Here is a 72089-nt window from a genome sequence, read left to right as displayed (position 1 = left end):
CTAATTCACATGCTGATAATTAGGGATTTTACATTTGTTCTGTGAAGCAAATGAATAATGTAATCAAAATGGAAGGAAGCAGAATGTTTCATTTAATTACGGAAACCTGTTGTTTCTGAACATTTTTAACCACATACATTTGCGTACAATTCATGTGTTGATTACAAATGATGGATTTTTTCACGAAAGCAAGACACGTTAAGATCTTACTCTGTAACACTTGACCTTCATAAACTCATATTTCTTGTCAAAGTTGGCCATAAATAAGGTATACCACTAACTGAGACAGATTCTTTTCTTCACTTAGTCCAAATTAGAGTTCTCTGTGTGACCAGTCCTAAATTGACCTGCTTTCCTTTAGTAGATTTTTACAATTCATACTTTGCCATTTTCCAGAAGTTAGTGGATCCAATTAAGGTGTACTCTTTTATGGTTAAATGATTTTTATAATAATTATAATTTGATAAAGATTGAAAGGGTGTTCAAGATGTAATTTTCCTTCCTTTATTATTCTGCCAACTATTCCTTTCTATAATCCTCAAGACTATTCCCACATCTCTAATTCCATATGTCCAGAGCCTCATAAGGGCCCCATATGATACTCTACATACTTTTTAAAAAATTGTCTTTGTTCTCAGCCTCACGGGAGGAGACGAATTGCTAGAAAAGTTTTGCAAGTGTTAGCACCAAGATCCTGATGTCAGGCCTCTCATTAGACAAAAAGTTTTAAACTTGGCCCTAAATGACTAATGTGTTGAATGATAATCTTGATGTCCTATAGGAAGAATGGTTTCAGATCACCTCTAGAGTGTGTTTTATTCAAACCATCTCATAAAATATTTAAAAATATCCAAGATAATCATTAGATAAGGCAATCATCCAAGACAACTTGTGGGTACTGTTAAAGGATTTTTTTAAAAAAAAAGATAAAGTCACGGTGCTCATGTAGATAGCAAATAAGCATGTGTTGAAGATTGTATTTAATTAGTCATTAATGAAGAAGTTGATAAGAGGTTACAATCAGCTTAAAGAAGACTCCAAAGACAATATGTAGGTCAAGAGTATTGAAATGAATGTGCAAATGGAGGAAAAGTTAGCTGCTTTCATAGTGAGGGACAGGAATCAACTGAGTCCCTACTGTGCTGAATTTATTTGCATGCCTAAAACAAGAACTATTATTCATTGCTATCAATTATCTATAATTTACAGAATTGTAAAATAACTCAAAGGCGATAAAAGGCCCAGTGCTTTCATAAAATCAGAACTGGATAACCCAGAAAGAAATGTTCTAAACAAAGCAGAGATTTCCACTGAAGCACAAATTTTTCCCTACAGTGTAAATGGTACATATGCTTTCCACTGTCTGTCATTCCTATACTCATTCAACCCCAAATGTATATGGAAACATTCCTATATGCCAGACAGAGTGCTAATCTCTGCGGACCCAGAGGTGAATTATACATAGTCCTTGTCCTCAAATACCTTCAAATATCACAGGGAGAGACATATGTGTAAACAATTGAGGGCAAAAAAGTGCCACAGGGGTTATAATAAAGGTTTATACAGAACACTATGGGGACAGAAATAATGAGTAAACTTCAGTAAGTGCCTGGAATTGTTCTAAGTGCTTTTACATTAGTGTTTCCTTTCAAGCCTCATAGTGTCATGTGATAGATACAATTACTATCCCCATTTTACGGATGAAGAAACTGAGGCACAGAGGAATAAAAGACATGTATCCAAAATGTGACAGATCACAAGTGGTAGAATCAGAATATAGACCTAAGCAGGGTTCCAGAGCCCATACTCCAATCTCTATTCTACACAATCCACAAAGATCAGAGCACTTAATTCTACCTTGGGTAAGGGATACAGGTAGAACACTGGAGAGACAGCTGGGCTGAATTTTGAAAGATGACTGGGGTGCATCTATAGATTATAGACAGGTTCTTTCCAGAAAGAAAGAGAGCCACATGAACCAACATACCGATATATGTATTGCTAGGAAGAGATCAGATCATGGAGAGCCTCTTAGGCCAAACTAAACCTGTTTAACTTTATCTATGGTGAATGGAGGACTGACAAAGAGTTTAAAGCTGGGGAAAGTCATGATCCGTTATGCCTTTTAGAAAGAACTGTGCTCTTTATTCTTTTGATGGCAATATGGAAAATGGATTCGAGACTGGGATAATCATTAAGAAACTATGGGAATAGAGCAAACAAAAGATGATAAAGACCTAAACTAAGGCAGTAATACTGGAGAAGTAAAGGAGGAATACATACACATACACACACACACACACACACACACAATGTAAAGGAAATAGAGTTGATATAACTTAGATATAGGGCTATTAGAGGCCAATGATTTTAAGGTAACTTATAACAAAGTTTCTATTTTAAGTTACTGGGGAGATGTTAAATCATCCATTGAGGTAGAAGGAAGGTAAGAAAAGACAGATTTGGAGGAAAGATGAACTTAGTTATGAATAGTTTGAAGTCGAGGTTAAAAACATCCAGAAGAAAGTTGTATACCAAGGACTAGAGCTCAGGGGAAAAGTCTAAGCAGTGATAGAGATTCATGAATCTCTCATCATAAGGAGGTAGGTGAAACCATGAGAGGGAATTAAATGACCCCAGGTAGGCAGAAAAGTCAAAAGAGAAGATAAGAATGTTGGGACACTCTAACATTAAAAGCATGGACTAAGAAGGAGGACCCCATGAAGGGACTAGTAATGAGGAGAAGTAGGGGATTCAAGAGTGAGACAGCTGCAAATCCTAGAGAAAGGAATGGTTTCAAAGATGATAAAATGCTACTTATAAGACAAGTCCTGCTGAGGCCTGGGTCATCAGTTTCCTTGCCGGAGAGGTTTCAGTAGTGAAAAGTGTGGTTGGAAAAGTTACTTGAAAGGTGTGTAGGAATACCTGGTTAAAGGTAGCAGATTGAAAATATTCATGTACTCTTGTTCTTTTTTGAATCCACCAAGATAGGAGTAAAGAGCTTTTGAAATCCATTAACCTGTGAAGACAAAGCCAACAAGCAAGGCGGCAACAAAAAAAGTTTGGAATCTGGAAAACTGACAGATAAGTGGTAGATGATTTCATGACATCAAGAAAGCAGAATCCTAAATCAACAGTGAGGAAAGTTAAGAAGCCAACCAATTCGTACCACAAATCCCTTATCCAAATATTCTGGAAGTAGTGGCACCAGATTGCGATGCTGCTGGAAGTCTGAATGAAAGTGGGGTTAAAAAGAGAAGAATCATTTGAGAATTTGTACAGAACAGACTCCAAGATGGCAGCCCTCTCTGGCAGGTAGACTTCACCTCTTATGGAAGACTAGACATTAAGAGTCTGCAGAGAGCGAAAAAGTTCTTGCACTAGAAGACACCAAGTCATTGAAGTGTGCCGTATTGAATTCCGGGACAGTGGAGGTTGCAATTTAAAGGACACTTTAATGCCAAATATTGAAATCTTCAGCCCTCCTCCCTAACTCTGCCCCCATAAAACTGGCAGCTGGAATTATACCTTCCAGGCAGGAGACTAAAAGAGTCTTCTCCACAGACTCTAACCAGCATAAGGGAAAAGACCTAAAATACTGACATCAGGGGTTCTCTGAGGAAACAGCCAACTTCTCCTCCACCATCAAGCTCACAGTCCACAATGCAGAATGCACACTACCCCGTCAGAAATTTCCATCAGCTTTTTACTTCTTCAACCTTAAACATGAACATACAGTCAAGGATCCCCAAACAACTAAAGAAAACCTCTAGGGCTTCCCTGGTGGCTCAGTGGTTGAGAATCCGCCTGCCGATGCAGGGGATACGGGTTCGTGCCCCGGTCCGGGAGGATCCCGCATGCCGCAGAGCGGCTGGGCCCGTGAGCCATGGCCGCTGGGCCTGCGCGTCCGGAGCCTGTGCTCCACAAAGGGAGAGGCCACAACAGTGAGAGGCCCGCGTACCGCAAAAAAACAAAAAACAAACAAACAAAAAAATAACCTCTAAAACGAAAGACGGAAAACAAAACAAGCAGCAAATAATCACCTGTGCAGGGAGGTGAAAACCTCAAAACACTGATATTTATATAGTCAGAGAAATAAGACGTGTTACCCTTGAAACATGAACAGAATGCTATTGATAAGGGAACAATCAAAGAATAAGAAAGAACGCTTGGAAAAATAAAAATATGTTTGCAGAAATGAAAAACTAAAAAGGGGGTTAGAAGATAGTGAGGAAATCTAAAAAGTAGAGCAAAATATAACAAGAAAATAGAGAAAATAAATTGGAAAATCAACCAAAGAAGTCCAACATTCAAATAGCAGAAGTTTCAGAAAGAATGATTAGAGAAAATGGAGGAAAGGAAATCATAAAGTAACAAATTCAAGAAAACTTCCTACACTGAAAGCATCCACAGAGCGCTCCCCCAAAATACAACAGATAAAACATCCATATCAAGGCACAACCTGAGAAATTTCAGGACACTATGCACAAATAGGTGGTCCTAAAAAGTAACCGTGGAGAAAAAATAAAATGAAAATATAGGCAGGGAAGGTGAAGATGGCAGAGTTGGAGGACACTGAGCTCATCTCTCCCTGCGAACACATCAAAAATATGACCACATGTGGAGCAACTCTCCTGAAAACAACCTGGAGACTGGCAGAAAGACTTCTACAACCAAGGCTATAAGGAAAGATCCACACAGAGTCTGGTGGGAAGCATGGAGAAGCAATCTGGTCAGGACCCACACTCCTAACAGGGGACAAAGAAAAAGAAAGAAATATAGTGGTTCAGGTATCCTCCCTGGGGAGTGAGGAGTTCAAACCACATATTAGGCACCCCAGCCCTGGAGTCAAGCACTTGAGAAATGAGTCCCCTTAGCTGGTTTGAAAATCAGTGGTCTGTAAGAAGCTGAGACTGCTCTCGAAGAGCACGTGCGCACACTCACTTGCTGCCAGCCACAGTGCAGAGGCAGCAGATCGAAAACTGTCTGTGGCTCTGGCCCACTAGCCAGGACCAAACCAGAGCACACCTCACCCCACACCAGGTGCCTGCTCCAGCCCCTCTTGCTCTGGTGCTGCTCTCCACTAGGGCAGGTGCTGTTGCCAAGGAGAATGCACACGCTCGGAGCGAATGCAGTCAGCTCAGACCTAAGCCTGCCTCTGACAAGGGCAGAGGCAGCCTTTGCCAGCTCACATGACTCTGTCCACGTTTAGGAGGAGCAAAACTAGATCCAGGTCAGAGACTGACATTGCCAGCAGGAGCGAGTCATCAACACCTCCAGCCCTGACTCAGGCTCTAACCAAGGTGCGCACAATGGGGAAAAAGTGAAACCAGCACAGAAGTGCAGCCCCAGGCCCTCAGGCCACTGACACTACCCCACCCAAGTCAGAGACTGAAATCACACACACACACACACACCACCCAAATCCCTCAGGGCTTCTGCTCCAACCCCTTGGACTCCGACCCCACTCCCAATAGTGCAGTGAATGTCACTGAGCATAGGAGAAGCCTCAGCTCACACCTGGCTCTGGCTCCAGTCCCTCCATTTTCAGCCTTACTCCCACCAAGGTGTTGGCTGCCAGCACATCCCTGAGGAAGATGTGACATTTCTCACTTCAGATCCATATCTCCAACCAAAGCCAGTGGGCACACACAGACTACATAGGGATGCTCCCACACAAGGACACACCTTCAAACTGGGATAGGTAACATTGAGACAGAGAAAGTTAAACAAGATGAGAAGCATAGAGACAGAGAAAGTTAAACAAAATGAGAAGATAGAGGATTATGCTTCAAGTGAAAGAACCAGGAAAAAAAAAAAAACTGGAAAAAAGCCCTAATGAAAGAAATAAATAATTTACCAGATAAAGAGTTCAAAGCAATAGTAATAAGAATGCTAACTGAACTTGGAGAAGAAAAGATGAACACAGTGAGAACTCTAACACAGATCCAGAAAATATAAAAAAGAACCAGTCAGAGCTGAACTGAAATGAAAAATATACTATAAGGAATTAACAGTAGACTGAGTGATACAGAAGAATACATAAGTGATCTGGAAGATAAAATAATGGAAATCACCCAATCAGAACAGCAAAAAGAAAAACAAATTTTAAAACATGAGGATAATTTAAGGGACCTCTGCAACAACATCAAGTTTACTAACATTCACATTATAGGTGTCCCAGAAGAAGAAGAAGAGAGAGAAAAGAGTAGAAAATGTATTTGATGAAACCATGGTAGAAAACTTCCCAAAGCTGAAGAAGGAAACAGATTTCCAGGTACAGGAAGCACAGAGGGTCTCAAACAAGATGAACCCAAAGAGACCCACACCAAAACATATCATAATTAAAAAGCAAAAGTTAAAGAGAGAATTTTAAAGGCAGCAAGAGGAAGACAAAAAGTTACATACAAGAGAACCCCTATAAGGCTCTAAGCTGATTTTTTCTGCAGAAACTCTGCAGGCCAGAAGGGAGTGCCACAATATATTTAATGTGCTGAAAGTGAAAAACCTACTACATAGGATACTCTACCCAGCAAGGTTATCATTCAGAATTGAAGGAGGGATAAAGAGCTACTCAGACAAGCAAAAACTAAAAGAGTTCACTGATTCTAAACTGACCTTACATGAAGTGTCTAAGGGTCCTCTTTAAGTAAAAAAAAAAAGGCTGCAACAAGAAATAAGAACTTTTAGGAAGAGGAAAAATCCCCCTGGTAAAGGCAAATATATGGTAAAGGCTATGGATCAACCACTTAAATAAGCTAGTATTAAGTTTAAAAGACAAAAATCGTAATATCAACTATAACTACAAAAACAGTTAAGGGATAGACATGAAGATGTAAGATATAACATTAAAGATACACACAGACTAAAGGTAAGAGGATGGAAAAAGGTATTCCATGCAAATGGAAATGAAAACAAAGCTGGGGTAGCAATATTCATATCAAAGTAGACTTTAAAACAGTCTATAACAATAGACAAAGAAGGGTATTATATAATGATAACGGCATCAATACAAGAAGAGGATATTACATTCCTAACATATATGCACCTAATATAGGAGCACTTAAATATATAAAGCAAATATTAATAGACATAAAAGGAGAAATTAACAAAAATAAAACAGTAGTAGGGGATTTTTAAATCCCACTTACATCAATGGACAGATCATCCAGACAGAAAATCAATTAAAAAAAAAACAGTGGTGTTAAATGACATATTAGACCTGTTTGACTTAATAGATATCTACAGGACATTCCATCCAAAATTCTCCCCATCCCACCCTTCCAGGCTGTCACAAAGCACCGAGCTAATATCCCTGTGCCTTGCGGCTGCTTCCCCCCAGCTATCTACCTTACTACGTTTGTTAGTGTGTATATGTCCATGACTCATATTCTTTTTAAGTGAACATGGAATGTTCTCCAGGATAGATCACATTCTAGCCCACACAGTAAGTCTCAACAAATTTGAGAGGATCAAGCATTTTTTCCAACCACAAAACTATGAAACTAGAATTCAATTACAGGAAGAAAAATGGAAAAAACACAAAAACGTGGAGAATAAACTAAATGCTACTAAAAAAACCAATGGATCAATGAATAAATCAAAAAGAAAGACTGTAAATAACTTGAAACAAATGAAAATAAAAACACAACTTTCCAAAATCTATGGGACATAGCAAAAACATCTCTAAGAGGGGAGTTTAGAGCAATACAGGCCTAATTCAAGAAACAAGAAAAATATCAAATAAACAACCTAACCTACTATGTAAAGGAATTAGAAAAAGAAGAACAAAGCCCGAAGTCAGCAGAAGGAAGGAAATAATAAAGATCAGAGTGGAAATAAATAAAATAGAGGCCAAAAAAGCAAACAAACAATAGACAAGATCAGTGAAACTAAGACCTGGTTTTTTGAAGGGGTAAACAAAATTGATAAACCTTTGGCCCAAATAAACAAAACAAGAAATGAAAGAGGAGAAATTACAACTGATATCACAGAGATACAAAAAATCATAAAAGAATACTAAGCCAATAAAGTTGGACAACCTAGAAGAAATGGATAGATTCCTAGAAACATACAATACTCCAAAACTAAATCAGGAAGAAATACATAATCTGAACAGACTGATCTCTAGCATTGAAATTGAATCAGTAATCAAAAAAACTCCCAACAAACAAAAGTCCTGGACCAGACATCTTCACAGGGAAATTCTACCGAACATATAAAGAAGAGCTAACACCTATCCTTCTCAAACTATTACAAAAACTGAAGAGAAGGGAACACTCTCACATTCATTCTATGAAGCCACCATTACCCTAATACCAAAACCAAAGAAACTACAAAAAAAAAGAAAATTACAGGCCAATATCGCTGATGAATATAGATGCAAAAATCCTCAACAAAATATTAGCAAACCAAATTCAGCAATATAGAAAAAGGATCACACACCATGGTCAAGTGGGATTTAGTCCAGGGATGCAAGGACGGTTCAATATTAGCAAATCAATCAATGTGATACATCACATTAACAAAACAAAGGATAAAAATTACATGATAACCTCAACAGATGCAGAAAAAGTATTTGACAAAATCCAACATTTATTCATGCTACAAACTCTCATCAAAGTTGATGGAGAGGGAACATATCTCAACATAATAAAGGCAATTTATGACAAACCCACAGCTACCATCATACTCAGAGGTGAAAAGCTAAAAGCTTTTCCTCTAAAATCAAAGAATAAGACAAGGATGCCCACTCTTGCCACTTCTATTTACCATAGTATTGGAAGTTCTAGTCACAGCAACCAGACAAGAAAAAGAAATGAAAGGCATCCAAATTGGAAGAGAAGAGGTAAAACTGTCACTATATACAGATGACATGATACTATATATAGGAAACCCTAGAATCTCCACACAAAAACTATTAGAACTGATAAATAAACTCCATAAAATTATTGGATACCAGACTAACATAAAGAAATCTGTTGCTTTTCTACACAATTATAATAAACTATTAGAAAGAGAAAGCAAGAAAACAATCTCATTTAAAATCACATCAAAAATAATAAAACACCTAGGAATAAACTTAATCAAAGAGATGACAGACCTATACTTTGAAAACTATAAGACATTGATGAAGGAAACTGAAGATGATACAAAGAAATGGAAAGATATCCTGTGTTCTTGGACCAGAAGAATTAATGTTGTTAAAAAGTCCATGCTATCCAAAACAATCTACAGACTTAATGCAATTCCTATCAAAATACCCATGACCTTTTTCACAGAACTAGAACAAATAATCCTAAAATTTATATGGAACCACAAAAGACTTCGAATTGCCAAAGCAATCTTGAGAAAAAAAAAAAAAACTGGAGTATCACACTCCCTGACTTCAGACAATATGACAAAGCTACAGTATTCGAAACAGTATGCAACTGGCACAAAATATACACTTGGATCAATGGAATAGAATAGAGCGCCCAGAAATAAACCCATGCACTTGCAGTCAATTATGACAAAGGAGGTAAAAATACACAATGGGGAAAAAAGTCTCTTTAATAAGTGGTGCTGGGAAAACCGGACAGCTACATGTACAAGAAGGAAATTAGAACATTTTCTCACACCATATATAAAAATAAACTCAAAATGGATTAAAGAACTACATGTAAGGCAGTGCATTCTTTGACGTAAGACTTAGCAATATTTTTTTGGATCTCTCTCCTAAGGCAAAGAAAACAAAAATGAAGAATAAACAAATGGGACCTAATTAAACTTAAAACCTTTGGAAACCATTGATAAAACAAAAAGACAACCTACTGAATGGGAGAAAATATTTGCAAATGATATGACTGACAAGGGGTTAATATCCAAAATATATAAACAGCTCATATGACTCAATATCCAAAACACAAACAACCCAATTTAAAAATGAGCAAAAGACCTGAATAGGCATTTTTCCAAAGAAGACATACAGATAGCTAACATACACATGAAAAGATGCACAACTTTGCTAGTCATCAGGGAAATGGAAACCAAAACCACAGTGAGATATCACCTCCCACCTGTCAGAATGGCTATTGTCCAAAAGACCACAAATAACAAGTGGTGGCAAGAAGGTGGGGAAAAGGGAACCCTAGTACCCTTGATGGGAATGTAAATTGGTGTAGCTCCTGTTGCACTCCAAAAACTAGAAAATAGAACCATGATCCAGCAATTCCACTCCTTAGTATATCTGAAGAAAACAAAAACACTAATTTGAAAAGATATATGCACCCCAATGTTCATAGCAGCATTATTTGCAACATCCAAGATATGGTAGCAAACTAAGTGTCCATCAACAGATGAACAGATAAAGAAGATGTGAGATATACATACATACATATATATATATATATATATATATATAATACATATGTATATAAAATGTATATAATGAAATATTACTCAGCCATAAAAAAGAACAAAATTTTGCCACTTACAACAACATGGATGGACCTGGAGGGTATTATGCTTAGTAAAATAACAGACAGAGAAAGACAAATACTATATGTTTTCATTTATATGTAGAATCTAAAAATAAAACAAACAAATGAATATAACAAAACAGAAACAGACTCACAGATATAGAGACAAACTAGTGGACCAGTGGGGAGAGGGAAGTGGAGAGGGGCAATATAGGGTTAGGGGATTAAGAGGTACAAACTACTATATATAAAATAAATAAGATACAGGATATAATGTACAGCACAGGGAGTATAGCCAATATTTTATAATAACTTTAAATGGAGTATAATCTATAAAAATATTGAAACGCTGTGCTGCATACCTGAAACTAATATTGTAAATCAACTATTCTTTAGTAAAACTAAATAAATAAGCAAAATTAAGTCACATACAAGAGATCAGGAATTAGAATGGCTTTGGATTTCTTAGCAACACAGGAACAATGGCAGAATGTTTTCAAAATTCTGATGGAAAGTGATTTCTGGCTCTCAATTCTACATGGAAACACACTACTAATTAAGTGTGATAAGACTACACACATTTTTAGACATGCAGGGAACCAAAATATTTACACACTTCCCCTATGTACCCTTTCTGCAGAAGTTATCGCGAATACCCTACCAAAATGAGGGTATGGAAATAGGGAATCCACCTCAAGGGTGAGGCAGAGGAAATCCTGAGTGATGAAGGAAGATTACAAAAGAACAGGCATTGGTAACAACCAGCCCAAACTGAAGCAGATCAGAAGGTCCAGCAAAGAAGTCTGCAAAAGGTGAAATTGATAGAATCCCTGGTGTGTTTGAACATGAGAGCAAATTTAGACAATTGAGGGATTGAATCAGTTCATAGAAAAACTAAGCAAATGAAGGAAAGAAGAATTGTTAACTCTAGGAAATACAAAGAGGTGTGCAGGAAAGGAAACATAATCATGTGATTCACCTATGAATGACATTTTAAAGTCATAGTCACGTGACAACAAAATTAGTATTTAACTATATAGGAAAGGGAGCTCTGGGAAAAGTATGTGTGAAGGATGGTGTTAGCAATAGAAGAATCCTCATCTTTCATAAAATAGAAGTGGTCGATATTGCCTACAATGGAAAAATCAAGGAGTAGTATGTTACATAGAGATATAAAGAGTAAAACATAAAGGAAATAAAAGTGTATTGCCTATGGGCTGCCAGAGAGGCAAAGCTAGGGGTTTTGTTACAAGTTTTGGAAAACTATCTGACCTCTTAAGCTGAAATTTTAATCAAATTTTACATTTTGGTAAAAATGTAAACTAAATTTTTAAACAAGTGAATGGGAGTTGAGGATGTTGAGATAAGCACACATGAGTTTTGGATGAATTTGGTGGGGGAGAAAAGGTAAGAGATAGGTAGGTAGGTAGGTAAAGAAAGACACGAGAAGCTTTTTAAAAATATGAGATGCTTGAGCATTATATGAGTTGCAATGTCAGAGTCAGAACATCTAAAAAAGTTACAAATACAGATGACAGAGGAAACTGCAGGACCAGGGTCCTCCGCTTGATGGGGGTGGGGAGAACTGACTTAGAATGCACAACTTTGCAAAGAAGAGGAGAAACCTCTTCGGAAATTTGAGGTGGGGGGAAGTGTATGTGATTACAGACAGAAATGAAGTGATCTTGGCAGGGAGGAGCAATAAAAACACAACGTTCTAATGCCAAATTCTCAAAACTCAATGAACTATGGAATTTGAATCTTCACTAGACATTTGAGATACTCTTCCTCCTTTCCAAAATCAGTCTCCACTATTTTTGTTTTTATGTTGTTAAGTCAATGCACTCAGTGATCCCTGGCCTTTTCAGGCCACTTCTGCAACAGTAAATGTGGGCTTGTGTTCATGTACACACACACACACACACACACACTTTTTGTGTGTGTGGCCTCGCCCGTTGCGAAGCACACAGGCTCCGGACGCGCAGGCTCAGCGGCCATGGCTCACGGGCCCAGCCGCTCCGCGGCATGTGGGATCTTCCCGGACCGGGGCACGAACCCGTGTCCCCTACATGGGCAGGCGGACTCTCAACCACTGCGCCACCAGGGAAGCCCAACACACACACACCTCTTTTACTTACTGATAGGCACCTGCTTCCTGAGAAACTATGCTGATAGCATAGCAAAGAAGGCTTTCGTATTTTCTTATAATTAAAAGAAATCTTTTCCTTTTTGCATCTCTCAAAGAGACAGGCAGCAGCAGTATCTTGTGGTGGCTACCAGCTTAACTCTACACTTAACGTAGGGACGGCAGTTCAACAACAGGTTCACCAAATTACATTTTCTATGCACTTCTAGAGCCACGTAAATCTGTCATGCCACCAACAGTTGTCCTGTAAGATCACATCTTCCAAATGATAAATCATAGCCCTGGAGCAATATGTAATCAATTACCTCCATCCTCTTAGACGGTGTTAAAGTTTCATTTCAGTTTTCCCATATTAATGCACTTTGTCAAATGTCATTCCTAGTTGCATTTCAAATACAAATGACTATCATTAATAGAGAATTTACAGTGTGTCAGACACTGTCTATGTTTGGTATATTCGTGTCAGCATTTTACATTTCACTAACTTCTTTTATTCTCCTAACAGCCACCCTAGAGCAGAAGTATGATACATATTAGCCTCACTTTAAGGAATTAGAAGTGACTGAGCTATGATTCCAACCCAGGCGTGTCACCCTCCAGAGTCCTAGAATAGCAAGTGCTACTGCCTTTCTCGCTCCCAAGGTGTAAGGGCAAAAGAATGAGGGCTTAACCCTAAACAACGGTCCGTGGAAAAGACCACTTCTCCTTTTTGCTCCACAGCACATTTGATGCAAGTCTCTAATAGAGCTGACATCCACTGCAAAGCTTATATAACGCCCCCTCCTCTTACAAACATTCTTCCTGAATTCTTTAGAGTTTGGGGATGACTACGTATGTGTGTGTACATGTGCTTATATGCCAGAGCTCTATGTTACTTTATCAAATTTAGCAATAACACGAGTTATACATGATTATCCATGTTTTATGGAAAAAATTGGGATTCAGATTGGCTAAGTGACATGCCCTGCTTTAAACAGCTCAGAACTGACTAAGAGTTTGGGAGAAAGTGCAGCAATAAAACCAGCTCTGAATACTATAGCTGGGAATATAACAGTGTGTAGAGCTGAATTCCCCTTATCTGTTGCTGTTATGTATGTGGCCCAAAGGTGATAGGTAAATATTTCTCATTAATTTTTTAAAGACACTCGATGGCTTCAATTTAGGAAATTATATTTGCATACTATTATATGGAGACACACAAAGTGCATCCTAATTCCCACATAATTTAAATGCAAGAGTTGATAGGTTAAACTCAGCTCATTGTTTTTTATGATAAAGGAACAGAACAAGGATGCTCATTGTGCATAAATATAAGATCATACAACAATTACTCCTTCATAAGTCTCACATTGTACAACACAAGGTTCAACAATCCCAAGTGGATACTGCAAACAGATATGCCTGGTCCTTCTACAAGACAAAGGCATTTCCCTGAACAACTTCATTTCTTTCCTGCTAAAGCAGTAGTGCTAATCATGAGTTTCTCTGTCTTGCAGTATTCGAAGGACAACCTTTTCTCCCAAAGAACCAGGAGACAACACTCTGCTTTCTATGGAAAATTTGCCTCACAAAATTATCCTGACCTTGAGATTTTTTGAAATAGAATCAATATGTAAACTGTCCTTGGGACCTCCTTTTCCAAAAAAAAAGTTTTGTGAGAAATTTCCACTACCTGAACTGTTTAATCATGGTTTTTACTTTCCTCACATCTTATTCTTTGTCTGTTGAAAGAGCCCCTGTTTGTTTATTTCAGTTGGAGCAGACAGAGGACTGGCATAGTACAGAGCAAATTTAATAAGTCACCCTCTCAGGAGTTAGAAAAGGATAATTCAATTCTTTTAAAAATCATATAAAATTGTATTTTCCTTCTAAGGTTATCTTGCTGTATACTCCAAACCCAGATACACTAAGGACATCAAAAAATAGAGTATGTTTGTACATGCTATGCACACCATCTTCAGAAAGCTCTGCCTACTTTAACAGACATTTTTTTTTCCACAAGGAAGATTCTAGAAACTATCCAAGCTTACCTTGTTAGAAAATAAAGAATACATTTGCACACCGATGCCAGCTAAACCCAGAATCGGCTTTAAAATACAAAACAGTTCCACATTCATAATTATGCAAAACATCCCAAATATGAGGCTGTCACACCCAAGGAAAACACTCAAAATTAAAAATCTCATCACTTGTGTGACTTTCAGAGATTTGTACTCTTCTCTCTTTTCAAACTACATCATATGCTACGGTTTCATCAAAGCAAACAGTTTGTTTCATTTAAAATATCTTCAATGAGCTTAGTGAGAACAGCTGCAATGCAGGTCTCTTCTCTGGCATTAATACTACTGAGTATTCCTTTTTGTTTTGTTTCCAGACTAGACTTGATTAACCAGATTTGTGCTGTCTGCCCAGCCACCTGTCTCCATGTTCAAAGTTAATTGTTGTTTCTCCCAGGGGAGTATGAGTAGATGAACAACATGAGTGTATTTTTTATAGGGAGAACAAACAAGCTTTAACAATTAAAAAGGAAGGAAGGGAGGAAGGAAGGGAAGGAAGGAAGGAAGGAAAGAAGGAGGGAGGGAGAATTTTTATTTTTTGAATTTTATCTTATTTTTTTATACAGCAGGTTCTTATTAGTCATCAATTGAGAATTTTTTATAACGGTTTGCCATGGTCCTTTTTTTTGGCATAACTAATCAACATAATAGCTGTATTATCATTAGCATAAATCAGTTACCCTGGGACAGGAGTCGGTGCTGAGACAGGAAGTATCCATTTGCTCTGCTGGCTTCAGTATATGAAATACAGTGACGTATCTTACTCACGTTATCTATTGTGACACCATTTGGCCAATGAGCCCACACCCTTCAGGCTGGAACCCGTAAAGCGCCACCACGCGCCCTCCTCCTGCGCGGCCCCGCCCCGCCCGCTCCGCCCCGCTCCACCATTATTTGAATAATCTTACTTCACTATACTATGTTTCAAATCGGTTAGGATTCAACAAACTATTTAATGCAAAAAAACAAAGACATATAGACAAAAGTCAAAGAACAAATTAAAGAAAACATTTTAGCTGTTAAGATGAACATAAATACACTCTGCTTTAATAAACTAATCAGATGTTCCTCCATACATTACACATAGAACCACCATCAATAAAGCAGAACTGCCAAGACCGAATCCTGAAAATCAATTAAAGGAAATGCTGACACTAAATTTACACACATTTTGAATGTATACCATTAATCTTTTAATTCTTTCTAATTTCACACATACGGTCCTCTTTTTTTCCTTGTGAATTTCCATATATAAAGAAATACTAGCTAAGGTCAGAAGCTTGGCATTGTTCCTCTGAAATCCCTAGGATGCAACTTTGCAAACATGCTTCTTTATTGGGGCAAAATATTCAAAAGAGTAGAGACTCAGCATCTCCAGGAGGTATGTTTATAGTTATAAAAACCTACCAGTGCAAGAAGTGCAGTGTCAAAAGCCATTGACTCTTAACTCACATTGCTACAACCACTGGTAGCAAAGTATATGTACATAGCACCCTGGATCACAGGTATATCACCACATAAGCACATCCTATATTTTAAGAAGGTCTTGTCTCTAGAAAAAAATTTAAAAATCTGTGTAGAACAGAAGTGTATGCATCTGTGATACACTGATTGGGGATGAGAATCTAGAGGCCATAGATGCATTCAGTATTAGTTCCAAGCTTCATCTAATAACAGTCTCATCCTCTCAAGTGAAATAGTTGGAAAAAAATTCCCCCAAGAATCTTTTAATTACCTACTAATGAAGAAAGCGAATAGATCAGGCCTAATTTAATTAGTTAAATGCCCGTACATTGCTTTTCCAGGGAAATGAGTAAAAAGAAGAACCTCAGTCTGAAATCTATAAGCGTATTCTACACAGTGTCATACATACAGCAGTTCCATTAATGAGAATCAGCATAATGCAGTGAGGTGTCAGATACCTGGTTTCTAGACCTGGTTTTCCCATTCAGTAGCTGTATGATATTAGAAAAGTTGTCTAAATTCTCTGGGCCTTCATTTGTTCATGTTTTCCAAATGAATAGGAACTATCTTTGTCTTGCTTTGTTCTGTAACCATAATGGTTTTTAAACTCAGTTACTGAACTATATACAGAACAGAAAAATTACATTGTAAAACTAATAATGTTAACTTGCAGTTATAGCTCCTTCTATTTCTACTTCATTAATCCCAGGCAACTGGTAACACACAACCATTACTAGGCAACCTAGACAGCTCAGCAGCACAGGCAAATATGAGCTTCCTTGTCCAGTGTTAATATCCACTGATGCAATTAATCAAGCTGGCAGAACTTCCAGGGAAAACAAATGCCTACAAGGGGAAAATGGCACGGACCTGCTTCACAATGATTTCCAGGCAGCTCTCCTGGTAGATGCCAGATGACTGACTAAATCAGGATTCGGCAGACTTTCCCTGTGAAGGCCAGATCATAAATATTTTAAGCTTTGCAGGCCTTTGTCAAAGCTACTCAACCCTACCATTATTGTACAAAAGCAGCCACAGACTATATATACATGAAGAGTGTGGCTCTGTTCCAGTAAAACTTTATGGTCACTGACATTTAAATTTCATATAATTTTCACATATCACAAAATATTATTCTTCTTTTCTTTTCTTTTCCAACTGTTTAAAAATGTAAAAACCATTCTTAGCTCTTCAGTGTACAAAAGCAAGAGTTCTCCAGAATTTGTCTCAAGGGCCTTAGTTTGCCAATCTCTAGATAAATGTTAGGAAATTATAGAGGTTTTTCATCTGGACTCTGTTGAGATGTCTGTTTGGGTTACATTGTGTGATCATTAAATGTTCTCAGCACTGATAACCCTTGGCAAGGTATGGTAGCTGTGCCCGTGGATCAGGGACACTGCACAAAGTGAATACACTGAGGGAGGGAAAAAAACCAAAACCAAACATCTCACATGTGGCACTGAGACAAAGGCAAGCAGTAGTCTGAAGCCAGCTGGCAGGATCTCTGATCGCTGATGCTGCCCTTGCCACAGAATCACCGTGAGATGAAAGGAAAGATAAAGGCGGGAGCCCGCACACGACACAGGCAATGCCACGTTGATGTCTGCACATGAAACGCAGCATTCTCCCAGCTAACAGAGCTTACCTAGTACCTCAGTAGTCACCCGCTCCCAAACTGGTTTAACAGGTCTTAAAGGTCCCCTGCCCCTTGTGGATAGAAAAATTCTACATGTACACTCAGTCTAACTCCCTTTGGAAATTGCAAATACTTCTCAAAAAAATAACTCGTTAAGTCACCAATGTTCCTGTTGATCAGATTATTTCACTCAGAGCTTGGAGCAAAGGGGGCTGGTGGGGGGGCGGATCAGGCATTCAAGGAGGAGAAAAAAGGTCAACAAGGAGGAAGCACCCAAACTGTCAGTTTCATAACTCAGGCTAAGTGGATTCTTGCCATTCATTCCATAGCATTTATTGCATTCCCCCTCAATTCAAAGTTGGAAACCAGAACCTTTACCTTTGCAATGCTTATAAACACAGAAATATGATTGAGCATTCTTCCTGTGTTAATAATAGCTAACATTAAACTGAAAGGTCAACTGTAGCCTAGTACCAAAGCCAAAGTTAACTGGGAATTTCAGAAGGATCCATTTTCATTCAAAATACCCCATAATGAAATCTGCAGTGTAATGATACACTGAGCTGACTGCCTACCAGAGCCTGTTGCTTATGTATCTTTTCTCACATTTGTAACCAGAATACATTGGTTATTCAATACTAATGTAACGGTTGTAATGGTTAATCAACCATGCGCAAGAAAAATACATAAAAGGAATAATCCCAATTTGAATTTGACAAGATTTCCTACCATTTGCTTCACTAATACTTTGTGGTAGGAACAAAGCTCAAGAAATTCTCTGTGGAACATTCAGCTCATTAAAATATACATTAATTACCATACTGCCACTAACAGTGTTGGAAAGGCAGATTGATTGGAAATGTCTAAAAAATAGGGGGTAACAACAGAGATGAAATAAACTCTAGAGTTAGATGGTTCCAGATTTGAGTTCCAGCTCAGCCATCTAACAGCAGTGTGACCTCAGGAAAGTGTGGTCTACTTCCCAAGACTCAAAGTCCTCATGTGTGAAACATGGGTAGGAATTCTTACCCATGTAGGTTTGTTGTGGGAATACCATGACATGCTGCCTAGAAGAGGGCTCAGGACAGCATCAGGCACAGAGCAGGCTTCCAATCAGTGTCAACTTTTCTGAAGAGACCAGATTATGCTAGCCTCAATTTAAAAACCCTGCAAAGCCAGAATCCAGGGCATAATCATTGGGTTCCTGGTAAAGTGAGGTTATACAACAATCTCCGGTCCCCAGTCACTGAGACCTGGATTCACTTTCCTACTTCAAGTAAGCAGGCCTGGAGGAACAGATTTAGAGGATTTTTTGGTAACTGAGGACCTAGCAGTGACTCAGTTTAGATTTGAATCTTGTCACTTATTGTGACTTTGCAAGTTTTTTTTAACCCTTTCTATGCCTCAGTCCCATGTCTTTAAGGTTAGAAGAATAATAATACCTAATTCTTAGGCTATTAGGGTTATTGCGTGGAGATATACACACACATACACACACACATATACACACATATGTATATATGTATATATATATGGAGAGAGAGCTTAATAACAGTAATTCTATGTAAGTTTGTAAGTATTAGCCATTACGATTAACATTAACATTCTGGACATTAAAGATAAGTACATATGGAAAAAAATAGTGAAGCTAAGAGACTGAGGAGGTACAGGGAGTCAGCTAAATGTATAAAGAGAGCAAGCTTTATTCATTTACAAAATCATCATTGAGTACCGTAATATGCCAGGCACTGTTTCTTTCTTGTTACCTTCCTTCTAGGTGATGAGAGACACATATAAGATATAGCTTCAAAATTATTTGCTTGTTTTAAAATTTTTAAATAAATCTCTTTGTAAAGTTATGCTATGGCTGTTTGCCTCTTTCTCCTAAAATCTGAAGGGAGAGAAACACAATTCAATCCACTGGGATTTTTTCTGTAGTTCTGGTCCCATTATAGATGTGTGTCTTTGGTTAGGTCTGCAGCTCTATCACCTTTCAACTTGGCTTTTTAGTGGAGGTTGCACCATCTTTGCTATGTCACATGAGATGCAGCCCATTAAAGGAATCCCTGAACTTGGAAGTTAAGCTGCACTTAAATGTACTTTCTATGAATACTGTATTTAAGGCAAGAGGTAGCTATGGGCCAAGAAGAAACTGAAATAGTTCTTACAACCTAATCCTAACTTACGATGATAGACATATGCTGGAAGTATAAACTCCAGCTGAAATGAAATAACAGCAACAGGCTAAGTCTTTAAAGAAGCTGTCACTTTGGTTTTTCAGAGATGGGGAGAGGTGGAGATGAGGAGCTTTATAGTATGTGTGACTCAAATCAGTACTCAAGCCTTAAAATATCTCTTTTTTCCAGATGACTAATAAAAAGTAAAATATGAAAACAAATGTTCCGGGGTCAAGAGGCTTATTGGTTTCCTAATTATAGAACCCTCTGGAGTTAGGCTTCTTTGGATGTAAGGCTCTGGGACTGCAAGAGCAGCACTCTAAGGTCCCACTGATAAAGGACCCTTCGCCCTCCTCTGCCCTGTGGTCGCAGCTGGAGCCGAGGTCCCAGCTGTCCTACATCAGATGCTTGCTTTCTGGTGACCTGTACAGCCACTTCCCAGAGCGCTCTGCCTTCCTTCACCACATAAGTAGACAGCACCGTGCCCAACACCACCTCCTAGGAAGCTTTCCTGGATTTTGGTTTAAATAGGTCGAAATATAAAAGAGCTAGTTATACCCTTCCATCAGGAAAATGAGTCATACTTTCTCACACTTATATAACTGAGGTAAACCAATTAAATGTTTTGCACAGAATGAGGAAGATCTGCTTCATTTTCTCTCCTGCAAATAACGATCAAAGTCTCTGAGGAAAAAAAAAGTCACCTCTGCAGATCTCTGGTTAGGCATTCACTCACAACAATTAAAAGAGGCCTCCAGCTGACCTGAAAGCATTCAATTTTGGAAAATTACTAACCAAGTACTAGCTACTAAGGTCTCACCATGCATTTTAATATACTTGTTTGAAAACAAAACCAAGAAAAGCCTGTTCTTTTTGTTTGTTTGTCTATTGTTTCTCCTTGAAAATGTTACATTAAATTGGTAGGGTAACTTGACACCCATGACATCGTAACACTGAAAAAATATGGTATACAGTCTCTCCATAAAATCCCAACAGAAACCAGGTTGTGAATATCCGCTTACGCACAAGCGTCTCCATTTGGAAAGTAACGGAGAAGCAGTACACGTATTTTAAACAAGTGACTGAGTAGACTGGATTGGTTCTACTATAGTAACTAGTCAAAACTAGTAGAGAGGAAGGACTAGAGAGGGCAGCAGGAGCAATGAACAAGGTCAGCAATTTAGAGGCTATTTCTCTGGGACCGAAAAAAAATCGGAGCAAATCCAAGAGACATTTAAGCAACAGCACCTAAAATATGCAGTTGTCATTCTAATATATAGGTCATGACTAAGAGGAAAGGAATAGCCACGCAAAGAAAACCACACTGATCCTGTTATTCAGACCTAGAACCGGGGGAAGAGAAAAATGATTGGCCTTCCTGAGTATACTCTTCAAAAGCGGCTCATATGATAATATTCTAAATCAACTGTACTTCAGTTTTTTTAAAAAGGAGGCCATATGCAAGGGCAGGCAAACTGTGATGAAAAGAGAGAAAACAAAGCAATGTCACTGAAACATTTTGCGATCACACCTTGAGTCAGATACAGAAGGTAATCAAAGCATGGCCCCTTTTTTATGCGCTTGACTCCTTACCAACAAAGGCCCAGGCCCTGTCCCAGATTAAAACTGTTTCCAAACTGATTTTCTCTAATATCTGAACCTATCTTGGCCCCTTTCAAGGTCATATTAATTCACCATGGTAACAAACAATTGTCCAACTATGGTCACAGCCCTGGGTTTTGGGGGGAAAATTCATGGGGTTCTCTGAAATGAATAGGAACAACACAATTCAGTAAGAGTGAGACAGACAGAGATGATGCTTCAGAAGGGAGACACTAGTAAGAAGCAGCTCAATTGCTACGGTTTGCCGATAGCAAACCAAATGCTATCAGCACTGGATCATTTTGGATCACCAAAATGATCCTCATATTTCCTTGACTCCATGGATTGTGGGATGTACCACTTTAATATTGTTTTCCAAGATGGTGAAGGGCAAAGAGGCACCCTATTAAATATATATATACCATTTGTAAGATATTTTCTAATTTCAGAAAGTTTTTAAAACACGTATCTTAGAATGAGGAAATAAAGTAATTGCATGCATCAAAAGGGGAATTTATTCATTGGTTCATTCTCTCATTTACTGACTCTTTTGATGTGCTACACACACGCTGTGACCTGGAATTACAAAGTTGAACAAAGCAAAAATCCTTGCCCTCAACAGAATCTCAGCCTGGAGGTGGAGATAAGCTTGGGAACACATTTAAAAAGACCATCATATAAAGAAGATGTGGCACATATACACAATGGAATATTACTCAGCCTTAAAAAGAAATGAAATTGAGCTATTTGTAATAAGATGGATAGACCTAGAGTCTGTCATACAGAGTGAAGTAAGTCAGAAAGAAAAAGACAAATACCGTATGCTAACACATATATATGGAATTTAAGGAAAAAAAATGTCATGAAGAACCTAGGGGTAAGACAGGAATAAAGACGCAGACCTACTGGAGAACGGACTTGAGGATATGGGGAGGGGGAAGGGTGAGTTTTGACAGGGCGAGAGAGAGTCATGGACATATACACACTAACAAACGTAGTAAGGTAGATAGCTGGGGGGAAGCAGACGCAAGGCACAGGGATATTAGCTCGGTGCTTTGTGACAGCCTGGAGGGGTGGGATGGGGAGAGTGGGAGGGAGGGAGACGCAAGAGGGAAGACATATGGGAACATATGTATATGTATAGCTGATTCACTTTGTTATAAAGCAGAAACTAACACACCATTGTAAAGCAATTATACCCCAATAAAGATGTTTTTTAAAAAAAATAAAAAATAAAAAGACCATCATAAAGAACCTCTGAGAGGCAGTAGAACACAGTGGTGGGTCACAGTCTGACCGGCTAGGTTAAGATCCTAGCTGTGCCGCTTACTAGCTGGGCTGTAGGGTGTTACTTAACCTTTCTGCCCCTGTTTCATCATGCATAATATGGAATGTTAATAACCATACTTACCTTTATTAGACAGTAGGAAGAAGTAAATTAGTTAATGAATTAAAAATGCTTAGCATGGCTTTGGACAGGTAATAAAAGTTGACTCCTAATCTTGCTATGTACACACAGGATGCACAAGTATCAGGGAAGGAAGAGCCTATAACTGTGTGTGGAAAGGCGCCAGGGAAGCCTTACCAAAGGGGAGCCTGATCCCAGCACTGAGGGAATAGGAATTCATTCGGCAGATAAGAAAGACTTTTCTGAGTCTTTTATGTTTTATGAGAAAACATGAACCATTTTAGGAACCTAAGTCAGAAGATGGCATCTGGCAAACTACCTCTGGGTCAGATTACCAAAGAATTTTGTGTCAGCTCTGTTTGGTTAGCAGTTTCATCTAGTCAGGACAAACAAAGTTTTGTCAACTTAAGCCAAAGAAAACAGGGAAAAGGAGAAGACAATTTATTGAAAAGTTGTGGATAACATACAGAAGCAAAGAAAACATTGAATAAGCAGGTCTTTGAAAGAATCCAGGACAACTAAGGGAATTCAGGTAACAGGAGCAAATGGTCAATTTTCTTAGCGTGCCTTACTCTAGAATACGTGTCAGCAACAGAATCTACAATATGTACCTGAAACAAATCGCTTCCAACTACTTTCAATCCTTCCTTCTCTGTATTCAAAATTGAAAATGTTCAGGAGAGAATTGGTCTAACTTGGCCAGGGGAGCAGAGGGCTTCTTGAATAACAGCCCTGCAAGCCTGCAGGCATTGGATCCGGGCATTTCCTGGAGTTGTACGGCTCCCAGGAAAGCTGAGGACGGATATTTCACAGGCAAAAAGAGACACACAAGAGTCTCGCATGCTCTGCCAAAGGGTTTGGACTTTGTCCATAGGCAGAGGGAAGCCCGTGGAGGTATAAAGATGGAGATGATCCACACTTCTCTTCTGGAACACGAGAGTCTACTCTGGAAACTCTAACAAATACCAGTGAGCTGGCCCTAACCCCAGGACCCAGGCTCAACCACCAGTGAGCAAGCAACAGCCCCAGGACACCCTGGGCCACGGCCCTACCCACCAGCCAGTGCACACCAGCCTTGGGACCCCCAGGTCCTACAGCTAGAGACCCCAGGACCCAATTCTGCCCACCAGTAGGCAGATACCAGTCCCAGGACCAACAGCCCTGCAGCCTGCCATGTCAGCATCCAGCCCACTCACCAGCAGGCTAACACTTGGACCCCTCAGCCAGCCATGCCCAGATCCAGCCCCCTTCACCAGTGGGCCAGCACCAGCTTTGGGACACCCTGGATCCTGCAGCTAGCTGTGTCAGGAACTGGCCCCACCCACTAGCAGGCCAACACTAGATCCAGGAACCTCAGCCCTGTAACCACCCACCCCAAAACCAGGCTCCACCTACTAGTGGGCCAGCACTAGCCCTGGGCTCCCCCCATTTCCACCCTGGGCTCCATAGCCAGGCATCTCATGACCCAGCCCTGCCAACCAGAGGCCAACAGCCTCCATACAAGGCACAGGCTGGCAACCAACCAGTCCAGGGCCAGCCACACCTACCAGACCACCCACAGTAGTCAGCCTGCCACAATAGAAGGGCACGCTCAGCCCACATAGGGGGCACCCCTAGAGCATATAACTCTGGTGACCAGAGGGGAGTGTGCTGCTGAGACACACAGGATGTCTCCTACAAAAGGCCACTTCTCCAAGGTCAGGAAATGTAACCAACCTACTAAATACATAGAAATAAAAATGAGATGACAAAGGAACGTGTTCAAAGAGAAGCAACGAGATAAAACCCCAGGAGAAGAACTGAGTAAAGAGGAGACATGCAGTCTACCCAACAAAGAGTTCAAGGTAATGATCATAAAGATGTTCAAAGAAATCAGGAGAAGATTGGACGAACAGAGTGAGAAGTTAGAATTTTTTAACAAAGAGTTAGAAAATATAAAGAAGAAACAAACAGAGATGAAGTAATACGATAACTAAAATGAAAAATACATTCGAAGGTATCAACAGTAGATTACATGATACAGAGGAACAGATCAGCAAGCTGGAAGAAAGAGTAGTGGAAATCACTGAAGCTGAACAGAAAGAAGACAGAAGAAAAAAAAAGAAATGAGGACAGTTTAAGAGACCTCTGGGACAACATCAGGCATACTAACATTTGCATTACAGGGGTCCTAGAAGGAGAAGAGCGAGAGAAAGGGCCAGAGAACACACTTGAAGACATAATAGCTGAAAACTTTCCTAACCTGGGAAGGGAAACAGACATCCAGGTCCAGGAAGCATGGAGAGTCCGCAATAGGATCAACTCAAACAGGGAGTTTAAGATGTACAAACTTCCAGTTGCTATAAATGAGTCATGGGTATGAAATGTACAGTGTAGGAAATATAGTCAAAGATATATTGGTATAGTGACATATCATAACTAAGCTTATTGTAGTGATCAGTTTGAAATGTATACAATTATCAAATCACTATGTAGTGTAACAGGAACTCATGGTGTTGTAAGTCAGTTATACTTCAAAAACAAGCAAACAAACTCATAGAAAAAGAGATCAGATTTGTAGTCATGAGAGGTGGGGAGTAGGGGGAGGGGGGATTGAATGAAGGAAGTCAAATGTGCAAACTTCCAGTTATAAGATAAATAAGTACTAGGGAGGTAATGTATGATATGATAAATATAATTAACACTGCTCTATGTCATATATGAAAGTTGTCAAAAGAGTAAATGAGTTCTCATTACAAGAAAAAAGTCTTTTCTATTTCTTTAATTCTGTATCTATATGAGATGATGGATGTTCATTAAACTTATTGTGATAATCATTTCATGATGTATGTAAGCCAAATCATTATGCTGTACACCTTAAACTTATACAGGGCTGTATGTCAATTATATCTCAATAAAACTGGAAGAAAAAATATTTAAACCAGAATACAGTACTCAAATTTCATTTCTATAACCTGGCAGAGAATGCTCTAATTTCTGCTTGACAGTGTTTATATACAAGCACTGTGCTAATTGCTGGATGAAAAAAGATATGCCATTGTGCTGAAGGAGCTCATGGTATGTTTCTACCTCTTCAGAGTTCTTTAAATTTCTATATTATTACTTAGCTGAAGATTTCTCACATTGAGTAACAAATTATGAATGTGATATTCATCAGGTCCCAGACAGGACTATACTCATCTGTTAGAAACAAAGAGAGCTACATAAAAAAATACAAAGGTAGATTTTCTTACTAAAGTTAGAACAAAAAAAGCTCACTTATCATTTAAATGGCAGAAGAAAACAAATTTTAGATAGGGTAATAAATCCCAAGTAATTTATATTTAGTTTTTGAATATCTGAGGAGAAAGATATACTCTCTTCCTGTACCCAATTCCTCCATCCACCAGGAACTTTATACATTCTTCTGTTAGTTTAGTTATTGTATGTATTAGAGGCAGGAGAACCAAGTGGTTAAAAGCTAGGGCATCCATATAATATGTTATCCAAACCAGAGCACTTTGGGAAGTGAATAAAGTCACAACAAGTACTCTGGGATAACAGTAGTAACCTGGGACCATCCCAGGCAAACAGAGACATACGGTCACCCTATTGAAAGCTTGTGCGCTGAGGTCACAGTTTGTTCGTGGACAGGCATAAACAACTGAAGGCATTTGATTACTGCTAATAAACGACCAAGACTTCAGGAAGCTTAGTACAAAAGTGGGTTATGGCTGGATTGGAGCACAGACAGACTGAGGATAGGAAAGCCCGTGAAGACGTGCTTATGGCTAGGAAAGAAATAATGAAAGGCCAAGCTAGGATGGTGGCAATAAAAAGAGAAAACCTATATAAAGAGATAGGGCAGCTAAAGAAGTCAGACAGGTTGTAAACTAGTCCAAGAAGTTATAACTTATTGAACACCACTCAAGCGTCTTGACAGGTGAAGGTTGGGCATAGCAGAGCACCTGCCAATAGGAAAAACCAAAAGGAGCTCAGATTCTAGAGCAAAAGCCTTTGCTCCCTATCCATTTTCATACTCTCTGTTCATGTCAGTACCAGGGTCATAGGTGTGTGCTTCATCCCAAGGAGAATTGAAGCCCTCCATAGACCTCTTGTTCCTATGCACGGCATAGGTAAGCCAAGGGTTTCTTTCACTGGTAGGGTAATTAAATGGCACCAACAATTGCTTCAGACACCACTTGGTGGCACCAGTACCTTGAAATGATTGAATGCAACTCGCTGCTCTTGATCTTACACTGGAAACGTTAGACTCATAATGGTCTTCAGCCAATCTTCAAGGTCAAATTTTTTTTCATGATTATTTGACTTCTTCCAGAACATTTACATCCTTCTTTATCTTAATCTATGGAGATCCTGAAAACCGGAAGATAGTATATTTTATTTTGATAATGATCTCTTATTATTTCAAAAATTCTTTTGCACGTATTATACATATACTTTTGCATAAATGTGACCATAACTTTCATACCTAATTTTCTTATATCAGCCTCTTCCCTTATCTTTCTCACATGTCACCACTGCAATTCCTCCCACCCCCTTCCAGAAAACCCATCTTAACCTAGTGTGTGTCCATCCATATCCATTTCCATCACCATAGGACCTTATACAAATGTGTGTCTAGACAAATTATAGACAGATTAAACGTATACCTATAAAAGTTTTTTGATCAGTGATTTATAAAATGGGCTCATAATATACGTGTCTATACATCTTGCTTTTCTCCCTCAGCAATATCTGGTGGTAATCCTTCTAAGCAACTAGTATTGCTCCAATTCACTTTTTTGTGAGTCTACATAATATTCCATGGTATAGGCATACCTTAATTTTTTCAACAACAGTCCCTTACTGAAGGGTATTCACATGGTTTCACTTTTTTTGTTTGTTTGTTTTGCTACAATAAATAATGCTGCTGTAGGAATCCTGGGCCTATAGCTTATGTACTAGTGCTTTTGTCCCTGTGAGTTAGATTCCCAAGAGGGGAATGCTGGATGGAAGGCTAAGTATGTATTTTTAGTTTTAAAAAAAATGTTGCCAGATTTATTTCCCAAAAAAAGCTGTTTAAAAATTCCCATTTCCACGAGCAACATATGAAAGTGCCCTTTTCTTCACATCTCCACTAGCAACGTTATGATTTTGCTTTTCGCTTTTTGCCTGCCTGATGGATGTAAAGGGATAACTCATCATTATTTTACTTTTTGTTTTCCTCACTGGTTGTGATTTTGAGCATCTTGCCAGGTGTTTTGGCCATTCTGATTTGATTCTTCACAGCTTCTGCCCAAAGCAAGAATATTTTAAAAGGATCTTTGCTTAGTGAAGATGCTAGAAAAATACTGCTAAAATATTTTAGAAAATAGAAAAATAGCATTTATCATAGTCACCAGTATCTATATGTAATGTCTAACACTAACTAAAAGCCCTGGGGTACCAGGAAATAATCTTGTGAGTACTGTTCAATTCTGGAATGAGAGAATTGAATTCAATTCTCTCAGGGCCAAAGATGATTATTTTTTTTCATAAGGGATTGTCTCCCTCTTAGTGCTTCTTTCCTGATTGGATGATGTATTACTGTATATGCTTAAGTAGGATTTGTTATTAAATAGAACCAGCCCCATTTATTTAAGTGTCATTCAAACTATGTGTTTTAAAAAAAGAAAAGAACAAAAATCAGTAGGGAAAGAAATTGTATTTTTAAGCTTCTAAGGAGATTTTATAAACAATGGAGCCCAGAGAAAAACAAAAAAAAAAGTCATAAAATGACTTGACAGTGTCCTTTTAAGTGAACATATGTGAGTTTTATGCATCCATATGTGTTCACATATGCCCTACATATGCACAGCCAGCTGCTAACCAACCAGATTGTTCAATGTGTATGTTTACTGTAAAACAAGCCGAAAGTGTTTGGTCTCTTTGTTAGAGAAACAGCTCATAATTTCAAGTATACAAATGTCAGTTGTTTTTCATTTCTTTGTCTTCCAAAAGCCAAATGAGTTGCTGATGCTCCATTTGGCAGCATCCTAACTGAGGCTGACTCTTGGCCAGCCACAGAAACCTGGCCCTGAAAGTTCAGGAAATTTTTACAAGAATAAGGAGTTTTTCCTAATGGATCCCTAAACCATAGGAAGTTTCTTTAGAGCCTCAGCCAGTTCTTTCCCACTCAGTATCCCAGAGGATAATCATTAACATTGTTTGGACACTAATGGATGGATTTAGGGTGTGAAATGAGGGTACTGAGTCCTCCCATATTTGACCAAATACTCTTTCAAAACGCACTATTAACAGAGAACAGCCTGGGGTGCAGAGATGATTTTTGTGATAACAACTTTATCTAGGCGCCCTGGGTATCTCATCTTTTATTTTACCCTTGATGACAGTGCCCCACAGGTTAAAAGGGTTAAGTGAAGTTTGGACCAGTTTCCAATTGAGGATAAAGGCTTTGGGCCAATTATACATCGACTTCTACAATCACGGTATTAAACCCAATTACCACTAGTATTCTCTAATACTAACATTAGTATTCTCTGAATAGCAGAAAGAAAAAGCATGTAAGGAAGTAGGCTGTGATGAAGTGAGCTTGTGCTTGGGAGTGGGAGAGTCTGTTCAGTCCTATCTATTTCTGACATTCCCTGGCTGCGTGGCCTTAGGTAAGCAGCTTCATGCCTCCAACTTCAGTTTCCTCATCAGCTGGATGGGAGTAGTGATGCTGATTTCCTAAGTTTCTGATGAAGATGGAATGAAATAATCTATGTAAAAGGACAATGCACAGTACTGGGAACATAGTAAACACTCAATAAATGTGAATTTCCTTCTTCTATCGTTCCACCTCCCCTCTCTAAACGAGAGAAACATGAGAACTAGGAATGTTTCTTGGTCAAGGACCAAGTCCCCAGTCCCAGTGTTGGGAGCAGGAGAGGATGAATTCCACAGCAAAAATTCATTTAAAATGTTAGCTTTTGATATCATTAACACGAGACTAGACTGAGAAATGTGCGTATGTATGTGTACATATGCTCATTTATAAAAAGCATACTTGTTTATTTAGCACCTACTGTGTGCCTAGAATAGTGCTTGCCATGTAGTAAATGTCCATAAATACTTTTTTTTTAATGAATGAAGACTAAACCCTTAAAGCACCATCATAATTTCTTCCTACGTGCTTAGTGATGATGCCCTGCTTTCCAAGGAAGAAGTATGGGTATCTGTTATCGCTGACTTATTCACCCCTGAAAAACAACTAGAAGTGTCCTGTCTACCTTCCAGCTTGCCAACACAGGCTTCTTCTACATCTAACCACCTCTCATTCCCTCTTTCCCTCCCTCCATTAAACCTTCCTGAAGCTGTCCAGTATTTCACCACAACAGCAAAATAAAATTCCTATTACTGCAGGTGTCCATGTGTTTGGGGCAAAATGAGCCACTGCTTGACAATTGTAAAGAAAGAGAGAACAGCTGTTTGCATCTGGATATGGGGTAAGAAAGAGAGAACAGCTGCTGGCAGCTGTGGCAGATAAGAAAGTGAGCAAGTGAGCAGCTGCTGGTAATTCAGAATCTACCAGACTGCCCAGAATAATTGAAATCCAGAGGAAGCATGCAAGACTCGACTTAACTGCTTTACTGTATCCTGCTCTTCATTAGATCCTACTTGTCCTTCATTAGAGACATTGCCATGAGAGCCACACAGGGGCTCCCAGCAGGAATATCAACCCCCAGCTCCCCAGCCATAACCCTTTGGAGAATCAAAGCAAGAGAGTTAAAATGGCACAGATGTTTCTTCCAGTAAGTCCATACTCACTTTTACGAGAAGAAAAGTCTATGGTTGGCAAGGGAAAGAATACTAACGGATGATGGATCTATCACAAAATGGTGCGAAAAGAATTCTTTCTATATTACAAGAGGTTGTGGTCATCCTGGTGATGATCTCACATTTTAGAATTCAGTAGGCTAAAAAAAATATGCGATAACTTAAGTATAATTTATACTTCAAAAAATATATTTTAAAACCCTGTCAATAGTTTCAATGTTTCTTTTTCTGTGTATATATAATCCTATGAATGTGTAGACATAGAAAACTTTCCCTCTACTTTCTTTTTTATTTTTAATAAAATGAAGAGGATAACATCTTTGTGTCATGCATTGGGTAATAAAATGTTGAGTTTGGTTTTGTGCTTCACACTGGTTCTTCTAGTCAGCTGGGATTCTAGGATAAATTGAGTGACCCACAAGTATATAGTCAGTCTATTTCTCACCTTCCTCAACACAGAAGAAAAGCATCTCACCACTCCAGTTTGTAGAATTTCAACTCTCTAGTTTCTGAAAGATACAGTTCAAGAGAAGAAAGAAGAAGCTACTGCACAATGTTATTTATTACTGAATTATATACAACTACATGCCCCAAGTAAAAGAATAAACAAATTGTACAGCAATCTATACATAGTTAAAGAAATCATCCTGAAGACAGTGATGGAGAAAATGCTTGTGATATAACATTCATGGAGAAGACTCTGCTAAGATGATTCATAAGTGGAAAGTTGAATGCAAAATGTACACTGTGATTAAAACTAAGGTATCAGGAGGGACCTTCAAGATGGCGGAGGAGCAAGACATGGAAACCAAGTTCCTCCCCACAGATACATCAAAAATACATCTACATGTGGAACAACTCCTACAGAACACCTACTGAACGCTGGCAGAAGACCTCAGACCTCCCAAAAGGCAAGAAACTCCCCACATACCTGGGTAGGGCAAAAGAAAATACCCAGACAAAAGCATAGGGACGGGGCCTGCACCAGTGGGAGGGACCCGTGAAGGAGGAAAGGTTTCCACACACTAGGAGCCCCTTCGCGGGCGGAGACTGTGGGTGGCGGAGGGGCAAAGCTTTGGAGACGCGGAGGAGAGCGCAGCCACAGGGGTGCGGAGGGAAAAGCAGAGAGATTCCCGCACAGGGGATCGGTGCTGACCAGCACTCACCAGCCCGAGAGGCTTGTCTGCTCCCCTGCCGGGGCGGGCGGGGGCTGGGAACTGAGGCTCGGGCTTCGATTGGATCGCAGGGAGAGGACTGGGGTTGGCAGCGTGAACACAGCCTGAAGGTGTTAGTGCACCACAGCTAGCCAGGAGGGAGTCTGGGGGAAAGTCTGGACCTGCCGAAGAGGCAAGAGACTTTTTCTTGCCTCTTTGTTTCCTGGTGCGCGAGGACAGGGGATTCAGAGCGCCGCCGGAATGAGCTCCAGGGACAGGCGTGAGCCATGGCTATCAGTGTGGACACCAGAAACGGGCACTAAACGCTAGGGCTGCTGCTGCCGCCACCAAGAAGCCTGTGTGCAAGCACAGGCCACTATCCACACCTCCCCTCCCGGGAGCCTGTGCAGCCCGCCACTGCCAGAGTCCCGTGATCCAGGGACAAGTTCCCCGGGAGAACGCACAGCGCACCTCGGGCTGTTGCAATGTCACGTGGGCCTCTGCCACTGCAGGCTCGCCCCGCGTTCCAGTTATGACTATCATACCCTCGCCCAACCTCCACGCCCGAGCGAGCAAGAGCACCCTAATCAGCCGCGGCTTTAACCCCCTCCTGTCTGGGCGGTGCAAGAGCACCCTAATCAGCCGCGGCTTTCCCCCCCTCCTGTCTGGGCGGGAACAGATGCCTGAGGGCGACCTACACGCAGAAGCGGGTCCAAATCCAAAGCTGAACCCCAGGAGCTGTGCAAACAAAGAAGAGAAAGGGAAATTTCGCCCAGCAGCCTCACGAGTAGTGGAGTATATCCCTACAATCAACTTCATGTACCCTGCATCTGTGGAATACCTGAAGAGACAATGAATCATCCCAAAATTGAGGCAGTGGACTTTGGGAGAAACAGTAGAATTGGGGTTTCCTGTCTGCGACTGATAAGTTTCTGATTTTTTTTTTTAATCCTTTATTGAATTTGTTACAATATCGCTTCTGTTTTATGTTTTGTTCTTTTGGCCGCAAGGCATGTGGGATCTTAGCTCCCCGACCAGGGATCGAACCCACACCCGCTGCATTGGAAGGTGAACTCTCAACCACTGGACCACCAGGGAAGTCCCTCTGATTTTTGTGTTTATCTTAGATTAGTTTTTAGCACTTGTTATTATTGGTGGATTTGTTTATTGATTTGGTTGTTCTCTTCATTTATTATATTTTTATTTTAACAAAAAAATATTTTATTTTTTATTAAAAAAATTTTTTTTCCTTTCTTTTTTTCTCCCTTTTCTTCTGAACTGTGTAGCTGACAGGGTCTTTGTGCTTCTGCCAGGTGTCAGGCCTGAGCCTCCGAGGTGGGAGAGCCAAGTTCAGGACATTGGACCACACAGACAGGACAGAGACCTCTGTCCAACAGGACAGAGACCTCCCAGACCCTCGTAATATCAATCAGCAAGAGCTCTCCCAGAGATCTCCATCTCAAAGCTAAGACCCAGCTCCACTCAACAACCAGCAAGCTCCAGTGCTGGATGCCCCATGCCAAACAACTAGCAAGACAGGAACACAACCCCACCCATTAGCAGAGAGGGTGCCTTAAATCATAATAAGTTCACAGACACCCTAAAACACACCACTGGATGTGGTCCTGTGCACCAGAAAGACAAGATCCAGCCTCATCAGCCAGAACACAGGCACCAGTCCCCTCCACCAGGAGGCCTACACAGCCCACTGAACCAACCTTACCCATTGAGGGAAGACACCAAAGATAATGGGAACTACGAACCTGCAGCCTGTGAAAAGGAGACCCCAAATACAGTAAGTTAAGCAAAATGAGAAGACAGAGAAATATGCAGCAGATGAAGGAGCAAGGTAAAAACCCACCAGACCAAACAAATGAAGAGGAAATAGGCAGTCAACCTGAAAAATAATTCAGAGTAATGATAGTAAAGATGATCCAAAATCTTGGAAATAGAATGGAGAAAATACAAGAAACGTTTAACAATGATCTAGAAGAACTAAAGAACAAACAAATAAAGATGAACAACAAAATAAATGCAATTAAAAATTCTCTAGAAGGAATTAATAGCAGAATAACCAAGGCAGAAGAACGGATAAGTGACCGGGAAGATAAAAGAGTGGAAATAAGTACCACAGAGCAGAAAAAAGAAAAAAGAATGAAAAGAATTGAGGACAGTGTCAGAGACCTCTTGGACAACATTAAATGCACCAACATTCCAATTATAGTGGTCCCAGAAGAAGAAGAGAAAAAGAAAAGGACTGAGAAGATATTTGAAGAGATTATAGTTGAAAACTTCCCTAATATGGGAAAGGAAATAGTCAATTAAGTCCAAGAAGCACAGAGACTCCCATGCAGGATAAATCCAAGGAGAAACACACCAAGACACATATTAAACAAACTATCAAAAATTAAATACAAAGAAAGCATATTAAAAGCAGCAAGGGAAAAACAACAAATAACACACAAGGGAATCCCCATAAGGTTAACAGCTGACCTTTCAGCAGAAACTCTGCAAGCCAGAAGGGAGTGGCAGGACATTTTTGAAGTGATGAAAGGGAAAAACCTATAACCAAGATTACTCTACCCAGCAAGGATCTCATTCAGATTTGACAGAGAAATTAAAACCTTTACAGACAAGCAAAAGCTAAGAGAATTCAGCACCACCAAACCAGCTTTACAACAAATGCTAAAGGAACTTCTCTAGGCAGGAAACACAAGAGAAGGAAAAGACCTACAATAACAAGCCCAAAACCATTAAGAAAAGGGTAATAGGAACATACATATAGATAATTGTCTTAAATGTAAATGGATTAATGCTCCAACCAAAAGACATTGACTGGCTGAATGGATACAAAAACAAGACCCGTATATATCCTATCTACAAGAGACCCACTTCAGACCTAGGGACACATACAGACTGAAAGTGAGGGGATGGAAAAAGATATTCCATGCAAATGGGAATCATAATAAAGCTGGAGTAGCAATTCTCATATCAGACAAAATAGACTTTAAAATAAAGACTATTACAAGAGACAAAGAAGGACACTACACAATGATCAAGGGATCAATCCAAGAAGAAGATATAACAATTGTAAATATTTATGCACCCAACATAGGAGCACCTCAGTACATAAGGCAAATGCTAACAATCATAAAAGGGGAAATCAACAGTAACAAATTAATAGTAGGGGACTTCAGATCATCCAAAATGAAAATAAATAAGGAAACACAAGCTTTAAATGACACATTAAACAAGATGGACTTAATTGATATTTATGGGATATTCCATCTAAAAACAACAGAACACATTCTTCTCAAGTGTTCATGAAACATTCTCCAGGATAGATCATATCTTGGGTCACAAATTAAGCTTTGTTAAATTTAAGAAAATTGAAATTGTATCACGTTCCTTTTCTGACCACAACACTGTAAGACTAGATATCAATTACAGGAAAAAATCTGTACAAAACACAAACACATGGAGGCTAAACAATACATTACTAAATAACCAAGAGAGCACTGAAGAAATCAAAGAGGAAATCAAAAAATACCTAGAAACATATGACAATGAAAACACAAGGACCCAAAACCCATTGGATGCAGCAAAAGCAGTTCTAAGAGGGAAGTTTATAGCAATACAATCCTACCTCAAGAAACAAGAAACATCTCAAATAAACAACCTAACCATACACCTAAAGCAACTAGAGAAGGAAGAACAAAAAAACCCCAAAGGTAGCTGAAGGAAAAAAATCGTAAAGATCAGATCAGAAATAAATGACAAAGAAATGAAGAAAACAATAGCAAAGATCAATACACCTAAGAGCTGGTCCTTTGAGAATATAAACAAAACTGATAAACCATTAGCCAGACTCATCGAGAAAAAAAGGGAGAAGACTCAAATCAATAAAATTAAAAATGAAAAAGGAGAAGTAATAACTGACACTGCAGCAATTGAGAGATTACTACAAGCAATTATATGCCACTAAAATGGACAACCTGAAAGAAATGGACAAATTCTTAGAAAAGCACAAGCTTCCAAGACAGAGCCAGGAAGAAATAGAAAATATAAACAGACCAATCACAAGCACTGAAATTGAAACTGTGATTAAAAATCTTCCAACAAACAAATGCCGAGGACCAGATGGTTTCACAGGCAAATTTTATCAAACATTTAGAGACGAGCTAACACCTATCCTTCTCAAACTCTTTCAAAATATAGCGGAGGGAGGAACACTCCCAAACTCATTCTACAAGGCCACCATCACCCTGATATCAAAAGCAGACAAAGATGTCACAAAAAAAGAAAACTAGAGGCCAATATCATTGATGAAAATAGATGCAAAAATCCTCAACAACATACTAGCAAACAGAATCCAACAGCACATTAAAAGGATCATACACCATGACCAAGTGGGGTTTATCCCAGGAATGCAAGGATTCTTCAATATACACAAATCAATCAATGTGATACAGCATATTAACAAATTGAAGGAGAAAAACCATATGATCATCTCAATAGATGCAGAAAAAGCTTTCAACAAAATTCAACACCCATTTATGATAAAAACCTTCCAGAAAGTAAGCAAAGAGGAAACTTATCTCAACGTAATAAAAGCCATATATGACAAACCCACAGCCAACATCATTCTCAATGGTGAAAAACTGAAACCATTTCCACTAAGATCAGGAACAAGACAAGGTTGCCCACTCTCACCACTATTATTCAACATAGTTTTGGAAGTTTTAGCCATAGCAATCAGAGAAGAAAAAGAAACAAAAGGAATCCAAATCGGAAAAGAAGAAGTAAAACTATCACTGTTTGCATATGACATGATATTATACATAGAGAATCCTAAATATGCTACGAGAAAACTATTATGGCTAATCAACGAATTTGGTAAAATAGCAGGATTCAAAATTAATGCACAGAAATCTCTTGCATTCCTATACACTAATGATGAAAAATCTGAAAGAGAAATTAAGGAAACACTCCCATTTACCATTGCAACAAAAAGAATAAAATACCTCAGTATAAACCTACCTAAGGACACAAAAGACCTGTATGTAGAAAACTATAAGACACTGATGAAAGAAATTAAAGATGATACAAACAGATGGAGAGATATACCATGTTCTTGGATTGGAAGAATCAACATTGTGAAAATGACTATACTACCCAAAGCAATCTACAGATTCAATGCAATCCCTATCAAACTACCACTGGCATTTTGCACAGAACTAGAACAAAAAATTTCACCATTTGTATGGAAACACAAAAGACCCCAAATAGCCAAAGCAATTTTGAGAAAGAAAAATGGAGCTGGAGGAATCAGGCTCCCAGACTTCAGACTATACTACAAAGCCACAGTAATGAAGACAGTATGGTACTGGCACAAAAACAGAAATATAGATCAATCGAACAAAATACAAAGCCCAGAGATAAACCCATGAACACATGGTCACCTTATCTTTGATAAAGGAGGCAAGAATATACAATGGAGAAAAGACGGCCTCTTCAATAAGTGGTGCTGGGAAAACTGGACAGCTACATGTAAAACAATGAAATTAGAACACTCCCTAACACCATACACAAAAATAAACTCAAAATGGATTAAGGATCTGAATGTAAGGCTAGATACTATAAAACTTCTTTACACATGAGAGGATGCTCAACATCACTAATCATTAGAGAAATGCAAATCAAAACTACAAAGAGGTATCACCTCACACCAGTCAGAATGGCCAGCATTGAAATGTCTACAAACAATAAATGCTGGAGAGGGTGTGGAGAAAAGGGAACCCTCTTGCACTGTTGGTAGGAATGTAAATTGATACAGCCACTATAGAGAACAGTATGGAAGTTCCTTAATAAGTTAAAAATAGTACTACCATACGATAGGGTGGGAGGGAGATGTAAGAGGGAGGGGATATGGGGATATCGGTATACTTGTAGCTGATTCACTTTGTTATACAGCAGAAACTAACACACCATTGTAAAGCAATTATACTTCAATAAAGATGTTAAAAAAAAAAACTTCCTTTTGTATTGTTGTCCTATGTCTACCTTTTTATTGATATCTTATTCCACCTCACTACAAATAATTCAATTTCGTTTCTTTTTATGGCTGAGTAATACTCCATTGTATATATGTGCCCTGGCAAAAGGAAGTTTTTTAAACAGAGTAAGTCAAAAGAGAATACCCGAGAGGGAATTTTTTATTTCATTTCGGTTATTTTTCTCTTTATGCTGATAAATTATATATAATATAAAAGATCTAAATAATAATTAAATTACTATAAAAATTTCTAATAAAATCACTTAATGATAAGCTCCATAACAACCTGGTCCTTCCCTGTTTTTGATCACTTTTTATCTCCAATGCCTGCCACAGGGCCTAAACACCTAAATATTTGTTAAGTGAAGAAGCAAATGAAATGAGTGAATCATCTACATTTTTAAACCATGGTTGTAGAAGAAAGAATGAAATCACTTCTACCAATAGCACATATGCGAGTGAGAAAAGAAGGCCTGCTCTACTCTAAGGATCAATTAGAAACATCTCAGAAGGCATGCACTCACAGTGTTTTGAAACTGGCTCTTCCTTGGTGATATATGTGGCCCTGAGTTCCCACATTCTGAATTGGAAGAGACAGAGAAATTAGCCAGTCTCTAAATATGCCTCCATCTCTTAAGATATGGTTCTGCAACCTGGATTAGGAGAAAAGTGAGAGAGAGTAATTGCCAAAGGACTAGTGTCCCAAGCACCTGGCCCCTGATTTACCAACCAAGAATGGCCTGTGACAAAGCTCCCAGATGTTTTGTGATCCAGGTAAGTAACTTTGCTCAAAGCAAATTAGATTATTGTTTCTATCCACAGCTCACCTCTCAGGTCCAGGCTTTGTTCCCTGGTCTGGCACTGAAAGAAGTGCTTGAGCTTTAAACAAGGTGGAAAAAGCATGAGATGTCGGCCACTCTAGATTTTCCCGTCGCGTACTCCTGCAACAGTAGACTCCAAAGTTTAAAGACTTTTTACTATGTCAAAGTTGCCTCTGAATCAGCCTCGTCTATTCAGCTGTTCCCTGGGGACACTGTGATAGGCTCATCATTACCGTATGAGCATCTTTATACAAAGTCTGTCTTCCGGATATTTTGAAACTTCCCCATGCCCTGCTTATGTAAAGTGTGAATGTTCCATATTAACATAAGGTACTCCTGCACTCTGAGCATGGAGTAACTCAAGACCCTGACAAACTTGTATGTTTTCCAAAATATGTTTGCAGCATTTCCCTCTTGCCTATAAAATAGCATTAAAGGAAATGTCTCGCTCCATAAATATAACTGTCAAGTACTTAAGTGACTTGCACTTCATCATCATCATCACCAAAATAGTAAAGTGCCTTTTTTGTCCAGGTACATATGCCCAGTACACTTTTGATCATAGTGTACTGGGCATATTCCACAGATATTTGAGTAACACATTGAGAAGATGCAGCCACTGGGCTTTTATCAAACTTTTCTAAAGGGACCATAACATCCAGTTGTTTTCAGATATAATTTCTATATTTTAAATGTGATGGCTAATTTTATGTGTCAACTTGACTGGACCATGGGATGCCCAGGTATCGGGTCAAACGTTATCCAGTGTTTCTGTGAGGGTGTTTCTGAATGAGATTAACATTTAAATTGGTAGACTGAGTAAAGCAGATTGCCCTCCATAATGTGAGTGTGCCTCATCCAGTCAGTTGAAGGCCTGAAGAGAATAAAAAGTCTGACTCCCCGCCAAAGTGAGGATTCTTCCTGCCTGATGGCCTACATACCAGTATATTGACTTTTTCCTGCCTTTGAACTTGAACTGAAACATTGGCCCTTTCCAAGTCCTGAGCCTACTGGCCTTCAGCCTGGAACTACACCATTAGCTCTCCTGGGTCTCCAGCTTCACCCACTCACCCAGATCTTGAAACTTGCCAGCCTCCATAATTACACAAGCCAATTCCTTACAATAAGTCTCTATCTCTTTACATACACATTCTATTGGTTTTCCTTCTCTTGAGAACACTGACTAATAGAACACATAAGAATCAACATATTATTCAACATGGAAGATTCTGTCCACTGATAGAGGATTCTGGGAAGATAGTGGAGTAGGGAGCAACAGGAATCCATCTCCCCATGCAAACAATTGGCAGAATCTCTCTGATGTACTTGGAACTCTGGAATCTGTTGAAGGCTTGCAATTTCTAGGGAAAGCCTTGGATGGTAAATTGCAGTTAATTTTAGTCAATTTCAGCTGTTAGCACAGTAGCAGCTCTCCATCCCCCACTCCCAGCCCCATGGCAGGCAGCTGTGCTGAAGTTCCTGGAGCAGCTTGCACACAGCTTGTGGGATCCAGGGCAGGCAAAAAGGATGCTGTCCTCTAAATATTGGAAATCTATGCACTGCTCACTGATTGCTGTTTCTGATCACAGAGGTGCAGACAAAAAGGCAGGCAGCCATTGTTGCTCCTCCACACATTGTTGCAAGCCCTTCCAGCTGAAATGAGTTCCAGGGAATTTAAAGGGCCAGCCTTCTGCCCCTACCCCCTTCATTTTTCACTTTTCCCTCTTTCAGAAACCAGACGTTAAAGATTAGGACATTCAAAAACAACTATATATATGGGGAAAATTAGAAAGTGACCATGCATGACCAGGGAAAGGCTCAGAAAAGAGCTGATAAGACCTTAAGTTTACAACTCAGCCTGACCCTCAGCATAAAGACACCTGACACAATTAAAAACAAACATATAAACAAAAACAAAACACAAGAATAATGACAAAAACCAGCAAATCCTGGGCAAGAGGGAGAATCTGACTTCCAAAGTTACCACATTATTAGATTCAAATGTCCAGTGTGCAAAAAAAGCACATGGCATACAAAGAAACAGGAAAGTACAGCTCATTTAAAGGCAAAAAATAAATCAACAGAAACTCTCTCTGTAAAGACCTAATGGCAGATCTCCAAGACAAAGACTTAAATCAACTGTCTTAAAAACGCTCAAAGAATTAAAGGAAGATATAGAAAAACTCAAGAAGATGATGTGTGATCAAAATGGAAATATTATTAAAGAGACAGAAGATCTAAAAAGAAATCAAAAGGAAAGAATGGAGCTGAAAAGTACAGTAACTGAAATGAAAAAATTCACTACAGGTAAAGGCAGGTTTGAGCAATCAGAAAAAAGTATCGGCAAACTTTAAGATAGGAAAATGGAAATTATTAAGTATGAGGAACAGAAAGAAAAATGATTAAAGGAAAGCAAACGAATCTATCTATGTTATTGCAAATGGCAAAATTTCATTCTTTTTATAGCTGAGTAGTATTCCATTGTGTACATGTACCACATCTTCTTTATCCATTCAGCTATCAATGGACATTCAGGCTGCTTCCATATCTTGGCTATTGTAAATAATGCTGCAGTGAATGTGGAGGTACAGGTAACTTTTCAAGTTAGTGTTTTCATTTTTCTTTGGATAAATACCCAGAAGTGAGTTGATGAATCCTATGGTAGTTCTATTTTTAATTTTTTGAGAAACCTCCATACTGTTCTCCATAGTGACTGTATCAATTTACATTCCCACCAACAATGTAGGAGGGTTCCCTTTTCTCCATAGTCTCTCCAACACTTATTTCTGTACAGCACAGGGAATATAGTCAATATTTTATAATAACTTTGTATGGTGTATAATCTATAAAAATATCAAATTACTGCATTTTACAACTGGAACAATATAATATTGTAAGTCAACTATATTTCAATAAAATAATAATAAAATAAAATGTAACCATCACCAATTAAAAGAAAACAAGTGAACAAGGCCCAAGGAACCTGTGGGACACCATTAATCTAATCCAGTAAAACTAAGATGTGCAAAAAAATATATAGGAGCTTTATTTTCTTATCCTTATAACTCAATCTCTTCCAGATTAAACAATCTATGTCTGGTAAATGCTCAGTCTTTCAAACTGCCTCCCTCTTTGTTCCTACAGGAAGTGTCATCTTAGGGTACATAGGCACTGATATGACTTCATTATGGCAAATGTTGGGAGGATGGGGGGATCTTGGATCCCATTCACCATCTGAGTTCTTGCTGGTTCCTGCTGTGGGACTACATCTAGGTCCTGAACTGATATCTGCTGAAGTGAAAATGGACCTATCTGTCTTTGGGACATTGTGCTGGCATTCACTGCTGAAGTCAATAAGAGCAGCCAATTATCTCTGCTCTTGAACTCTTTCATATCCCCCATTATGTTCTTTGACTAGTCCTCAGACCTCCATACAATCTAGTCCCACTCCATTACCTCTCTGGCCTCTTCCTTGTCACTCTTCCCTTTGCCTAGCCTTCCCCAAGCACATTAATCTCCTTGCTGTTCCTTAATGCACCTGGCATGTTTCTACGTCAGGGTCTTTGTACCACTGTTCCCTCTGTTTGGAAGTCATGGCTTGCTCCCTCACTGTATTCAAGCCTTTGCTCCGATGTCATCTTCTCTTTACACATTCCTTAACCATCTTATTTAAAACTGAACATGACTCCTGAGCTCCCACACTCCCTTCTTGCTTTATTTTATCCATGACAATCAACACTATCAAATATATCATATGCTTTGCTTATTTGTTTGATTTATTATCTGTTTCCCTCCTCATGAATGTAGGTTCACTGTAGAGGTTAGGGCTGATAAATAGTGCAGAGGACTCAAAATTGATATGGTATCTGCTCCATGACCTTGGGATTCAATGAAGTGCATCAATGCCTTAAGTAAGGATGAGCACTGAATGGTACAATAAACACCTCATATGATTTGGGGTGGGATCAAGTCAGTATCAGGCCACCCCCCCATCCATTCATGTCCTCCACTTTTCAGATTTCCATAACTGTCCTCTTCTCAGCCTCTACTGGCTTTTGTTTTAAAACTCCAAAGGTACTAACAAATGACAAATATGTCTTTTTATTTTTTTTTTGCGGTACACGGACCTCTCACCGCTGTGGCCTCTCCCGCTGCGGAGCACAGGCTCCGGACGCGCAGGCTCAGCGGCCATGGCTCACGGGCCCAGCCGCTCCGTGGCATGTGGGATCTTCCCGGACCAGGGCACAAACCCGTGTCCCCTGCATCGGCAGGCAGACTCTCAACCACTGCGCCACCAGGGAAGCCCAGATGTCTTATTTTTTTATCAAAAATTTATTGAGGGCATACATACTTAAACTTTTGTGTTAGTGAAGGTAATTCTAGCTGCTATAACAAAAACATTTCAACCAAATAGAACCTATTTCTCACTGAGATGATCAACCCGGGGTGGCTGGTGGGTGGGGTTTTACCCACAGAGGGATTTAAGAGCCCAGGCATGTCCCATCTTATGGCTCCACCCTCCCTGTCAGTTGCTCAGCATCCAGTTAGGAGAGGAAACAGAGGAGGAAAGAGACAGAGCAGTTGCCTAACCACCTTGACCACACACATCACTTCTGCTCACATACCATTGGTTAGAACTAGATCATGGGATAACTGGAGGCAAGAAGCCATGGAAATTGCAGTCTCTGCCTGGGCAACTCTTTCCCTGTGCCAATTCTATGCCATAGAAGGAAAAGCACAGATCTTGGGCAGTTAACTATTTCTACCATGCGTGTTACATGATATGTAAGCATTTTCACATACATTGCTTCATTAATTCTTTCAACATCTTCATAAGTTATTAAGATCATTCCTAGTATACAGAGAAGGAGACTGATACCCAGAGATAAAAATTGAGGCTTTAGAATGTGACTCCATTTTTGGAGATTTGCATTTTTAATATAGTCTTTATGGAGATATAACTCACATACCATACAATTCACTAATTTAAAATGTACAAAGCAATGGTTTTTAGTATGTTCACAGAGTTGTGCAACCATCATCACGATCAATTTTAGAATATTTTAATCAGCCCAAAAAGAAACTTTGTACTTTTTAGCATTTTCTTCCCATTTTCTCCTCAGCCCCTTCAGCCCTAAGCAACCACTAATCTACCTCCTGTCTCTATAGATTTGCATATTCTGGACATTTAATATAAAGGAAATCATACAATGTGTGGTCTTTTGTGACTGGCTTCTTTCACTTACCTTCATGATTTCAAGGTTCATCTGTGTTGTAGCATGGATCATTCCTTTATCTCTTTCTATTGCCCCAAAATATGGCACTGTATGGATAAAGCACAAATTTGTTTATCCATTCATCACGTGATCAACACTTGGATTGTTTCCATTTTGCCTATCATGGATAATACTGCTATGAACATTTGTAAACAAGTTTTTATGTGAACATATGTTTTTATTTTTCTTGGGTATATACCTAGGAACAGAATTGCTGGGTCATATGGTAATCCATGTGTAACCTTCTTGAGGAACTGCCAGACTCTTTTCCAAAGTGGCTGTGTCCTTTTACAATCTCCCTAGCAGTGTAGAGGGTTCCCATTTCTCCACATCCTCCCCCTACACTTGTTATTATTCCTCTTTTTTATAGTAGGATTTGCATTTTGAGAGATGACTACTTTGGTCAACTTCAAGACTTAGAATTATGGTTCAGTTCCCTCAGTAAGAAACTAGATAAGGAGAGAGGGGCTTAGGAAACATTTGAAAGGATTTGTTTTCTGTGCTCTTTCTCCTAGGTACACATACCTTATCCTGCCATCTGGATCCCCAGGAACCTGAAGTGGTGGCACTCCATGAGTGCTTACCCTTCTTGGGTTTACCCCACGTTCCAGACTTTTCCTGACCACTCCTTTCTTGACACCCCACAATAAATAATTGGATGCAGAAAGTTTTAAGCCTTTTTGTTCTGACCTATCCATGTCGACCCTGTGGACTTTCTGCTCTGAGAATATTTTGACCCCTGTGTTTGGGAGTTAAAACTTTACATTAAAATTATGCATACATAGATTAAAGTACTCATTAAGAAAGTATTTCTAGAGCCATAGTAATTTCTATTAAGCTACTATAATTCCTTGATAAAATTTTTATTCCCAGGCATTAAGATATTTCTAATTTTTTTCCATTTTAATTTTTAATTTACTGAAATTCTTTTCATTGGAATCAATTATTTTCCACATAAGGTTTAAATGAAAATGTTATTCAATGTGGTTTTTCTCCTTATTGCTCATATCAAATTTTTACTGATTATAGTTTCTGCAATTGCAGCTTTTCTTTTATAGCCATTATTTGTACCAAATCCAACTCTCAGGTCAAATTATTCATACCTAAACTTAGTCAAAAAAATGGGATTCTTCTGTCAATTTTTAGGCAATAATAAATTTTAACATGTTGTTGGCAGTTTTATTTAGTGTTGATTACTTCTGCCAAGTCTAATTTTTCCCTGTTTAACGTTTGCGTGTTTCAATGTGAGCATCAAGACACGATTCTTCAGATTTTCATCTCTAACAAATTTTATCATGTACAGTTTTCACCACTGTCATTTTCTTTTGTACTGATTATTCCTGCCAATAATATTTAGTAGGAAATGGATAAAGGACTGACAGTTGGAAATTTTTTTCTTTTTAGCTAATTAATGAGAAAACTGTGAGAAGTTTCCCTCTGCTATTTCAAAGTTGTTCTGCTGTCTGGAATTTCTCTGTATTGATGACTTAATTCTTTAACGTATTCCCAGTCAAGTAGGGTATTCTGTACTAACCACTCATGGTGATGGCAGAGCAATGAGCAAATGGTGGGATTATCATATCCTTGGGTCAAACGTCCCTGGATCAGTATAATCCTGGGTCACAAAGTTAATCTGTTCAATGTGTTCTATACCTGATTCATCACTGGAATCAGCTGGGGAACTTCTTTTAAACATACACGTTCCTAACCCACCTCTTCCATCCCTATCTGTCCCAAGTCAGCAAAGTCTCACTTTACATGTCTGAGATAGGCTCCCAGCAGCTATTTAATTTTTTTAAATTCCTCTAATGATTCTCATATCTATCCATGGGAGTCTTCTGGGCTAAGCCATACCCAGAAGGGGGCTGTCCACATGAGCCTATGTCAGAATACTTTTATAACTTACCAAAAAAGAGAAAAAGGACACTAAGGAGGAAAAGGAAACTGCTGGTGGTCAAGAAACAGTGGATGGGTGCGCTCACTGGAAGGTCCTGGTAAAGATATAAGAGGCAGACAGGCAGTGGTCGTCAATTTGGAGGTCAAGAGAAGGAGATGGAAGTAAAGCAGCACCGTTCAGAGTCTAAGTTCTCAAACCTTAGGCACTATTGAGTCTTCCCTCTTTTCTGGTCCTCGTTCTGCTTTGCTTGGTTGGGGGGAGACTTTTAAGGCTGGGCAAGATGGTGCCCTGCTCAGTGACTAAATTGTCAGTAACCTGATAGAGCAGATGTGAATCTCAGTCTACAACTTCAGGTGGGAAAGAAATAGAAGTTCGTTTTCTGTGATTCAACTTATTTTCTATTTTTGAGATGCCCATTCATTGTAGGAAGGAAAATAAGTTCAGTCAGTTCAAGGTTTTCCTTCTCTTACCCCAAGGTGGGTCAAAAGTAGGGTAGTGGACCAGTAGTTTTAGTGCCAATGTGTTTTGAATGGAAGGCTACTATGTCACCTGCAGAGGCAGATGGATCCACACCCAAAGTTTGGTTCAGATGTTGCTACTGATGCTGCCACACATACACACCAAAACGGTATAAAAATGTTTATTACTTACATAATTGGTGTCTGTGTCTGGGGTGCACAGGATAGGCTTCTTAAGCAAGTCTGAAATAAAAAAGCAAGGAAATGAGACTGGCCTGGGCTTTTATTGTGGTTAGGGTTTGGGGCTGGGCATGAGAGTCCCCATGCAGCAACGTCTTGTGGTTTGGCTGGTGCCAAAATGGTGAGCACCCAGGCTTTTTTATCAGCTTGTCCAGATGTGGGGCAGAAAGGGAAGAGGAAGAGGTAAGGCTTAGAAGGTGTCGGCAGTCAAATATCAAAATATGAAATCAGATTCTTCATTAGAAGGGCATTTGTCTTCGATTTCACTTGTCCACACAGAAATCCTCTGAAGCAACCAGCATCTTGTCTGATCCTTGGTATTTAAGAATAATTATTATTACAGTTATATTTATTGATTAATTAGAAAGTCCCAGGAACTCTGTGTCTTACACGTACATTTCATTTACTCCTGACTGCAATCTTATGAGACAAGTACTATTATTATCCCAATTACAGATGAGGAAAGTGAGGCACAGAAGTAATGGCGTCTGGGACTTCCCTGGCTGTCCAGTTGGTTAAGTCTCCGTGCTTCCACTGTGGGGCACGCAGGTTCGGTCCCTGGTTGGGGAACTAAGATCCCGCAAGCCGAGTGGTGTGGCCAAAATAATAATAATAAAAAATAAATAAATATAAATAAATAAATGTTTAAAAAAAAGAAGATGTAATGGCATCTGCCTGCTGCTGGACTCAGGCTGTCTGGCTTCAGATTCTGTGCTCTAACCTCTGCATTATATCTCTCTCTCTTGTCTTCCTGGTCCCTCTCATCCTACCAGTACATGATAAAACTGAGCTGCTTTGGTGCACAGGAAGTTCCAAGAGGCTGTCTCTACCTCTAGAGTTTCCTGCTTCCATGTGAATCTAATCCTGGAAGCAGGGCTCTAAGCCCACTCTCCAGAAATGGGTCATCCAGGATCTGGGCAGAAATCAAATGGCACTTTCAAATTGGGTAATTTAAGGAGAACTCATAAAGGAACTGTTTACAAAAATATGGGAAGAGTTTAGGAAAAGCAACAGAGAATGGGACAGGGATCCATCACCACCCTACACCCCAGCCTGAATGAATGAGGGGAGGAAGTGGTTACAGGAACCAAGAAAGTGAGTTGTGGGGAGAAGGCCATCTGAGAGGACCTGTGGCCTTTGGTTGAGGAGCACAGCTGGGAAGATGAAGGAATAAAAATCCTGACCTTACTTTCCTCCTGCTCTCCAGATCTCTTGCCAATGTCTTCTACTAGCCAAACCCAATGGAAGAATGGAAGGAAAGGAAACTGTCGATGCAGTCCATATGGACAGCCACCCAGGGCACCAGGCAGGATGAAGGATGGGAAGTGGATCTGTGGGGTAAAATGTAAAATGTCCATCATAGGCTTACCGATATCTATGCTTTTATCACTCCTCCTCCCTCTCTTCTCTCCCCAGTCTAGGTAAAAAACAAACAGACAAATATATATATATTCAGGAAGCTGGCAGGAGCAGAAAGGAAGCTCTTTTCTCTCTCTCTCAATTTCTCTCTCTCCCAGTCTCTCTCTCTCTCTTCCTTTGCTCACCCTCTCCATTTCTTAGAAACCCATTCAACTGCCAATATTAGAGGGTCTGCCATATATTGGCTTAAACACAAAAAGGTTTACATGGTTCACATAAGTAGTTTTATGACCCAATGAGCCATCGAGAACCCATCTTTCAGCTCTACCATCATTGACATTTTCGCTTTCATCCTCACTCTGGTTGTCTTATGGTTCTAAGATGGCTGTTACTGCTCCAAGCATCACATCGGTACATCTGTGTAGTAGGCAGAAAGAAGGATAAAGGAAAAAGAGGAAGAAACCCCCCCCCAGAAATGCATCATTTATATCTCATTGGCCAGATTGTGTCATATAACCACCTTGAACCCTTGGACTACAAGAGAATGTGTCCAGCAATTGTCTTTAGTTGGGAGAATTCGAATTCTCTTCAAAAGGATGGAAAGAAAAATAGATGCTGGGTAGGCAGCTATTGGTGCCTGACATACTTAACATTTTATCTATATTAGAAATCTGCTCTGTTCCCATAACTCTTTAGGCTATTGGAAATCAAATCTAGGAAGAGACTTATAGACACTCAGAGAGAGAAAGAGAGAGAGAGGGAGAGGTGGATAAATAGATGGATAGGTAGATAGAGATAGATAGATAGATAGAGAGATATAAAATTGAGCACATGACTGCTCAGCTAGTACACATTTCTTAGACCTTCCTGCAGCTAGATGTGAACGTTTGCCCATCTTCTCACCAACTGAATGTGAGTATAAGAGGTATGCGCCCCTGTGTTTAGGCCTTAAGACATAGGACATGTGTTCCTATGCAGCTTCTTCCCCTTCCTACAGTCTAAAAGCTACTGCCTGTGACCAGCTTCTGCTATGCTCTAGGGGATAATGGACCAACAAGACGTTATATCTCTAAATGTCTACATGGATCAGAGACATGGCCAAACCTGGACTGTTAAATCCAAGGCTGTTATGAGAAAAAGAAAAGAGCTTCTTCATTCTATAAAGCTACTTCTTTTTGAGGTCTCTATGTCACAGCCTCAAATACCTTCTGTTCCAAACATGATTCTCCAGGATGGTTACTACCTCATGCAAAGCTGTGCCTGGGTTTATTTGTGATATTTTCCCAGGCTCCCCAATGCAGAATTCAGATGGGAAGAAAGGGGATTATTCTTGTGGATTAGCAGCCATTCTCGGAGAAGTCTGGATGTTCTCAAGAAGGATAAAGACAAACAGGAGCTAAAGTTATGCATAAGAGGGTCACAGAGGAACAGCTAAAGGAGACCAGGACATAAGAAGGCCACAGTGGAAAATTCTCGCAGTCCTTCCTCTAGGTCAGTGGGGATACTGAGTCTCATTCAACCAAATCTTGATTTGTTCAGTTTTCTAGGTCTATATAACTTGAGGCAATTATAGTCACAGACTCATTGGTAACGATGCCATTGGGGCTTTTCTTAACATTGTACCTCTTTTTCCTGTCTTCCTGGTAAATTTTGCCTTTGTGACTGAATTTTAATCATTTGTCAAGTGAGTGGCTGAAGTATTTAAAATTCTAGAGAGAACAGAGCAAATGACTGTGGAGACAAGTATTGACATGAGAATCATTAGAAGGCTTTGGACAACGCCTCTTAGACAAGATCCTGCCCCATCTGGGATTATCCAGGAAAACAAATCCCATCTCCACTCTGAGTCTATAGCGAAGGGAGGTTTGACCTAAATAGGTTTGTATAATACTTGTTCATCCTCCTGATTTATCCAGAGAAACAAAACTATGGAAAGAAAGTTTAAGAATCTCACAGATGGTTATGAAAACAAGGAGATGAAGAAGGATGTGGTAGTTTGTTACTTTTAGGATACAGGAGGCCTTGAACTGAAGATCTTGGATAGAAGCTATCCATTTTGAGCAGCCTGCTGCTTTGTCCAAAGATCTTGGAAAAGCTATCACCTTCTTGATGTCATCTTCTGGAAGATTCCATGGGATTCTGTTTTGGATCTCCTGTTGATATAGAAGTCTAGGAAATAAATGTATGATAACTTTTTTACTGGAAACAAGGATCCAAGGGTTGATTCCCTAGAGTTTTACTGCAGTGTTTATGGCTAACAACACTTGATATGATCCTTTCCAATGAAGTCTGAGAAGAGTCTTATGCTGTTGTTGTTTCCTGTAATCCAAGACTTGAGGCTGAAGGTCGTGCAGGGGTTCCCGTGCCTTATCACTGAGAGAAGCTGCTTGGACCTGTTGATTATGAACTTGAATATGCTGCATTCATCTTCTACAGTATTTGCCATGTTGGACTGTAAAAGGGCAGTCAAGAGAGAGGGTGAGAACCCTATAGGCAATGGGCATCTAGTGACAAGTTCATATGGGGACAGTCTATGAGTTCCTGTTAGACTGGCCCTAATGGCCATGAGAACTAAGGGCAAAGCCTTTGGCCTTGGCAACTAAAGTTCTTCAGAGAGCTTTACAAGTCTCAGTTAGTACCTCAATCACTAGATAAATAGGTGGGTATTGCCAAGTGGAAAAAACAAAGTCTAAAAGTTTCTTTGCTACTATCAAATGAGTTGCTTTATGGCAATGAAAGACTTCTAGAAGACCAGGAAACACAAAACACATTAGTAAGGACATATTCATAACCACATGAAGTGAGTAACTGAATGAAGTCCATGTGTAGATAGATTTCCAAAAGGTCCTAAAGGTTTTGGCTTGTCTTTATATCTCAGCTTTACAGTTCTCTCAAGATGGTACGTTTGACTGATGGGAAATACATCAGAGATGTACTTTGAGATCTTATTGAAATGTCCCTACCAACGTTTATTTTTGATGGTTTTTAAATTTGCCTTTCCAGAGTGGGTCACAACATGTAACACTTTTTGAGAAGATTCATTTCAGCACCTTGGGGCAGACCAAGAGATCATCTTGGTGCAAGAAGAAAACAATTTGATTTTTTTCAGTGCACAATTTGATTTTTTTCAAATGCTTAATATTGGAGTTAACTCAAGACCTGATGCCAGTAGTTAGGAGTTAGTTTTGGCTTTGACTCTTGGACTTGCTGGACAGCTTGGAGGTGTTAAAGCAGCTCATTTAGTGTAGTAACCTGCTAAAGCATTACCCTTTGATCCCTGAGTCTGCTTTTTACTGTGGGGCTCAACCCTAATCTAGCCAATTCCTTTGGCAAAACAAGGCGTCTAATAGGACTTTTATGTGACTGCCATGTTTAATTAGAAAACCAGATGCAGTTAAGAAGCCATATTGTTTCCAAGCATATCAAAATCATGAATTACTCCACACACATATTTGTTATATGTATAGATATTTGCTCTCTTATCTCTACCTAACTGGCAGGCTGCAATTGTAAGTGCTGCAATTTCAGCAACTTGTATAGATTTTGCCTCTGGGAAAAGACAATATTCACATAAGTCTGAGTGGGCTGCAATCACACACTAAGTTTGAGAGCCTCTTTGTTCAGTTCTCAAATGGGCTCCTTCCAAAAATAGTTCTAAATCTGGGTTGTCTAAAAGAGTTTCGAGGAGATCAGAGTGAGGCAAGGAAAATTCCTGAATACGTGCATGATGGTGGTGAGGTTTTCCTTCTTTTGAGAGAGGAAAAAAGTTGGAGGGCTTTGGGGACTACAGCAATGGATAGAAATATGTGTGAATGAGAAGAGGAGGATTTCGTAGGTCAGTCTAGAAACAGAAAACCATTGAGTGTTTTCAATAAAGAGTAAGATCTGCATGACACGAAGGACCAAAGGTTAAGTGGAGATCTTAAGACTAAGGCAGTAGAAGCCTCAGTTAACTTTGCTGCTGTTGCCACTGAACACAAACAAAGAGGGCAGGCTTTTGGTGTAGGGTAAAATGAGAGGCTGTTTAAGTGATGGGTGTTTGAAACCCATTGTGCTGTTGAGTTAGAACCCTCACAGCTTGTCTTTGGATCTTTTGTATACAAACAGAAAGAAAGGTCTATGGTAATTGGGGAGTAGAAGCATAGGAGCTTCTGAAAGGCATTTTTAAAGTTACACAAGGCTCTAGGTGAGTCTATCCCAGACAGGGGCTCAGGTACTGGAAAATCAATCTGTACCAACACCAAATGATTCTTCTCTTCTATAGAATTCCAGAAAGACGTGGTCCAGCCACGGCACATTTAAGAGTGGCATCACATTAGCAAAGTAGCTTTCACTCCAACAGATTCACCATATTCATTCAACAGATTCATTGCCCAGAAGAGAATGCTGATTAGTGAGAGGAATATCTGAGATTCCCACCACTGAAATGTTTTGGTTACTCCAAGGAAGGAATGATGGAAAGCTGGGTTGATGGCAGAAATGTGTACGTCTGGTATCAAAAAAGGAAGATCCTAGATTTTTTTCACGATTGCATGGAAATTTCTTCTTTTTGTTTTAAGGGCAATTTTAGAAAACCAGAGAATCTACTTACTCAAAGAGGAGTCATTGTGTTAGACAAAGTTGGTACTTTGTCACTTTAGAGTCTGTCTTGCAATGAAAGTTAAGGCAAAGCAAGTGTTTTTCAGTGTCCTTTTTCCTTATGACATCCACAGGTATCTTTGTCTAGACTAGCCATAGAGATGTTTTTGTTCCTGGATTTATCTAAGTGCTTAATCTGAAAAGTTATTAAGTTAATCTGTAATTTTTTTTTCTGAGCCAAAGTATCTTCAAAGCGCTCATCAAGCTCTTGTAATTCAGAGGGAAAGCAGTCTACCATCCTATATTCTGTTTTCTAACTAAATCTGTCGCATCAGGTTTAAGACCATCAACAAAGAACGTAGTTAGGGCAGTTGTGATATCTTCATTCCTATTGAGAAAAGAATATTCTAGAATGTGGTAGTTAAGCTGTTTCTGAAATCAGGGATGGATCTATTTTTCTCCCTCCTTACATAACTGGATTTTTCACCAATGAATTTTGACAGGAAATACCTCAGGAATAGCTGCTAAGAGATCTGCTCCTAGTTTTATACTTCTTATATTCATTTACAGTTAAAATGTGTCCCTTTTTTTTTTTTTTTTATCATTTTGGTAATCAATCCATCCTGCTTTTCAAATGAAGTTCTACCATCTCTGGTTTCCAACCAAGAGATGAACTAACTGATAGAGATCGGGGAAGCCCAGACTCTAAATTCCTAAGACAATGCTTAAAATCTTCAACTAACTTCCATTTTTCCCTAGGCGGAATCAGAAAGTCCCTTGCTACATTATGAAAATCTGATCTTGACCAAGATTTAAAGCTACAGAATCATTTCCATCTACATTAAAAGATACTATGAGGAGATATTCTCCAGTGAGAGGACTATATTTAGGAATGGGCAGTGGAGGATAGAGAAGGGGGTTGAGAGAAGGTGCAGGAGAAGGAGGGAAGGAGCAGAGCAGGGACAGGAGGAAATTGAGATACAGGGGGCCAGGAGGAAAGCCGATCCAAAGATGGAGCAGAAGTGGAAAAAGAGAGCTTAAGTTTGGATTTTTAGATCCTTCACATTTTTATTAGATTTTCCTAAGGAGTCCTTAAGAGAAGTAATTTTATAACTTTGCTGTCTTTTAGAGGTTTTTTTGTCTTTAAAAGTCTTCTTCATACCAGTTAAATTTTTGTTGACCATTGAATATTTGGAATCTTTGAATCTTTTCATGCTAAGGTGCTATACAAAGGCATTGTCTTACCCATATCCCAAGTTCCCCAGGGTGGCCTCTGAAGTTCTAAACTACTCCCAAAGCTTCCAATGTTTAGTGCTGTTGGCTTTATGATGTTAAACCTATATTCAAGTGGCCTGAACAAACTAATGAAACCTCCTTGGCACTGTGGCCCCACCATGACTATGAGAACCTCTATTAGTAGAATGAATCAAACCAAGAGATGTAGACCAAAGATAATAAAGAGGAAGAATAAAGGCTTAGGCAGTGCTTCAACACCAAGAGAGCTGGGCACTGGTGTGGTCCATAGAAGGACTTGCTCCTCTATGAAGTGGCCTGGGCTGAGCAGCAAAGGGGCCAATCCTGCCTGAATCTCAGCAGCAAAACCGTGGAAGAAATCAACTAGAGAGCCATTAGCATAAGGCTCTGAAGGAAGGCTCCAAAGAAGCATTCTACTTGGAGAAGGACAACGGAAAATTCTGCATGGCTTTAGCAGGAGGGGGTTGGCTGAAGTTCAGCTAGACCTAGCAGGATAAGGGGTTGGCTGAAGTCCAGCTAGTTTTGGAAATGGGAATAGAGGGATTGTTCTTGCGGAATAAGAGTCATTGTTCGGGCAGGCTGGATTTTACTGAGCGAGGTAAAAAGGAAGAATTAGGGGTTAAAGTCACATGTAAGAGGGGATGGGAAGGAACAGCTGTGGGGTGAGAGTGGGGATACAAGGACTTGTAAAGGCCAAAGTGGAAAATTCTCCAGTCTCAATTTGTTTGGGTCTCTTGCATACAAAAGCAGTAAAATTTGTTTTCACGGGGGCCTTCAATGCCTTCATTCAAAGTGATTTCCAACAACGTGACCATGTCAGTGGGGACAATGTCTTGTAGCAGAACTCCCTTGACTAAGTTTCTTTAAGCTTCTGGACTAGGCTGTGGATTGGGGGATTCTGGGAAAATAAGAGGAAAATTTCCTTTGATGGCCTCTTCTTTTCACAGAGGATAATTCAGATTTGTCAGGAATTTTGCAGGGTAGGATTCAAATGGAAAAAAGGTAAATCCAATAGATAAATTCCTCCACATTATTGCATATACAGATAAATGAGAAAACCTTTTAGAATTCAGCAGTGTTCTTTTACTCTGTCAAGATCCCAGAATAATGAAACATAATTTTGAGGAAGAGAATTCAAAGTACTTGGATGTTTGCTTATTTTGGTTCAGGGGAATGTTGGCACCCTTAGAAGACTAGCCCTTAAGTATGCGACATTGGAATGGAAGTCAAGTAGGAAAAAGCATTGGTTCTTCTTACATAAACTTCAGCTGAATATAACTTTCTCATGACATTTCAGCCTTTTTTTCCCCTCCCATCTTGGATAGAAATAAGTGAAAAGATAGAACCAAAAGAAGGGACAATATTAAAGAGATTTTCCAGATGTTTAAAACCCTGGAAAGCATTCAATTCTGGTTTGATGTGGGGTATAAGTTAGTCCACTTATTTTTTTTCTCTGGATCATACAGCTGGTTCCTGAACTGAATGTTTATCTGTGCCCTTGTGAACAAGTTCCACCACAGTCAGGGGAGAAAATATTGGAGAGGCTTCCACAAATCTGAATCACTGAAGGGAAATCGTGTTACTTTTGTCCTCCTCTTCATGATTAAAAAAATTGTAATAAAAGCATTGTTTTTGCCATAATTTCAAAGGAGGTCATAACATTGATGGATCTTGCCAGAAGTGGATCATTTAAGTAACTATTTATTCCAACTTTGCCACAGATGTAGAGTAACATGCTGTAGGTGTTACTTGCCTGTACTTGAGTCTCATGAAATATAAAACCCATTCACTATTAAAGTTGTCTTGTTTGAGGTTTATTTGAACTTGTTTTTCAATGTGCATGGAATGTATAAAAATTGACTTTGTCCAAACCATTCATTTAATTGCTTTTGACTGCTTGGTGAGCGAACCATATACCAGGGGTTGACAGTGTTTTGTGCTAAGAAAGTGTAATTCTGAAATAGCAGAAAGCCAAGGATACTGTTGTCATAGTTTAATATAAAACCCATCAGGGCCAGGACACTGATGTTCATTATTTCATTCATGTATCCCTGAAAATCCTTAATAATGAATCATGTTGGTTCTTTCAGAATATGTATTTTCTTCTCTTCCATTTGGCGTTCAACTACTACATTCTGCTAAAGGCAGTGTTTAGAACATTTTTCAATTGTTTCAAGAACATATACTGTAGATATTCTATAATTTTTAGTGCTATGCTTTAAAATTTTTCGGAGAAAGATAACTTTTTTCCTGTACCTAAAAGGAAGGGTCTGCTTAAGGAAATTCAATTTAATAAGCTTATGTCAAGTTAAGTGACTGACATTGTGGTAAATCCTGTAAATATACATTTTTTCAAAGATAAGATTTGTATATTTGCCTGTGAGTACAGGGATATTTAGAAAAAAGATATACAAGAAATTAGAAAACAAAATAAAACTTTACAAGTGTTTCAAATTAGGGGTTCAGGTAAGTCTTTGGGTAAAATTGTTACATAAGTAAATTTTGTCTTCCTTTGCTCTCCTTATCCTTCTTAATGCTATTTTCTCTCAGCTGTGTATGCACTTTTTCAATCAGTTGTATAAACTAATTCACACTAGAGTAATTTTGATTGAAATCTCTAAATAATTTGTTCGACATCTCCCCATGGATCAAACTCTGTACTTGGGACTACAGGCGTTCTTTCTTTGATCTTCAGACTGTCTCCTAAAGCATCAGTTATTACCTGCAACCCTGATAGAAATGAAGAATCTCAGACCAACTAAATTGAAACCTGCATTTTAACATAATCTCCAAGTGATTTGTAAACACATTAAAATTTGAGACAGTGTGGTCTAGAGCAAATGTTCTCAAACTTTAGCTTAATCACATTCATCTGGGTGGCTTGTTATGAGGTCTACATTTGAAGAACCTCTGGTTTAGAGGATATAAAAGAAATCCTTGCCTTTAAGCATTTTATAACATAGCTGGGAAGCAAATTGATCATGCATTGAATAATTAGAGAACAGCTGAGTGCTAATCTATGTGATTTTGAGTTTAATGCAGTGGAGTTTTGAGAAGGGAAAGATTAATGTAGAGTTGAGTTGTCAGGAAAAGTTCCATTGCCTGGGAAAGGTGGTAACACTGATGAAATTGAGAAAGGCAGAAAGTATGGCCAATTTGTAAGAAAAGATGATATGTTTCATCACAGATATACTGAGCTAGAGGGACTGATGGACCAAAAGAAAGTTCGTATCACTGACACTTGGAAATGCATGATTTTAGTGCAGCTCAAGCTAAGGATCAAAAGACCATTTGCATTGTGAGGGCAGGAACCTTCCCTTATTCTTCCATCCCCGGTGCTCGTGGTATACCTGACACACAGGAGGTGTTCAGTAGCTTTTTGCTGACTTAATGAATAAATGAATATAGATTTAGATTCTCTAAAGCCATGACCCTTCACAAATTTTCCCATTTAGATGCATTTAGTCTTTGAAAGAAGACAACAGGAATAACCAAAAAGCTTAAGCCAAAACTACAAATCTTTAATAGTGGATTTTCCAGCCCTGAGGAAGCCAGAAGAAAAATATTTTTGGTGGGAAACACTGAACTTCCTACATTACCTATGAATAAGGCTATTATATAGGGAACTCTATATACATTCATTCTATTTTTTTAAATGTTTGTCATGTGTTTTGTTAGGAGAAAAATTGTTAGCAATCTTAAACACTCTCAGAAAAGTTTTAAAATTAATTTGAACCTTATGACTTTCCCATTATCATTACTGGAAGGCATTGGGTGTTACTGCCTGCAAAATCTCCTCCGAACCAAGAAAAACCTGCGTATTGTGAGAAGTCTTATAGAGAGAAATGTCGTTTCTAGCCAATTCTTCTATAACCATCCATCACATCTCTTGATTTCCAGTCTTTCTCCTTATATAAACAAGATTGAATTTGCTTTACTGCTACCAGGCACAACTGAAGCTGGTGTCAGGGTTGGTATGTTCCATCGCTGTTAAACTAATTCTTTGATCTTAAGGTAATATTTACTGACTTGGGGAGCTTGGGACGTGATGTGACATTACATCCGGGTCATTCAACGTGACTAAAAAATGATTAAATATGTGATCCAGCTTTCAACAGAGTAGAAAAGGGGATAGAAGAAAGAGAGAATCATAGCACCCTCTCCCCCACTGAAGCATGTTGGATGAATTGCACATACAAAGAGCTAGCTTTTACGTTGAGTTTTAATCAAACGTATCATGCTTTATTATTTTATAAGCATGCTGTAGTATATAAAATACTTATGGAACAAATCAGTTAAACTTAAACCTCTTTGTAGGTGTTTCTGACTTGGTAAACAGCTTTCCCCTTTACTCTGTTATGATGTATGATGTCATACTTACATACAGTTGCCATACTTACAAACACATATCATATATTTCACCCATACATAGAAATGACTAGCCCACCCATGCCCTACCTTCTGAACCAGAATCCCCCTCAACTACTGCTTTGGAGCCATTATGAAAAAAAAATCTGTGGCTTTTAAATACCTCATGGGAAAAAGTGGAGAAAAAAATTAAATAAAACCAGCTTAGGGAAGCTGACCCTAACTGTTTTCCTCATCGGAATGACATTAATCCTAGATTCATTCAGGTTGGAAAATCACCTTCTTTTTAAACTGTAAATGCCATTTTGAAGGTTACTATTTTCCAATTACATTTTAGAATGATTTGCTTGACCCAGCTTCTTTCCTCTTAATCATGGGTTGAGTGAATTGGGCTCAGGATTGGGGATAAAGGAAGGCAGATAACCATGGCATGTGGAGCCATTGGTGGGGGGGAAAGGGATCAGATATTAATAGCATGTTGCAGTGGAGCACTGAGGGTAACATAGAAGTACTAAGAATTGAGACTAGATGGCAGGAAAGGACTATAGAAAGCAAGGTGAGGCAATGTCAAAATTAAATTTCATGTGCTTCAAAATTTTGTTTTGCTAATCCAAAATTAGGAAGAGAAACTCTTTTGTCCTTCTTCACATATCCCAAAGATCCTTTCTCTTGGGATCCAGAATTCTGGTTAGTATTGATTAATAAAAAGGGTTTTTGTCTCGCCTATCTTTGGTTGGTAACCTTTTAAGTACACAAACAATCATTTCGAGTTTCTGTTTCTTGACAACATGCCTGTTTCCTACCTCAACTACCTTAAGTGCAAAAAGGTCTGTCTCCACAGTATTTACAGTTCAATTATGAAATCATATACATAAAGGTAGGAAAGATAATTGTTTGGATGCAAACACAAACTTAGAAACTTCAAACCATCAATGACACTATCACGATTCTGATTACAAAGTTGCTGTGAATAGATTGTATCATGAGTTTTCCATCACTTCCCAAAAGGTCACCAGAACAGTGTGCTGTTTTCAGTCTAAGCACTGAAATAACATAAAGAAGCAAAATTCCAAGAAAGATTAAAATCAGTTGCATTGCTAAATTAAAAACTAATTCAACAGGAGCCAATTGCACATGAGACAAGGTTCCTCCCCACCACTCCACCCTACCCCAACCCCTGAAACATGATGAACAAGTCATTTGGCTCAAGAAGTCATGGTTGGGCTTCCCTGGCGGCGCAGTGGTTGAGAGTCTGCCTGCCGATGCAGGGGACACGGGTTCGTGCCCCAGTCTGGGAGGATCCCACATGCCGCGAAGCGCCTGGGCCCATGAGCCATGGCCACTGAGGCTGCGCGTCCGGAGCCTGTGCTCCGCAACGGGAGAGACCACAACAGTGAGAGGCCCGCGTACCGCAAAAAAAAAAAAAGAAGTCATGGTACTATTCACAATTGCCTTATCACCAGGGAAAAACTAGGGACAAACTTTGTTCTTCTAAAAATCAGAAGTCCATTTTGTACCACGTTAGAAGACCTCACTATACCCTGCAGAATGGATTGCCCATGGCTTATTGCCCATTGCCTATTGAGTTGAGTTAAGCTGAAAAAACTGGGCAAACCCACTGTTGCATTATTTTACAGTTAAACAGAAAGAAAACTAAGAGCTTCAAAGAACCTTAGTGTTCAGAAAATTAGTTGCGATATAACATATATATTATGAATATATATTCATATATATTATGTATGTATATAATATAAAGTTGTATAGTATAAATGAATATATTAAAAATCAGGTTAATAAATACAACTCAATTTCCTGTCTTTAAGACATGATTTCTGGTTTGACCATGTAGCCTTCAAACCAGACATACTAGTCACGTAATTACTTTAGCCAGCCCGTAATCTGGGCTGTCCATGTGATGGAAAACAAATGCTTCGTATATAAGCCTTTTCTAGCTTTGACAGGATAGGCCAAATAATTTTTTTAGAGAAATGTTTCATTGTGGGCTATGGTCAGGCAATAAGAACCCTGCCAGTCACCCACATTCACTGGCATGCTCTATGCCCTTTCCAAAGCCATTTGTTTGCTTTTATGAAAGCAAACACAGACTGAAAACAGGCTGAATATTAAATCCAAGGAATATTAAATTATTATTTAATGAGGATGTTTGTGGGACATAAAATTAAACCATAGCAGTATTCTACAAGGCTACATGATTACAGAGAGAAAGAGAGAGACAGCGAGAGAGAGGGAGGAAGAGCGAGAGAGAGGGAGGGAGAGAAATGATGGAGCTAGTTTACCACTGTTGGCGTTTAAAGTTATCACAACCAGTTTCAGAAGCATACGGTATGCTTGAGGGTCTAGTGTACCTGAGAACATGATACTCCCAACAGGAATTTATTTAGCTTCCAAATGATCCATTAAGAAAGTTATAAAGTTCAAGAAGTGTTCCCAACTACTGTTTAGCAAACAAAATTTTTAGTACTTGTAGGTGAGCCCAAAGACACTAGTGTATAACTATAATAAAAGTTTTGTGTTCCAGAACCTTCTGCCAAGATCATTTATGTCTTATTTTGTTAACCATACTTTTCAGATTTGCCTGGGGTCTTTGCTTTCTGCACTTACTTTTCCCCTCCAAAAAAAAAAAATGGAGAGAAACATGCCCTCCAAGAAAGAAACTTTCTCCCCTCCAGCAAAGAGGCTAACATCTTATGCATACATATATTCTCTTTCACCTAATTCTAAAGATGTGTAAGAATAGATCATAAACCCATTTATCTGCTAGGGGTCACTATGTTTAAAAGAGAGTAAAGATGTTTCAAACTGGCAACATTTAAAATCATCTCTGTGTCATCTATTTATGTGTATCCCTTGGAGATAATAAGTAATTGTTTGTTCTTTTAAAACGTCTTTCTCATGATTATCAACTAAATCTTGAAACTCACTTTAGGGCTGTTAGAATTGCATAACTAGACCCAACAGTTTCTCATCCATCTGGGGAATCCCAATGGATAACCTAACTTCTTGTTATTTAGAATGACTGAAAATTCTCTCCTAAAGCAAATCGCAAATCTCCATTTAACTAAGCCCAAAAGAAATTCAAAAATTTACTTAAAATAAAGATGGCAATGAATTAATTAGCATTACATAATAACAAATTGCCAAGAATGTTATTATATGAATATGCAGAATTTAAAAATCTATAGCTGATTCCTTCCTGCCAACTAGTTTCTGCAAAAAATGGCACCTTCACTTTAGCTACTCAAGTCAGAAGTCTGGGAATCTGCCGTGTCCCTTTGCTGCCCACATCTCATTCCCAGGTCCTTTGGATTCTATCCCCTAAGTATTTCTGGAATATGTTCACTGATACAATGCCCATCCAGGCACTGGCCCTTATCTGTGTTATTCCACCAGGTCTGTGTCCAGGCTTGCTCTCCTTTAAGCCATTCTCCACACAGCAGCCAGAATGATCTTTCTAAAATAGGTATCGTCATGTTTCTCTTCTACTGAACAACCATTAAATTACCTCCCATAGTCCTTGTAATAAAAGCCAAACTCCTTAACATGGCTTAAAACCCTCCAACTTTACCTTCTTCTGCCCTTTCCAGTCTCATCTGCTGGCTCCATTCTCCGATTTCCACCTCTTTATCCAGCTACAATTCCTTGATCTCTCTGTTGAGTTAGACGGCCTGTAAAGAACAGCAATAGCTCCCTGTTACCTGATTCCCTAATCTAGCACATATCATATATTTTTGATAACTGCTTGTTTAATTTTCCATTATTCCTGATATGCTGTAGAAGCTACAAGATAGCATGAATTGCGTCTGTCTTTGTTTAAAATTGAATCCTCAAATTCCAGTAATGAGCCTAACAAAACCTAAGTGCTCAGTAGATGCTTATGGAGCATTAAGAATGAATAAGGCTATGGACACCAAGGGGGGGAAATGGAGGGGGTGGGGGGTGGTGATGAACTGGGAGATTGGGATTGACATATATACACTAATATGTATAAAATGGGTAACTAATAAGAACCTGCTGTATAAAAAAATAAATTAAATAAAATTCAAAAAAAAAAGAATGAATAAGGCAAAACACAAAGAAACAGAAAAGAAGGTACAACCAATTGGGGGAAATATTTGATGCCAGTATCATAGATCAAGAGTAATTTCTTTATTAGCTAAAGGCTCATACAAATAAGGAAAATGCTCAACGTATAAGTGTGTAATAGTTCACAAAAGTGTAAATAGGGCTCAATAACAAACATATAGGCAACTATTTCACCACACTTCAGTGAAATATCCACTTTTCCATGCAAACTGACTTGGAGATTTTGTTTTCTAATGTTAGCATCCTAGCAAGGGTGTGATGAAAGGAATAATCTCATATAATTTCTGTGGGAGGTATAAATTGATCCAAATGTTTTTGAAACAAAATAGTTAATGTGTAACTTTAATGAGTACACCCTTAGGAATTCATCCTAAACAATTATAAATATGAGAGATTTATAAAACTACACAAAGCAGCGTTATTTTCAGCAGTAAAAAATTAGAAGCAAATTAAATATTCAATAAGATAGACAATGTAAGACATGACGCATCCTCTAGTTAGATTATTATATAAGTTTGTGAGAATGATTAAGAAGCTTGAAAAATAGCTTATAAGTGAAAAAATAAGAAATATAAAATTTTAAGTACAGTATGATTAAGTACATAAAAACTATGTATAAGAAAAGGGCTGAAAATATTTCATTTAACTAGCAGTCATAATTATTCTGCTAATTCAGTGAAAACAGAACTTGTGCCCTAATTAGCCTTAAATTTCCACTTTACTTTGTTCATGTGAGCTGGTCTACCAATTACATCTTTGTTAAAAAGAAATAAAAAATACTTCCCATTGGCTTTGCTTTTGCTATTTTGACAGGTGTCCTGGGAGGAATAAGAAAAAGAAATAGTCACAATGACTCGAAACCATGCCATGTATGCATGTTTCCTTTGTTTGCATGTCATCCTTATTATTCTTAGGAGGATAGTTACTCAAGTTCTTTTGAAATAGTATCATAAAAAGCATCAGATGTGTTCCTGACAAACCATTCTTATAATTCTTAAAGAAAGTATTTAACAGTTGAAAATGTCTGTATTGTTACACGCTATAAAATAGGTTATTGCTTATGCCCACGTAAATGGATACTACAGATTGACAGGGAAACTTAGCTACCAAATTACAAAACCATCGAAAAATCTCACAATGTATTCTCCAAGGGATTGTCCTTCAAAAAGGTACTGTGTAAAACCAGATGTCAAGATGGGATTAGTTATGCAAAAGATTTAATGGAGGAAACATCTATGAGGGAAAATGATGAAGGGCTCCAGGGGAGGCTCAGAGAACTGTCAGACCATAATGCAAGTCTGACCCCTGTGAAGGAAAGAGGAAAGGATGTGGGGTTGGGTAAAAAGCATCTGAGACTGCAATGCAATTTGAAAGAAGTTCAGCGAGGTTGCTGGGAAGTCCTTGAGACAAAGTCTCCCACCAGAGGAGTCCTTTCTCTTCAAGAAATGGCCCTCTCTTAGTAATCCTACCATATTCAATCACAGACATGAAGCAGCCCGTGGTAAGTGTGGCTTCCATGTGACAGCAGGGGAGATTTAGAGTGAGGCAGCTGGGACCATCTGTTAACTATGCCTTCTGCAGTAGGAGCTCTGAGAGGCTCTTTTTCATGGCTGCACAGGTAGTATTTAATTACACTCAAAATAGGGCATCTTATTTTATAACAGAGCATCTATTTCAGTGTTTGTTCAAAGTAGCCACCTAGTTATTTGGTGGCATTTTTTGATATAAAATGACCATGAGTTTCTCATGACAACAGCCTGGAAGATAATTAGGAAAGCGTATATCTCTATTGTTTTGGTGGGGAAACTGAGGCATGGAGAAGCAAGAGGACTTACCAAAGTTAAAAATAAGTAACAAACCAGAACCCAAATCACTGTTATTTTAGTATAAGAAGGCCCCTTCTCTTTTATATTCATATATGTAGAAATTAATAAAAATTTCAGAATGTTAGCATAGATAACATGTAAATATCCAAGACCACATGGCTCTCTAGTTCACTGTTATATAAGAAAGGAGATTTCACAGTTAAGTACATTTATTTCAGAATGAAATCAAAGGGCTCAGTGTCTATTCATAAACTTTCCTGAGAGAAATGATTTTTCACCTATTATTTCATTTTCTGAGTCATCAAATAAGGGAGAAATATTAATATTTTCCTAAAAAAATCTTGAGAGTACATACTCAATTCTGAAATTCAACCAAAGGAAAAGAACCTAACATGTCCTTCTAGCCATCGGGCACAAAGAAATTAATTAAGGCCTTTAAAACAACTCCTAGCTCCAAATATTCCGATCCACATAGAAAACAGGTTTCTCTTTTAATTCTATGCATGTAAAGACCCAAATTAACCTTAAAAATAAATGTTTTACTCTGCCCAACTGTTATGAGAATGGTCCCTTGTACTTTATTAAGCCAAATTTTGAAGTGAGCAAAATGAAGACATTAGAAAGCTGAATTAAATCATTAATGCAAAATAGCTATATCTTTCTTTATGATGGTCTATTTGTCAAAAAGAATTTGTTTATGCTCAAGGGGTACTTTATTGATGTGAGATGCTTATATCACTTCAAATCCCATAAACATCATGAAGAAAGAATTTTACTTTCCAAACATCAAGAACATATCTGTCCCAACATATGAGTCTCATCAGAACCAGCTCTAACCTTATCATCTCTATTGATGGCTGCTTTTAGTTCCAAATGTTAGGATTTAAATATTTCCCAGGATCTTCTGAATATTACGTAACAGGTTTTGGGGCAAGGAGGGGGATGTATGTTAAACTTACTAAAAACATCATTTCCAAGGCATCACTTGAATGACATCCAAGGTTTGTTTGTCTTGGATTTTTTTTCTTATCTTCAACAATCCATAAGTTTTATGAGGCAGCGACATGGATTCAAAATGATGAGCGACATTAGTAATCTCCACTCAGGTACATTATTTTAAAAATAAAATTCATTGCCATAGAAATTTTCTCTTTCCCCAGACTTTGAAAAATGAAATCCTCTGCTTAGTTATAACAACAGTTACAGCAGTCCAAGTTTTAGGGACCATCATTGCCAGATTTTAAATTGAGCCTGAAACAGCCTACCTCAAAGACCTCTCTTGGGCAGCTTAGTAACTTTATCTTTTTCTACTCTAGCCATCTACATAGTTAAACAGAGCAAACTCACATCATTTATTTTGCACATTTGACTCCACTCCCTTGGGGCAAATTCATTCTCTGGATGAAATGGAACTGCAAAGGGTGTTAGTAACACTTGATCATTTAGAAGGAAATAGAACATACACTCCCTGGTCAATATACATTAGGTCATCGGTATTTTTGCATAATGATTTCATAAAAATATAACCATGTGCATGCCTGAAAATAAATTTAAGTTCCACTCAGTAAAAAAAAAGCATTCAAGGAAGTAATTCCAAAAGTTTAAAACAATGATTTGCCTGTTTCAAGTCAAAATTACTCAAATATATTCAAATTCCAAATCAACTAGGGGTAAAACAATCAGAGAATTTTGGAGCTTGAAAGACCTAAGAGGTTGTTTTAATTCAGGTACAGCTTTACATGCGTGTAATAGAGACCCAAATTAAAATTGGCTTAAACAGATGGAAGTTAATTTTTCTCTCATGTAACACTACTGAAGTAGCGAACTGCTAACAGGGATACTATGCTCTAGAGAGTCATCTGGGGACCCAGGATTCTTCCATAATGTTGTTCTGTCATTCCTAGTGTGATATCTTTGTCCACATGGTCCTAGATTGCTCATCACCAAATTCCTATTTCAGGCACAACCTGAATTTTGTACACATCACTCTGCTCCTATCCCATTGGCTAGAAATCAGTCACACGGCCGGCCATACCTAGATGCAAAGGATGCTGGGAGCTGTAGTGTTTATTCTTAACATTCACATGCTCAGCTAAAATTCAATTACTATGGAAGAAGGACAGAAGATATTTGAGAGGATTAGCTAAAAATCTGTGCCCCGAGGCCATTTTAGATCCTAATATATAAAACAAATAAAAACTGAACTCTTTGCTTAAAGGTGGTGAGAGGTTGGACCCCAGTTCCCGGCCTCTTGATTCCTCATAAGGTTCCTTTAATGACTAAGGCTCTGTAAGACACATTTAGAAACCATTGCTCTAGACAAGGGGTGGAAAATTAAAATATCTAAAAAGGTCAGGTGGGTAAAGTAAAGAAATGTAGTGAGTTGAATGGGTCCAGTGGCTGGCAATGGGACAGCCTAAAGAGAACATTCCCGATTAGATCAAAAGGTATCTGATGCACTCAGTACCAGCATATTTTTGCTCCATAAAACTGTGGGTCCTGAGTTACCAGACCTTCCAATTTTTCAAGAGAAGCCAGAAATCTATGTTTTAGTGAAATGTCCTGCTTTTTTAATATTGGTTACTAGTTAACACATCTTGCGATACTGCAAAGGCCAAAAGTACATCTGCAAGCCAGATTTACCCAAGGGCCACTCAGTACAATTTATAATCATCTAAACCAATCACGTCATTTTCTAGACAGGGAAACAGAGGCTTCCTTCGAGTGCTTAAGTAACTAGCCCACGGTCACGTAGCTAACCACACCTGGTCAGGTTTTTAGTCTTTGAATTTAGTACTCCTTACACTACACCATCATAAAATGCCACAGTGAAGTTCAGAATAAGCAAATAAGGAAGAAAATGTCTTTAAAAGTAACAATTCTATGCTACAATTTAGTGTTCGGCTTTGAAATAAAATATTTGACAGCAGATCAAATGTGTGCTCTGTGCTCCATTCCCTCTCAACCCCATAATTGAAAGTAAAATCTGTTCTGTTTTCTACCTTCCTGGCCTGGGTTTGCCAGATCCCTGGCTGCCTGATCAGGAGGAACACATGAGGCCAAGAAGCGTCAAAGGATACCACTGGCATCCACCCAGTAGCCAACCTTTCCTTTCTCCAGCATGGCCCATATAATTGCACATTCATATCATATCAGTGGCAGATTCATTGCAAAACACATTTTTTACTTTTATGTGTATTTTTCTTCTGTATGCTGTAAAGTTCTATGGCTAAAATAGTTTTGGCTAAAAATTTTAAATATATAGAAATGGATAACATTTACCTTCTAAATGCCTGAGTGGAACTAAATTGTTCATGGATTAGTTATATGGTACTTACATAAGCTGTTTTATGAATATTTCTATTCTTTAGAAGCTTCTTGCAGAAGAATCTTATACTAAAAGTGTGTGTCGAGCATGAAAAAGTCCCTCATACATTACTTCTACGTTATGGTGGGGTCTTCTGAGTCCAAAACTTAGATGAAAGGATGTGCTTATTTTCTGCTTTTATTCCTAGAACTTTTGTTTTGGTCAATCTTTCCAACACTTAAATTAGATTTTTTTTGGTGTAGTGAGTGTTATCCTAAATGTATAACAAGAGGAAAGGTTAGAAATATAAGTAGTCTATACCCAATAATAATTCAAAAATTATTTAGTTCTCAAATTTGAATTTTCTTTAATTTAAAATCATTAGGACTCTTTCTTTACCTGAGGTTTTCGTGGTTTCTGTGATGCTAGCAGTTGGTAAAAGTAAGATCTATAGGGGGCCAACCTCAGAAAATAAGAGCTAAGGACTGGGTTTGGTTTGGCTGGGAAAATACATTATTTTTCCATTCCCTATTTCTAATGTCTTAAATCATCAGATTTTATTAATAGAATAAATAGAACCACATGGAGCAATTCCAACAACTATTAGAAAAACACAGACATAAATGTACAAACAAAACTACTCTATTCCCTGGTCACTTTCTGCAGTCTTTTTTTAAATCTTCTATCTTTCTTTATTCTTCATTCTCTTTCTCTCTTCTATTTATTTGCATTAACTTCAACCTAAATATTAAAGCATTACATTTTCACTACATTTAGGGTAAAAGCTTATTTTCTTTTTTAAAAGTGGACTCTTTTGCTTCCTGTGCTAAAGAGAACAGCCTAGCTAGTGTACAGGTGGCAGCTTTCATTACATTAAACAGGGAGCAAAGGTAGGAATGTGATAGATAAGATCCCAAGCGATGAGAGTCAGAGAGGAAAGCTTACGTAGCAACGAGGCGAGAAGGAAGATGATTCAAGAAGCACAGAGAAGGGCAAAAGCAGTTTTAAAGTGGTTCAGGGTGAATCACTTCATACACATGACACTGAATCAGTCATAAGTTAATGGGTTTAACTAAATCACTAATGATTGAACATTCATTAGTGAGTGTTCTGGGTCTTTCCTTGCCTCAATGTCACTTATCCACCTTCTTCAATGACAAGGAGGATGTCTAAGGTAAGAAGTAAAGGAGATAAGAAGAACTTATCAACAAGTCCACAACTTGGCAAAGACTTCTGGTTTGATCTCACTTGTCTTACTGCAGTACTCTTCCCTTTTTAAGAATACAAAGAAACTGAGGTAGTTATATTTAGGAGAAGGAAGCAAAGGAAAAACTATTGAGAGTAGTTGCAAGGGCAGAGTTGGGCAAAGGAAACAAAAAGTAGAGCAAAGACGGGAAGTAAGCAACAGTAGGGATTTTCTCTCTCTCTCTCCCCTATCCCTCTCTCTCCCTCCCTCTTTTTTTCCTCCCTCCCTCCCTCCCTCCCTTCCTCTCATCTTCCATTTGCTTGATCTCTTCATCTCCTTTGAAGCTTCCAAGCATCTCTCCTCCACTTAATAACCGAGATCCTTAGGCTGTTCTTGTTCATTCTTCTGCTATTTTCACACTTTATTTATGACTCAGAGTGCTTTGGAACTAAGGAAGGGGGAGATGGATGGTTTTTCAAAACCGTAACGTTTCATCTAAATTCCTACAATTCCTAACTGATCTCTCTGCCACCATGCTGGCCTCTCACTAATCTCTCTGCCACACCTCTGCCAGAAAGTTCTTCCTAAAGTGCAAATAAATCACATTGTTACTACACTGGAAGCCTTTTGAAATGATTCCTGAAGGTGTAAAGAATGCTGTCACCTTAATCAACTGAGCACGGAGACCATCCCTTCACCTCCAACTACCCCCAAATACTTATTATTCCCCAAACGTGTCATGCAGGGTTTTGTGCTGGGTGTCTTTGCACACACAGATCCCTTTGCTTCTGGTTATTTCCTACCCATCCTTAAAAATTCACCTCAAGCAGTCCTTCAGCAGGAAGTTTTCCCTTACCCATATGATTTTGTTTGCTCTACATGTATCACAGCAAATTTTATATGGAATTATAAGTGGTAGATTTATTTGTCTGTCCCCTGCTCTACAAGACCCTAAGCAAGGAAGCAAAGTATTAGCAATAAGGGAGGAGTTTGGTAGTGGGAGGTGCTCTCATATAGCTCCAATCCCATCACATACAAGTGATAAGAGATGAGTCCAGCGGGTCACACCATTTACCTTCCTGAATTGACCTCAATTTCATCATCAGTTTCAGCATTCATCTAAAACTGAAAAAGCCTGGCTAACAGTGAACACTCCAAAACATGATAGGGACTTCCCTGGTGGCACAGTGGTTAATACTCCATACTCCCAATGCAGAGGACTCGGGTTCAATTCCTGGTCAGGGAACTAGATCCCACATGCATACCGAAACTAAGAGTTTGCATGCCACAACTAAGGAGCCCGCCTGCCACAACTAAGACCCGGTGCAACCAAATACTTTTTAAAAATTACAAAATATGATGATAGTTTTGAATATCTGTATCTGTTTACATCTGTAGCTATGGCTACATGTAAATCTGTGTATCTGCCTAGGGTATTAGCAGAGTCTAAACCTTGTTGTCACTCTTCCTGCAGGCATGTCTAAAGGCTGCTCCCTCACGTAGGCTGGATTCTTTTAGAAATGTGCTCTAGAAATCACTGTTAGACAAATGTATCATATACTCTTAAGACTAAATATGTTCAATGGATACATAAAATGTTACAGATTTGAAAAAGACTCCAAGTCAAACTTTTAATTTTATTCAGCCAATACACACATTACTCTTTATTTATGACTGGAGTGACCATACGTCCAAGTTTGCTTGGGATGGCCCCTGTTTATGCCTCTCATTCTGGCATAATTTTTAATAGTGCCTCATTTCACCCTCCACCATATCCTAATTTGGACAGTTAATTATATGGCCTCTCTACTTGTGGCTCACGAGCCTTCTGATTGATTACAGTGTTTTTTCTAATTGGCCAGTGCCCATGCCATACCAGTTGTTAAATATTTTTAGTATCAGATATGCTTATGAGGTAATTAAAGCATAGAACAGTGACATGATTTCTTCTCCTGTAAGTCAAATTAAATACAAATACATTAAGTCCCTAGCATAAGAAAAGTGAGAAGAAACACAAGACAGGAGAGCACCTAATTCACCCCCCAAGGACTGACCTAAAAAGGGAAGGAAACCTGAGCCATTCCGAGTCCCACTGGTGATGCTTTCCTCGGTTGCATTCCACCCTCTCCAACACCCCTCTCCCACCTAGACCTTCTCTATTTCCTGTGTTTCTGGTTTCTGGCTTTTCAGTTTCAGTCACTGTTGAGAAGAAAAATTAGTTTCTTCCCTTTCTAATCCCATAAAAATTTAAGATGCTAACCTGGTCATGCCCAGTTGTCACAGACCATTTGTGTTCAAAAGTAGAAATTCTAGCTATTGTCCCTCTTTATATGAGCATCCTCCACTGATTTGCAGATGACTTAGCTAGAAATGTCTTCTACTTGGCCAGAATTTCTTCAAAGAGTACATTTCCTTGAAAGGCAGACTAGGGAAATTGAGTTCTGTAGTTAAGAAAGCATTATCCTTACCATATCCAGAAGGCTGACCTCATTAGACTAAAAAGATGGTAAGAATCGTACCATTCGATCATTTGGCAATGAGGAAAGATTTTCTATGGCAGAATTTCTAATGGAATTAATGCCAATTGAATTCATATGGAAAGAAAAGTTGTGCATACAGTCAGAATAAGTGGTTCCCAAGAATAATATGATCTTGAAAGAGAGCATTTTAACCCTCACTAGAAAGTTGAAAGAGTTGTGGGATCTAGAGCAGTGAGTAGTTATTGGTGCTTATTCCATGGTTTTCTACAGATAAAGATAGAAGTGTAGTGGTTCAGGTTGGGGCTTAGCTAAGTAATTTTAGCAGTAATAAAGACTGTCCTTAAAGGTTTACACAGGTCTGTCCATTTCTTTCCATCCATACAAAATACATTCTGATAAACACAGTAGGATCTGGGGGATGGGGGTCAAGTAGTGTTGAACTAACCCAAGTTCAAATAAGAATAACAGCTGCCATATATTTAGCACTTACTACATGTACTGGCAAACCATGTAATTCGATCTCCACTCTGAACTGAAGCCGGACCTACGTGTAAAACAACTGCTTTGTGGTATGCAAAGTTTGCTGTCAGACAAATGGCATACTAAGAAGCATGTAATGAAAAGTTTTTATTTTGCTTTCAAGTAAACAAAATGTCAGACACTGCTGTGATTACAGAAGTCTGTGAAACCAAATCATGTGTAATAATTTTTCACTATCATGCTTCCAAGTGAGGTAGTTAGGGGATTCCTTAAAAGAAGATTTCTCGGGCTTCCATGGTGGCGCAGTGGTTGAGAGTCCGCCTGCCAATGCAGGGGACGCAGGTTCGTGCCCCGGTCCGGGAAGATCCCACATGCCGTGGAGCGGCTGAACCCGTGAGCCGTGGCCGCTGAGCCTGCGCATAGGGAGCACAGCGCAACGGGAGAGGCCACAACAGTGAGAGGCCCGTGTACCGCAAAAAAAAAAAAAAAAAAAAAA

The sequence above is a fragment of the Neophocaena asiaeorientalis genome, unplaced genomic scaffold, assembly GCF_003031525.2.
Source record: "Neophocaena asiaeorientalis asiaeorientalis breed wild unplaced genomic scaffold, Neophocaena_asiaeorientalis_V1.1 scaffold134, whole genome shotgun sequence".
Classification (NCBI taxonomy): domain Eukaryota; kingdom Metazoa; phylum Chordata; class Mammalia; order Artiodactyla; family Phocoenidae; genus Neophocaena; species Neophocaena asiaeorientalis.
Note: the sequence above shows the minus strand (reverse complement) of the source record.